Genomic DNA, 72,089 nt, shown 5'->3' with positions numbered 1-72,089 from the left:
AATATGGTGGATCATTTTTGTGGGTTTTAACACTTTTGTTCATGGTTTCAACTGCATTATTCTTGATAATCTTTGACTTTGAAGTTTACCCTGAAATTTATGTCTTGATTTATTTTTGTGCAATCTGTTCTGATGAATGATAATATAGTGTTCATACTCAACATATCCTCATAAGACCATGTGAGAACACTGTTAAATTTCTTATGTAAGTTTATTATTCTCTTATGTTCCCTTGAAGATAATGTAATATCAATTTGCACTTTTTAAGTGTACTCTTTAATTCCAATATTTAACAAGTTTGATTAGTAGTTCTAAGTCATTCCACATGTTAGATTTTATGTTCACATCATTATTCCACACATGATAATAAAAAAATTCTTTATTTTGTTGGGGATTAAAAATACATAGGTTGACAGACTTGACTAAAGCTTGAAAATTAAAAAATCCTAACATAACTAAAATGACTAATTGAATTTAAAGACTGGCGCAATTGAAACTAAAAAGAAAATTCAAATCAAGGACATCATTCTGAATGGAGGGACACAATGCAAGGGTCTATGCCACTTTGGATATCTTCGATGGGTGATTTAATTTTATCTACTTTTGTTATCTTTTCATGTTTTGATTTGAGCCTATTAGATGCTAAACAACCCGTTTCTTCAATAATTTTTCTATTCTTCAATTCTATTATTGTCTTAGGGTATATATGCTCATCTTGGTATAGTGAAGGTACACTATTAGAATTGATCAAGTAAATGAAGGAAATTGGGTCAATGGACTCGGGTTTGAATAAGGATATCAGGTTCAAAGTAGGTAGAAGTTGATTTTAAAAGGTAGGTAAATGATTAATTTTAACATTGGGCATGGTAAAAGCGGGTATGGTAACCTTTCCTTATTCAATTAGGTCTGGAATAACATGATGGAGAATAATACACCTATCAAGAACATGACTAGGCATCTGATGGAATTCATAGAATTTCTCATTATCCAAGTTTGGACGGAGAGGATTAGGCAAAGGCTTAAATTGAAAATGTGTCAACAATTCCTTTTTCATCAATTCTTGGAAGGCACTACTAATGGACATTCCAAGATTGGCGAATTATCTCCTAGGCTTGGTTTGTGAGGACTGAGTGACTTGAAGAGCTAGTACAAAAGAGGTATTGGCCAGTTGTAAAGAATTTGTACTAGATTTGAAATTTTTGGTTTTCGACTCAAATGAGTTACTAAAGAGACCTAAGGAGTAGGCATCCTCATCTTGATTTATAGCCTCAAGGAAGAATTGAAAAGTGGGAACGTACTGAGGAATAAAGTACTTGGCATAATTTTGAGTAAAATTCTTGATGATGATTTTGACTTGTTCCTTCTTTTGAGGTCAGTCCTACAATTGAGCGGCTTTAGCTCTCTATCGAGCAATGAACTCAGTGAAGGTTTCCTCAGACTTTTGTTTGGTCGTTTTTAAATCTCTTCTTATGATTTAAATGTCCGTGTTAAATGAATATCAATTAATATACTCCTTCATCAATTTGTGTCATCTTCTTGCACAAGATGGATCCACTAACACGAGCCAATGTAAGGTAGGTCCTATGAGAGTTCTTTGAAAAAATTAAGCCATATGTTCTTCACTCATACCCTAAGATTGCATGAGCTGACATATACTTTCAAGTGAGTCTTAGAGCTTCCAATCCCATCAAATTTATCCATGTCTAACATTGTGAATTTTTTTAGTAGACGGACAGTAAGGAATAACATCATTGCCCCTAATCCAAGAGTAAGATTGTCGGGATCCTTGATATTTTTCAAGGCAGTTTCAACCTGATCCGATGAGCTAACTAGGGCCAATAGGTAATTAATCATTTTTTAGGTGTTTGATGAGGTCAAATACAGCTTGAGGTTCTATAATTTTATCTTTTTTTCTTTTCAGTATCAGGACTTCAATTTGTGTTTGAACAAAAACAATAATCTGTGCTTGAAAAGATTCCAAAATCTAACAAAACATTACTTCATCTATGGTATTTGTTTCTTCTTATGGAAAAGGTTGACTACTTAGACTTGACGATGGTATGTTAGCAAGACGACTCTTTTGACAGATCCAAAGTGTCACAGATCGTAATTTAGACCGTCTAAGAGCAATTATTACTTGAGTGGAAGTACACAAAGATTAACCATTGATTTTGAAGGTTTGACTCTTAACCACATGATAAAAAATTTGATATAAATTAGCCTAAGTTTTGTGGAAAACATTGAGTCCAAATGCACTATAAGTCTTTAGTGACCACAAGGGGGAGAAAGGTTAGTCACGGTTCTACCTCGGTTGGGGTTGAATGTCGGGTTAGAAAAATTAGTTTGACCATGGGTTGAATCTTCTTGATGTGAATTAGTCGAGTCTTTAAACCTAAAACCAAAATGTCCAACCAGTTTAGTATTGGCTAGTTATATCCATTTGCCAGTTGGGCCAACTGGTTTAATTGGTTCACAATAAACTACATTTTTAACTAATTGAGCCAAACCGATATTGCAGAATTAGTTTAACAATCTGCACCAGCTCACCGACTTACCTGTTGGTTGGATTCAATAAAGCAACCTAGGATCACCCATAGTCGGTTCGGGTCATGACCTATAGGAAGGGTCGTAAACTCTTGGTTTACTACGCACAATGTAATTTATCTGGCCACCCTTGCCCAAGTGTATCTATATACCTCTCGAGCATACTAAATTAAATGGTATGTGGTGACTTAATTTGATATATCATATAGGTACGAGCCTAGGGTTGTAGGTTTCATAAATGGTTTAGCATCCCACAAGAAGATTGACCACGTACTAGTACCATGTTGGCAATCGAGACATGTGACTTTGTGGCTTACAATATGACAAAGGCTCACGTCGCTTCAGTATGGGTGCATCGATGTACCTTTCAGGATTACCTGATCGAATAGTACAGATGCCCCAATTTTATATTCTATAGAGGTACATGATTGGAGTTGTGGTTTTCATGAATGACATCGCATCTCACGAGGAGATCGGGCCACGCACTAATACCACGTTGGCTATAAAGGACGTATAAGCGTGTAATGCATCATAACTTAGACATCCTAGTGGTGTGTACAAATAGGGTAGGGTATGCCCGACGCATTTTTCAAATAAATGGGCCTAAGGGCCACATCACATCACCAAGGTATGAATATTATAAAAATATGGTCATAAATCATAAATTTATCTATAACATCAATCAAGATCAACACATGCACATAAAAGGTATATCAAGATCATGACATATCATACAAGCAATTAATCAAGATAGTTCGAAAAAAAAAACAAATAAACAAACATTGAGAACATAGGCACCAAAAAACCCATTGAGATACTATCAATCATCAATCAACCATTGAGATAGGCACAAAAAAAAGAATATTTTTGTATATATATATATATATTTTAGGGACATGCATAGCAAACCTTTTAAGAACATAGGCTAACTTTACCAACTCATAAGGTTTTAAATTTTACTAAGGGTCATTAGGCCAACCTAGTTCATTGCATCTATAATCCAATATCACAACCTTTTAAGTTGATGGAAAAAGGCTTGGACTAAAAAATTCAATTTTAAAAATAATAAACTTAGGTCCAAGGTTTTGAAAATGGATAGCTATAAAATCAAATTTAAAATTTGAGAAAAACTATGGTGAAAAATAATTGTATTTGAAAAAAAATTCATTGTACAAAATTTTTGCCTCTTAAATCAAAGTTTTAGATGCCACACTATGAGCTCAAAGACCCTTACTAAGATAGGAAGTTTTACGAGGTTAGTGAGTTAGTCTTATTCACTTGAAACCCACAAATTCTATCATAAAAAAAATTTAAAAAAAAAAACGAGAGTAAAGTGCATGTTAAAAAAAATATTTTTATGTAATAAGATAGTTGCTATTGCCACATCAACTTTTACTAGTGCTCATTAAATTCTAAAATAAATCATTAAAATAGTTGAACATTGTCGATTTAGTGTTAGTAATAGTTGGTGTGGAAATAGTAACTCTCAAATAACACAGGAAGTTATTATTTCCTTAACAACCGTGCAACAAAGAAACCTGTTAGTAAATCCCTTTTAAAAAAATAAAATTAAATTAGTTCAATTGGACCATAAAAAACTTTTAAAAAAATGCCTAAAACTAAAAAACCAATAAAATAATCCACAACCTTGTCAAAAGAATAATGAAAATAAAAAATAAAAATAAAATTACGCCAATATTTCAATGTACTAATATTTGGGATTTTCAAATTTGATTATCAAAATGTCCCTAATGGAGTCGCCATTGAAAGCGCCCTCGATCCGTGGGTGTGGATCTACTTTTAATTTTTTGGGAGTCACCACCTAGTTTTATGATCTAAGAATCAAATCATGACTCTAAACAGATAAGAAATACCAAATTGCGAAAAGATTTGGGTACAGGGATCAAGTTACAAGACTAGAAGGTTATGACACCAATTTCGTCCGAAAAAAATCGATCTTTACTCTTCCTAAATATTTACATTGTAAAAAAGGCCTAAAAATAAAAATAAAAATAAAAGTTATCTTTTCTTTTACTTGAATGACCATGACGATTGATCCCCTAAAAAACTAGCGATGAGCGTTCCTCGTGTGAATCTTCTCGTTTTATCTTTGTTGTTAAATCTAATTTCGATATTTGAGGTGAGATGTTTTTTTCTAGATCTGTATATTTTATTGGCTTTTTTTAGTGTTTTTAGGCTTTCTAGGTGTTTTTAAGCTGGAAATGAAAGCTTGGGGGTTAGGTATGGACTTGAGGCTTTAGATTTAGGGTTTGTGTAGTATTTGAAGGATTTTTTACTTTGGTTTTTTAGAGTTTCTCTTATCCAATGAAATTTGGTGGTGGGGACTCATTTTTATAGAGTTTTGTGATAAGATTAAGGTTTAATTAGGTTTCTTAGAGAGAAGGTCTATCTTTAATTGATCTATTAAGTAGTTTAGATAAGATTTTAATTAGTTTTTATTTTAATTTTGAATTTTTTTGACATACGTAGAGTGAGAATTTTTTAAATTTTGGAGAACTCCCTAATGAAGGAATATTTATTAAATTATTCTAAATTCTTTGGAACCCTTAGTTGAGAGCTCTTTATTAAATATTAAGAAGGCCCCACTTAAATAAATGGGCCATCACTTAAAATTTGACTCATGGGCTTAATTAATTGAATTTATTTGTTCAAAAAGTTTTAATTTGATTTATTAAGATTTCACTTTACATTAATTAATACTTTGATTATTAGTTTTAGATTTTTGAATTTTAAGATTGAAAAAATATCATTTTGCCCTCAAAGAGGATTTTTACTTTGAGATTCGATGTTTTGGAATGTTTTGGAATCAACTTTTCATAAGGAATTCAATGAGAGTATTAGTTTGTGTCACTTATGGGTTTTTGACATAAAATGATTATAGACCCTATGAAGGGTATTTTCGTAATTTTGTCAAATTTGTAAAACTTGGCGAAATAGTTTATTTAATTTTAATTTGTTGTTTTATATATTCAAAAACATTTTTCTAAGTGTGGTGTAGCCTCTAAGGATGTTCTGGCGTCATGGGTATTTTGATAATTTGATCATTTTTAAGTGATTTTTCTTGTATAGCTTCTTTTTGTCTCAAGATGATGATTTCTATATTTTAGATTTTATTATCCTAGCATAGTATGATTTCTAAGGTTTGTTTGCTTGAAATATCTCATCCAAGTTTCAAAAATAGTAACAAATAAAACTTTTGAATATTTATCCATCATTGGGAATCGTCGTAATCGAGTTGACGACTTGATTAATCAGGCGAATGCAAAAATGGGGTATCTACACCAACTCATAGACACCGACTAAAGGCTAAACCAATAAAAAGATGCTCCCAAGTGAAAATATATCCTTTAAAAGAGTCTTGGGATTCAAGAAGGTAAAATCCACATGAATCCTCACCAAAATCCTAGGCTCAAAAAAATTCTAGGAATACATTTTTATTTTAGCTTGCTCATTAGTTTAAATCATTCATTTTCTAAAAGTAGACTATAGTTATTTTGTTTCTTAATTTTCTCTATAATTTCTTTTATTTCAAAATTCAAAAAGAGTTTCTAATATTCACTTATGGTCATATATTGATAACCATCTTAGGATAGGTGGGACAACGTGCTTAACACCTTCTTTGTCCCTCAATTGAACCTCCTTACTTTAGAGATTTAGGTAGACCATTTCCCCCTTATCTTTAGATATGTGAGTCACTATATGCCAAAAGACATAATTTTAAACTTTTTAGAGTGTCTATTCACACTTTAATTGAATGGTGGCGACTCTTAAACCCATGTAGATAAGTCAAAACCTCCCAAAGGTTTCAAAGCCCATATATTTATAGCCTGGTGACTCCATTGGGAAAACCGAAGGTTCAAACCAGATTTTAATGACCATTGGTATAAATTTTGAAACATTAACTTGTTGTTTTTGTATTATTCTTGTAACTAATATTTTTATTTATTTTATGTTATTTCTTGTCAAGTGGTGAATATTTGTAATAATAGGGGATTGATTTGGGTTATCTTGTGGGGTTGATTTACTTGTAAAATTGGCACACCTTTCTTTTAAAATACACTTGTGCACTTCTCGATCATAACCAATACACAAACTACCCGTCCTATAAAAACTATTTAGCCCTGGATCAAAATAATCTTACGCTTGAGATTGTTCACCTTAACACATGGAGACGAAAATATCCAATTCAATTACCAACTTATGAAACACTTACTTCGGCTTGTGTGGAGGTTTGAAGATTTGAGGACCTTCAACCTACCTATCACCAATCATGCATAACCTTCGGTTAGAGGTTTAGGACATGTTTTGAAAAAAAATTCCCAACGTATTGTGTGCTAACTCCTTAAAGCATTGTAAGTCCGAGTTGACCATGGAAGGTCAAGTTGTAAGGTTTTGTTTCGGTGGTCCATGTAATAGATTAGGTTATCCCACCTTTGGTAAAAGGCGATTTTTTCCTTTTTTCATTCTTTTAAGTCTTACACGACATTTTCTAATGACCTAGACTTCCCAAAGTCAGTTTCCAACTTGAAGAGAGTCAAAATCCAATAAAACTAGTTGAAATGTGATATTGGGAATAAAAAAGAATTTGCAAAAAAATAGTTCTAGTCCTTGGGTTACCCATGGTCAAGGAAAAAATTTTACCTGGCCATACCTCAACCTTGGCCAATGTAAAATTTTTGTCTGGCCGTACCTTACCCATGGCCATGGAAAAACTTTTGCCTACCTATACCTAAACCTTGGCCAAGGAAAATTTTTGTATGGCCGTACTTTTCCCATGGCTAGGGCAAAACTTTTTCTTGGCGTATCTCACCCATGGACAGGCCATTTCCTAACCTAGAATGGTCTCATCCATGATCAAAGGAAAATTTTGGTGCTATCTTCCCTCACCCTAGGATAGAATAAGTGTTTGACATAATTTGAAGTTCGACCATAGACCAGAACAGAATAGAAAATATGATGTATTTTCAAATTCCCACTTATAATTGAGTCGAGGTTTAGTTAGTGTCGAAGGTAACTTTGATCTTAGGTCCAAACCTTAAATCCATCGAAGTATTCTGGATTTTCTCAAGTATAGAATTAGGACTCAATGTCATCAGTACAATTATCATAGGTTTCCTTATGCATTTAAGTAGTCAGCCCTTGCTTGGGTGAACCTAATCGAATAGTTAGAATTTAAAAAAAAGTCAAGAATTCATCTCATATCTCAACCATACCAACTTTTAGGATTCGTGGAGTTCTTTCCAAATTAGACTTAAGGTTCTGATTTTTTAGACTTAGGTGCATCTATAGGTTTAGAAGTACTCGTTATTTCAAATCCAGCTCGAATCTTTAAGTCTAAGTTGCACTTTAATCCAAAGTGGTCTAAAAAGATTTTTACTTCAATCCATAAGATAGACCTACACTCTCTCTTCCTTAGAACTTCGAGATTCTTGGGAAACATAATGCCATCAATCCTCATTTATTTTAGGTTTGTTAGAACTTTTCATGATTGACCCCACTTGTGGGTCACTTCATTATTCCTTACCGGCAAAGGCCATGCAACGCTATCAATCCTCATCTATTTTAGGTTTGTTAAAACTTCTCATGATTGATCCTACTCATAGGTTACTTCATTATTCCTCGTTGGCAAGTGCCGGACAATACTATCAATCTTTATCCATTTTAGGTTTGTTAGAATCTTTTAGGATCGACCCCACATGCAGGTTACCCCAAACATCTTTCTCCAACAAGTGTCGTACACATAACAAATCCTTATCTGTTACACGTTTGTTAGAACCTCAAGGTTCAATCCTATAAAAATTTCATGGGTTCAAATCTCATACAGTTGAGATACCTGTAGACACCCCATTTTTGCATCCGTCTGACTTGACAATCTGTCACCCAGTTGCTGTGAATTCCTAATGATAAGTGCAAAGAACTCGAAAGCTTGTGAGAAGCCTCCTTTCAATTCCCTCTATCTTCTAATTATATTATCTCATTTCTTCTCGCCATGTGACATAGAATTACACACGTTTAGGATCGCTACACTTTTCACCCAACTTAGCAAGCACGTACGCTTAGGTTCGCTACATATTTGGATAACTTGGAGACTTCACTACGCTAGGAAAACATGACCTCGAGACTTAGAAATAATTACATTGGGACTGAAAGAAATTTCACGTAGAAATTCACAAAAATGGACAAAAATTGATAAAATAACGAAAATACCCCTTAAGAATTTCGGACTTTCGAAAAATCTCAAAAGTACCTCCATTGCATTCAGAACATGACTTCGAGTCCAACGAAACCCAAATCGATGAAATCGAAGAAATTTATGAAAAAATTACAAAATGACCGAAATGCCCATCGATGTCTGACTCTTAAAAACTTTGACGCTCAGGAAAACGCAATTAAAAAATTAAAAAATTTCAGAAAAAAACCTCGACTAATCAAAATTAAATTAAAATTTAAAATAAAAAAAATCAATTAAAATTCACAATCAAATAAAAAATAATTCAAATTGAAAATAACCATTAAACTAAAATTAAATTTTAATTGACAATTTAAAATTTAAGATCAACTTAAAATTCAAATTAAAATTCAAAATTAAATCAAAAATAAATTTTCAAATCAAATTAAAGACTAATTATCCAATCCTAATTAAAATTTTATCAAAACCCAACTAAAGTCAATCAACGAATTTTTAAAAAAAAATCAAAATCAAATTAAAAATTAAAAATCAATCATCCAATAAACCCAAAACCAAAATTTTAACTTTAAGTAATCGACCAATCCAATCAACCAACAAATTGAATCAAAATTAAGATCCAATCAACAAATAAATTAAAATCCGATCAATCAATCAAATTCTAACCAATCAATTAAATTGAAATTCAAAATCAAATTAAAAATCGAATAAAAAAGTCAGCAACCGATCGACAAAAATCAAATCGTAAAAAATCAAATAAATTTAAAACTCAATAGACCAATCAAGTAAGAGCTAAACAACAACAATCATACTACGAGTAGTGTAGGATGATTATTCTCATTAGTTAAAGAAGAAAGAAAAAAAAAAGAAATGCAACGTGTCGAAGAGGAACCAAAATAGAAACCCTTCTCTATAAAAGACCTTCTTCTTCTCTAACGTGGGGAGGGCTAATCTTTTTCAATTTCTTTTCTCTCACAACTCACACGGCAGCTCGTAAAAAAGAGAGAAAAAATTCAGAAAAACAATAAAAAAAGAAGTAAAAAAGGAAAGAAAGAAGAGAGGAAAGGAAGGAGTGCACCTGGTTCATCTTCTTCAACCATTACAGTCCTCGTGATGTCCCATTCACGTCCTCCAATTTTTGGACTATTTACAGCAACCTCAAAGTCCTCTTTCATCTTTCTCATCATCTCAGTCACTACTCTTATCTAACTCATCATCTGAGACCCCTCTTATTCATCCTCTTTTCCTCCAAATAGCCCCAAACAGCAGCCCATCTTCACCATTAACGTCCTTACCCAGCAGCCATCATCACCATTAATACCACCCTCTTATTTGTCCTCTTTTCTTCTAAACGGCCCCAAATAGCAGCCCCCTTCTTCACTCTTAACTCCACGAACTAGCATTTCCTCTTATCTCTTTTCGTACTAATAGTAGTCATTTTTCTTTTAACACCCTATAGCAACTTCAACTCTATCTTCTTCTGCCTCAGGACAGCCCACAAACCATTAACCATTCACCTCTTCTTTCTTCTCAGCCCTCGCAACAGTTCCAACATCGATACCACAACAAATTTCAACTCTAGTTTACTACTCCTCTCGAGTTATCATCGGTTTAATTTTAAAGGGATTGTATACATCAACCATACCGGCACAAAGGTAAGTAGATCCTCATTTTTTATCTAGTTTTTATTTTTAGATTTTTCTTCTTTCACGTGGGTATTCTTTTACATATTTTTTTTCATTATCATCAAGTTAGTGCTAATGTCTTCTTTTGTTTTTACTTGTTTAATCTTATTCATTATGAGATTTTTTTCCCCTAATCGTCATGATTGATTCGGACCTCTTATTTTTTTATTATCTTTTTGTCATAATTTTCTAGTATTAGGACTTGAATCGATTCAGTGGTTTTTGCGGTTGGGGAATAATAATTGTTCAAATTAGTAGATTATAATGTGTGGTGTTTGTGCAACGATTTACAATGATATCATAATGTACTTGTTAAATAAATGAATGCGTGAAATAAATATTTTGGAAATTCATGACTTGGCACACATGTCTTGTCGATTTGTAGAATTTGACCTATTGCATAATTCAATGATGAAAGGAATTCCATATATAGTCGGGTTTTTGATAGGAAAAATCCGTGTCCGTAAAGTTTTATTTTCGGAGGTCATATTTGGAATTTGATAAGCTTTCACATTCATATTTGGAATATCCGTGTTCGTAAGTTCCATTTTAGGAAATTTGTATTTGGGATTTTCTTTAATGTAGAAATCTTATATTTTTCTATATTGAAAAATGTCCTGCTTACTAATTTTTAATTCGGGAATTTCTTCTAGGTAATTTTCCTATTTAAGAATTTGTCACATATATGTACCTTTCTACTTTCGAAGATTATTTTGGCAAATTTCTAATTTGGGACTCATTATTGGAAAATCTCTATTTTGGGAAGTTTACTTTTTCAAGTTTCCAATTTGGGAACTCATCGCATATTTATAAACTCCCAATTTAGGAAATTTCAAATTTCGAGTTTAGAATCAACGTTAATTACCAAATTAGGAAGTTTATATTCATGATTTTCTAACTTAGAAAATTTTTGTAAATTCCTATTTTAATTAATTAGGAAAGTTTTTGCTATGCGGATTTGTAATTGAAATGTTGTCACATGAATTTTGGAGCATAGGTTGGAATTAAGGCTTTTTCAAATATTTTCCTTTTTATGCGATATTTTCCTTTTTATGCGAAATTCAAGAAACCATGTAAATATTTAGGAAGATATTGGCCTTAAGATTCGTTTCGCACATTGATATAACTTGATGATGATGGGGCCCTAGCTTGATTTGAGTCTTTACCCGTTGACCATAGGATAGTTTGGATCGTAGTAGAGACCGATCATCTCTATCGGGTGGGTTCAGTACCTAATACCTTCTGAAACCAGTAATCTAACTTCTTACCCATTTCTCTTACTCATGGACTGACCCAATCCATTTTGGAGTTATTTATGGTTCCTAGACCAAAACTAGGTGGAGACTCATTGTTCTCTAAAAATCCCCAATTTACTAATCAGACTTTTATTCATTATTTAGTGGAAAAGGGGAGGTGATTTCAATACCCATTTCCAAGGTTCAATAGCAAAATGACCCTATACAACGAACCTATTTCAAAATCTTTCAAGTTCAAATCTCATACATTCGAGATACCCATTTCCAAGGTTCAAGAGCAATATGACCCTGTATAACGAATCTTCTTTAAGGTCATCTGGGTCTTGCCTCATACAGTCGAGGTACTCAACTTAAAGGTCTAGGCATAACACCCATATAAGGGATTTTTCCTTTATGTCTCCTACATTCGAGATATTTTCGTAGATCGGGTCTCTCAAAGACCTTTGGACCTCTTAAAGGTCAACCTAGTATGCTTTTCTTTTCATAGTTCGAATCTCTCAAAGACCTTTGGACCTCTTAAAAGTTACTGAAGATCATAAATCAAATCTCTTAAATATCTTTGGACCTCTTAAAGATCCCCCTAGATCGAGCTTTAATGTTAGAAGGTCTGAGCAAGGACCTATCTTTATTTTTATAACTCAAATTCACAATTTCACATTCTTTTCTATAGTTTGGGTCTCTCAAAGACTTTTGGACCTCTTAAAGGTCAAATTAGTCGCATTCCTTTATGTAGTTTGGGTCTCTCAAAGACCTTTAAACTTTTTAAAGGTCAAACTAGTCACATTTCCTTCCCTAATTCGGGTTTCTCAAAAACCTTTGGACCTCTTAAAGGTCCAATTAGGCACATTTCCTTCAGTAGTTTGGGTTTGTCAAAGACATTCAGACCTCTTAAAGGTGGCACATTTCCTTCAGTAGTTTGGGTTTGTCAAAGACATTCAGACCTCTTAAAGGTCAAATTATTCACATTTCCTTTCGTAGGTCGGGTCTGTCAAAGACTTTTGAACCTCTTAAAGGTCAAAATAGTTGCATTTCTTTCTTTTTTCCTTCATTCACCCCTTGAAGGTCCTTATTAGAACATTTTAGATTCGTCTAGGATAGTTCCTCTACCTTCCTTTAGGTGTCAAGAAAAAATAAAAAAAGGGTTACAACTTGGATCATTTGTCCTCCTAAAGTTTTCATGGTGTCTTCTAGCCTCACCATGAAAGGGTCTTTTTATTGACCTAGAACAATAAAAAAAATTATATAATAAATTTATTGTTTTCTTGGAACTAAAAATGGATCTTTTGATTTTTCTTTATCCAAGGTACCTACACGTCAAAGCAATCTTTTGTACTAAAAGTGTAAAGATGGGTCATCTAAAGAGCAGAGGATTGAGAAGAGAGGCTACATCACAAATTCAGTATCAAATCAAGTTTAAGATTGCTATCATAGAGCCAATAAATAAAACTGAGACCTCAACTATAGAAAACCCATTTGTTACTGAAAATCTGACTATAAAACGTCTAGCTAGTGAAGAAGTGTTTAAGAAACTTAATGATTAAGTGACATCAATTGTGAATATGCTATCAACATTTATTCCGATTCTGGGAGTTGCTCAAGCTATTCAAAATCAAGCAAATAATTCAAGACAATCTAGCCAACAAGCACTCATAACAACAAATCCAACAATGGTACCTTCTCTAATGGCACTAACTCTTGACCTTACGTCGACACAAGCTCAAAATAATATGCCAACACCAATATCAACACCAGCTCAAACAACGAACATTCGTCCCCTCATCTTTACTTAATGTCCACTTCCACAACATGTCGAGATAGCACATGAAGGGAAATCAAACTGTGTCAAAATGCTTGAGAGGAACTACATTGAGGACAAACTATCAAGTAGCATGGATGCGATTATGGAGTAGTTTGATGATCTATATTTCTATTTGGACTTCGTATCACCGACAAACTTCAAGTGTCTAGAGTTTGAGAAATACAATGGCATTGGATGCTCACTCACCCAACTAAAACTGTATTGTGGTGTTATGTAGTAATTTGGAAGAAATGACAAACTCCTAGTACAAATATTTCAGATGAGCTTGATTGGGGTAGCATAAAGATGGTTCACTTAGCTGAACCACAGTAAAATCCAGTGTTGGAGAGACTTGGCCACCGTCTTTAAGAAAAATTATAGATTTTAATATAGATATGACATTAGATAGGCAATGTATAGCCAAGATGACAAGGAAGCCCAAAGAGACCATTCAAGAGTATGCTCAACGATGGAAGGAGTCCGCTTTACAAGAAACCTCCCATGATAAAAATCGAAATGAACACAACGTTCATCTCAACACTAGGGCAACATTACTATACTCATCTCATAGGGCACACCGAGTCCAATTTTTCCTCATTGGTTTAGATTGTTGATAAGATAGAAGATGGTTTGAAGTCAGGGATACTTATAAATTGGACAGTTCCACAGCAAGGTGTTTTATCCAATGGTGCAGTACAAAAAAAATCAGTAGCTACAACAAAGAAGAATGATGAAGGTGTGAAGGTGTAGACACCCCATTTTTGCATCCGCCTGACTTTGTGATCCAATACTCGATTGTTGTGGATTCTTAATGATGAGTGTAAAGAACTCAAAAGCTTGTGAGAGGTCTTCTTTCAATTTCCTTTATCTTCTAATTCAACTCTCTTCTTTTTCCTTGTCACGCAATAAAGAATTACGTGCACTTTGGATCGCTACACCATATACTCGATTTAGTAAGTACATACGCTTAAGTTTGCTACACATTTCAATAACTTAGAGATCTCACTACGCTAGAAAAATGTGACCTCAAGACTTAGAAATAATCACATTGGGACTGAAATAAATCTCACGTCAAAATTCGTAAAAATCACCAAAATGATGAAAATACCCCTTATGAATTTTGGACCCTTGAAAAATCTCAAAAGTACCTTTATCGCATTCAGAATATGATTTCGAGTCTAAAGGGACATATACTGACGAAATCGGAGAAATTTATGAAAAATCACAAAATGACCGAAACGCCCCTCGATGTCTGACTTGTACATAGAGATCTTGACTCTTAGGAAAACAAAAAATAAAATCTACCAATCAACATTCAAATTATAATTCGATCAACCAATCAAATGGAAATTGAAATTTAATCGACCAATAGAATTCAAATTAAAATCTAATTAACAATTAACATTAAAATTAAAATTAAGTTGACTAATCAAATGGAAACTAAAATTCACTCGATCAATCAAAATTGAAATAAAATTTCAATCAACCAATCGAGTTGAAATTAAATCAGCCAGTCAAATTAAAACTAACTAACAAATTAAAATTCAAGATCAAATTCAAATTCAAACTTCATCAAAAACCAAAATCGAATTTCAAATTAAAATCAATTAACCAATCGAATCAGAATTCTAATATTGAAAATCAAAATAAAACTTTAATTACATTGAAAATCGAGGAAAAGATAATAAAAAATTGATCAATTGCCGCTTAGTCTAAGGAGGACTATCAAGTTGCGAGTAACGTGGGATCACCACTCCCATTCTCTTAAAAGAAAAGAAGGAAACAAAAGAAAAGAGAAAATGAGGAAAACGTGGAGGCAAGAAAATTTGGAAACAAAAATAATTAGTAAGATTTTTTTAAAAACCGTACTCATGTCCTCTTTGGGAGGGATTGAACTTGGCTTTGAGGAATCTTGGAAGAGAAAAAGAAGAAAAAGAAAAAGAAAAAAGAAGATGAGGAAAAGAAAAGGGATTAAATATAACCTCAGACCACCGATCGACTTCACCCCAATGCCCATATGCAGCAACACCCTCTCTATCTCAATCGTCTTCTTTTGATAACACAACTCCAAGTCTTAACAACAACCCTCATAACAATACTTTTTTTTTTCTTCCATACCTCCCCTTCATCTTCGTTCAAACCAGCCAACAAATATCTCACCATCTCACAATTTTCTGCCAGTTAATCACTCAAACTTGCAACTTACAATTTCTACCATCAAACCTCACCTTCATTTTCGTTCAAACCAACCCTTACACCCTTGTTTTCATTCCCCGCAGGACCCTTTTATCTCTATCATTTTTTCTACCCATAAACTCTCCTCATTCATCATGATTTTCACCCTTTGCGATCCCCCAAATGCTACTTAATTAAAACCACTTGCAACTCATGATTTCTGCCATTAACAACAACCCAACACCTTCGTTAGTAGCACACTATCTATTTCCTTCTTCTTGAAGGCCCCAACTGCACACTATCTCTATTCTTTTTCTTGAATGCCCCAACAACCCTTTTTCTCTTCATCTTCTTCGGCAATATTACAGCAGCCCATTCGTTTTTTCCTCTTAGCATTTCAGTCAGACGGCCGCCTCTTTCTTGGTATGCTGTTTGTAAACACCCCAATTTGAACAGGCCCCCTACTCGAAAGGGCCCAAAAATATCGATTTTCCAAATAAGATTGGCCAACGGGCCTAAAAAGCCTGAATCACTAAAACATGGTATTTTTATCAAATCAGGGGTCCCTATGACCCCTTAAGGGTCTAGTAAGCCCACCAAAAGGACTTAAGATACCCACCACCTTCCTTGTCTTTCACCGCTCCACCCTCAAGATAAAAAATTCCCCAAGCCCATTTAGGGCCGACAAACCTTCAACTCCCTAAAAATCATTTCTCACCCTATTCAATTTAACCCAAACTTAATCCCATACCTAAAACACATCCACCCCCAAAATCCCATCCTAAAATAAATCCTAACCTATTTCAATAACCTAAAACTTTCACAAAACCCCAAGCCCAACACATTAAAGCCCACAAACCATTATTCATATCAAATCCACATTTATAATCCATAACCCATAACCCACAAACCACTATCCACATCAATCAATCATCCTTTGATCATCAAAGGGGACACATGTCATCCCCCCAACTCACCTCCCTTATCCAACTACCTACCCCCATCACCTTTCTCTAACAAACCATCTACCCACATCACCTTTCTCCAAAAATCATCTCAACCCTTACTCTTTCCTAACTTACCCACATCACCTTTCTTTACCCCCATATCAACCCATACCCTTCTCTAACTTACCCTCATTATCACTTACAAATCTATCTCTACAAACCAAACCCATACCCCTCATCTCCAATCACCTCACCTCACCTCCCCATCCCTTTTGACACAATGCACCATCCCCTTAACCTTCCCATAATCCAATCAACTAATTCCTTACACAACTCATTCTCCTAACCTAAACACCTCACCTCTTCAACCTACCTAACACTCAATCAACAAATCACTCCCTTACACTCCCATTCTCTTAAATCAAATACCCATCATCTCACCTCACCAAACACTCCACCCAGATGGATTGGGTAGGATCCAAACCATTTAGATAAAAAATCATCCATTTACTCTCATTACACAACTACCCTCATCCCAACTCTAAATTTCATATCCCCAACCTTCAAAACCCATGTCATTCTCTACTCTTCTAATACTTCTCTCTGTTATATCCTTAAAGTAACCTCCAAACGCTTATAAATACCCCCTTCCCCTCCAAAATGGGTACCAAGTCTTATATTAAAAAATTATACACTCAACTCAATTCTCTACTCATCTCTTCTCTACTCTCACACTTTATATATTCTAAAGAGTTACATTTTCATAAATCACTAAGGACTCAAGAAGACATAGAAGAGAAAGAAGAAGGAAGAAAAGAAAGAAATGTTAAAGTTTCAAGGAAGGTCAAAGGAATATATACCCTCCCCTATTTCTATTTACCCTCTCTATATCCCTATTCTACTATCTTACTCCTTTCTTTAATTTTTATTATTAGAAAGCTTCTAGGATTTAATGCTCCCCCTTCCCTATCTCCGGTAGATCGGACTTCGGTTTGATTAAAGTAAAAGGGTTGTAATCACTTTCAAAAACAAAATCGTTTTAATCCTTAAAATCATTTTCAGGCAACTGGTATTCGAGTCCTTCTCAACTTATGAGAATGGACCCACAACCATAGCCAATATTTTTCAAAAACACATGTAGTTGCCAAGGCTAAGGGTTTATAATGATCATCCCTTTCCATGGAATGATCCTATAATCGAGCCAAAAATAAATCCCTACTAAGAGTTCAAGTTATCGACACGTGACACTTTATTTTATTTTTCATTTTCATCCAAAAATGACAAAGTTGAGTTGATGTTACCACCACTTGGTGGGGAGAAAAGGATGCCTAACACCTTTCCTTTTTTCCAATCGAGCTGCTTACTCCGATCTCAAGGTTGATTGGTACCTTATCCAAACGAGAGTCACTAAACGTCAAAAATGATAATTTTTCTAAAAATGTACATCGGGTGACCATTCACACCCTCTTACAATATAAATGGTGGCGACTCCAAACCTTAGTAGAAGTGGTATTCGAAATCAAAAAATCACGCATCTACACTGTAATTGAGTTGCATCTGAAAGGTTTGCATCATAACAACCACACTGTCATAAAGGTAAGTCCAGCTTCGTCGTATTATTTTGTTTTAGTTTTTTATTTTTTTATCTTGTCTTTAATGTAGTTTCTTCTTTCTCCCTATGTTTGTTTATTTTTATGATTCTTGATTTGTTTTACTGTCATGGTTTCATTGCAAATTTTTGTTCTTGGATAGTAAGAAATGTTTTCTTTTGCATTCTTATGTTTTTCTTTTTTTCATTTTCCCTCTATTTTAATATTATCTATGTTATTAATCACTTTTGGGATTCTTATTCTCAAATCAATTTTTTTTATATGCATATTTAGATTGCTTGAATTTTTTTTTATGATTGGAATGATTCGAACCATATTAGTAATCTTTGTGTTTAGGAGTGCTATAATGTTTAAATAAAAAATGTTGTATACATGATTTCTTTGTTTACTAATTTCATAATTTTCCAATCTCAAATTTTCACATATTTTCAAAATCTTCTAATTTAGAAATTTCACGTGTGCCCATATTTTATTGATTTGGAAACTCACATTCATAAATTTTATATTTTGAAAAACTCATGTTCCTAAGTTTTTATTTTGGAAAATTAATATTTGAAACTTTCTAATGTGAAAATTTCATATTTTTCTATCTTGAGAAGATTCACACCCATCCATTTCTAATTTAGAAATTTTTTTTCTTAATTTTTCAATTTAGGTGTTCTATGTTTTTTTTTTTCTATTTAGAAGTTCGATGCCGATTTATGATTTGTGAATTCAAGAATTTCGTGTTCTTTTGAAATCTTTTATTTTGGAAAATTTTTGTTTTGCAAATTTCTAATTCGAGACTTGTCATATTGGTAATTTCCTATATTTGAAAAATGTTATTTTTATAAATTTCTAATTTGAGAACTCATCATATTTTTAAATTGCTAATTTGAAAAGTTTCATATTCCTAATTTAGAAATCTCATAAGTTACCAATTTAAAATTTTCGCATTTCTAATTTTTTTAATTTAGAAAGTTTTCACAAATTCCCATTGTTATTGATTTGGAAAATATTTGCATGTGGAATTTTAATTAACTTTAGATCATGGGATATAGAAGGTTTTTCACAAGTTTTCCCTTTTTATGCAAAATTCGAAGAATAATCTAAATAATTGGATAATCTTAGTCGTAAGATTCGTTTAGCAAATTCGATATAATTTGATGAAGATTTGACCTTAGTTTGACTTTAGTCTTTGTATATTGATCATAAGATAGTTTTGGATCGTAGTAGAGACCAATCATTTCGATTGGGCGGGTTCGGTGCCTAACACCTTCTGAAACACGTAATCTGACTCCTTACCCATTTTTCTTACTTGTGAACCAATCTATATTTTGGAGTTATCTATGGTTCCTAGACTTAAACTAGGTGGCGACTCCCAATCCTTAGACAATTTCCAATTTACCAAATCGGACTCCTCTTCATTATTTAGTGAAAAGGTCAAGGCGATTTCAAATGACCATGCACTTTGACACTTAGAATTAGATGTAGCTTGTCCGGAATTCACCTGGGAGCACCTATGTAATCTTATGTAAGGCTCACATATGAAGCCATATCAGTCCCGTGCTAGGGCATATCTGTTAGTTTAGTGGCATTTTAGTAATAAAAGAGTATGACCGACCTCCACTTTTGATGTTTTTGGAAATCTAGGAAAGACTTAGTGTACTCTTTGTAGAAAGGGTGAATAGTGTCCCAATCCTCGGCCTACACCCACGTTGATTTCAAGCCCTCGCACCAAGCTACGTGGAGTCCCACGTGTCATAGATCACTAGTTGCTTGTAATACACCTATTTGCTTTTGTAACGTGTTACATCGTGTAATTTAAATAGTATATTAACAAAGTTTCCTCTGGGCTTTGCCTCATATTGCCCTCGTTCTCTTGCTTGCTAGGTACATTTTATGTGTAGAGATTATTTTTACATGCTTGCTTGTGGATTAGTACCCCTTGCGCCGTACGAATTTACTTCGGAAGAACATAGCCATGACAGTTGGTATCAGAGCCAAGTTGGTATAAAGTTCAAGTTGGTTTCAGCTCGAAGCTCTTTTCTCAATTTCATTTATTTCACGCGAACAATGATAAGAGGAGAGAAAAATACCGTGAACCAACCCGTTCCAACCATACCACCCTCACGTACAAATAAGGAACATATCGAGCTATTCAAAGATTAGATAGCCTAGCTATCGGGTTTCATTGATGGTATTACACAACTATATGCTTGTCAAAACATGGTGTAGACACCCTATTTTTGCATTCACCTGATTAATCAACTCGTCAACCTAATTGTGACGGTTCCTAATGATGGATGAATATTCTAATATTTTTTGTTATTACTAGATATGTTTCATAAATTCGGATAAGATATTTCAAACAAACAAATATTAGAAACCATGCTACGCTAGGAAAATATAACCCAAAACATAGAAATCATCATTATCAGACAAAAATAAGCTTTACGAGAAAAATCACTAAAAAATTATCAAATTACCAAAATGCCCTTGACATCAAAACATCCCTAAAGCCTACATTACAATTAGAAAAATCATTTCGAACACATAAAACAACAAATTAAAATCAAATCAATTACTTCACCAATTCTTACAAAATTTGAAAAAATTACGAAAACATCTTCATAGGGTCCACGATCATTTCACGTCGAAAACCCATAAATAACACAAACTGATACTCACATTGAATTTCTTACGAAAAATTGACTTCAAAACATGCCAAAATGTCAAAAAACAACATCTCAACTCAAAAACCCTCTTCGAGGGTAAAATGATAAATTTTCAAATCTTAAAAATCAAAAGTCTAAAACGAATAATTAAAACATTAATTAACGTAAAGTAAAATCTTAATAGATTAAATTTAAAATTTTGAATAAATAAAACCAATTAATTAAGCCAATAAACCAAATTTTAAGTGGTGGCCCATTTACCTAAGTGGGTCCCACATGATATTTAATAAAGAACCCTCCACCAGGGGTCCCAAATAATTGAAAATATAATTTAATAAAGAGCCTTCCATTAAGGGGTTCTCCAAAAGCTAAATTTTTTTTTCATTCTACGTAAGATTTCAAAATCCTAATTTCTAAACATAATTGAACAACTTAACCTCATCTTGGAAAGACCTCATGAAACCTTAATTTCTCAAAAAGCTCTATAAAAAGGAGCCTCTACAACCTAAATTCGTAGGTCAAGAAAAATCCTAGGAAAGAGATGCCAAAAACTCTCTTAAGCCTTCAAAAAAACCTTAAATCTAAAGTCCCAAGTCCTTACCTAACACCAAAACCCTATTCTTTTACCAGAAAAACGAGAAAATATTTAGATCTAGGAGGAGAATGCCTTATCTCAGAGATCAAAAACTGATCTAGTAATGGAGATAAAAGTAGGAAGACTCACATGAGGAATGCTCTCTACAAGTTCTAAGGTAATCAACCATCGCAATCACCCAGGTAGAAAAGGTATTTTTTATTTTATTTTAATTTTAGGTCATTTTTTTACAATGTAAAACTTTGCGAAACGTAAAAGCCAACGTTTGTCGAACAGGATTGGTGTCTAACACCTTCCAATTCTGTTACGTAATCCTCAAAACCATTCTTTTCATAGACTAGTACTTTTATCTGTTTAGAGTCATGTTTCAATTCCTAGACCATAAAACTAGGTGGCGACTCCCAAAAAATAAATAAACAGATTTGCAGCCACGAATCTAAGGCGCTTTCAATTGGATAACGAATCCGTGAGAATCAACACTAGATTAATAAACCTCGAGGAAGATACCTGAGGATTCCTAGACAACTTACAATAATAGATCACGGAACTCATTACCAAGGTAAGTTTCCTTATCAGAGCTGTAATGAACGACCTACTAGTAGTAAAGCTCTTCTCTCGCTTCTACAAGTCCACAAGTCACGCACCTTTAGTGGTGTTCGTGATGCAAAAGAGCTCAAAAATTTTCTATTTGATATGGAACATTCCGTGTAGCTCGTCCTGATTCAGAAGAGGTAAAGGTCACCACAGCTTCCATGTATCTCATAGGTGATGCCAAACTATGGTAGTGAACCAAGTACACCGAGATGAAAAGTAGCTAATATTCAATCAATACATGGGATGACTTTAAACGGGAGCTAAAAAATAGTTTCTACTAGAGAATGTGTAGTTTATTACCCGTAGAAAGTTAAGGCAACTCCACCAGATAGGTACAGTGCATGATTACATCAAGTAATTTTCCACCTTGATACTTGATATCCGTGACATGTCAGAAAACGACAAGTTGTTCTTATTCCAAGAAGGACTTGAGCTTTGGGTTCAAATAGAGCTCCAAAGGCAACGTATGCAAGATCTTATGACTACAATTGTCATAGCTGAGCGGTTGATGGATTATACTCCCATGGATGGGAGTATAAAGAAGGTATACCCTTAATCGAAGGGGTATTCTCCGCAACGTAAGCCCACCAATGGATCTTCTAAATGTAAGAATGAATGGTACAGACACAGTTCTAGCCAGGGTCCCAATAAGATTCTTCCCCTTCAAAGAACAAAAGTAACCCACCTACCAAGTACTACCACAAGCTTAAGTGTATTATATCTGGTGGTTCTCACTAGACATTCAACTGCCCACAAAGAATTGAACGCACTACTAGCCTCCCAAAATTACCCTAGTCATGAGAGTACAAGTGGGTGAGATGGTGATTTTCCTCTTATGGAAGCCATATATTTGTTGAATACAATCAAATAGACCTTTGAGACTCAAAATAACCATTAATAAAAGCTATGCACAGCTTCATTTCCCTTGTAGTGGTGAAGCGCCTCAATATTTGGCTCAAGAAAGATTATAGTCATATGAAAGCTATAAACTCCCAAGCCACTCCTATCCAAGGGTCGACCAAAGCCATGTCCATCAAGATAGGGACATAAAAGGGTAAACTTGACTTGCTCGCAGTTCCACTCGAGGAATTCAGATTTATTATTGGGATGGATTTCTTGTAATAGAACCTGACTATTTCGATGCCATTCACAAGCACCTTAGCCATGCTAGGTAAATGTCCAAGCTTCAAGATCCCCTCTCAATGAGAGAGGCTCTTGTATTTATAGACTTAAAGGTAATTTAGCTTACCAATTATACCCCAACTTAAAGAAGTTTAATTGATTTGTTTAAGAGGTTAAATTTGTCCAAATCCCATTTAAGGATTTTATGGATTATTATTAGGCCAAACTCATTTATTTAGGTATAAGGCCCAATATTTAATATGGATCACTTGGATTTGCTGGATCATGGGCTTTATCTACGAAAACTCAAACCCAAACATATGAAGTCCGTCCCGATAAATAGACCCCCAATTTAGACTTGTGAGCCTAACTGTGAGGTTAAGGACTTTATTTTGATTTATAAAATTCATGAGGGCCTCTTTAAAATTTTGATGCCCATAAATAATCCCTCAAGGATATGTTGTTAGATGCGTGGTTAGCGACAATGTGTCCTTGAACATGTTGTAAAGAGTGTGGACACTTTGGTGGAGGCGGACGTTGTTGTCATTGTTTTTTTTTTTATAGGTGCTTCTGTTTTCAAATCAGATGGAACCTCAAAACCTCTTGATTTAGTTAATGCCTTAATCTTTCAAGCTTTTCAACTCAAAATGTCCGAGTTTGAAGTGGACAGCCCCTTTTGGATTTTTTTTATGGAACTCTCCTCGTGATATTTTGAAATTATTTCAAGCCTCTACATTTTTACCAAAATCTGAAACACATCCTTGGCAATGCCACGTGTAATCCAATGGAGAGGATTCCTTCTAAATTTTGGGGACCCTGTATTTTTGCTAAGATCAGAAACACATCTTTGGAAATGTCACGTGTAATCCAATGGAGGGGACTTCTTTCAATTTTGAGACCCTTTAAAATAGTGAAACTCATATTTTGTTGTAAGTATACTTGGGTTGCATAGGATCATGCTCTCAAAATATTCTAACTCAAAGTTGGTGCACCTAAGTTGCGTAGGATCATTTTAATGATTTTGTGAGGTATGGGATCAAACCTTCGACATCTTCACATTAGGAAAGGTAATAGCTCTACAGTTGTTTTACATTCAATCCATGTAGAAATAGTGATTTAATTATTTATGGACTGGACTTAAACCAAACTAAAACAAACCCATTAACTTTTTATAAGGCCCAATTGTATTGACCCCAAAGTGGGCTGTGGCATACATATGCGAAGCTTGTAATTGTACCTTTTTATTTCTGATCTTCAACGGAGTACAGAACATGAAAATTCATTTTAAGATACTCTGTTTCAACAATCACACAGCATATCATCACCTTCGCTCCTATGGATTGTATGGCGAACCATTCATATGGGAGGCTTAAGGTCTACACTTGACAACTACAGTGGGAGCAGTAATGTTAGTGGCTTTGGGTAGCCAACTCCATTTTTCAATTAGTGATGCTCAGCCAAAATTGGTCGAAGGTATGAAGATAACGTGGTTTTAGGTGGAGCGATCATTCGACGAAAAAAAAATCTGAAATTTGAGTACATTCTTGAGGATTGCAGCCCGATCACGTTTCTTATGATCTACAAACATGAGATGTTAGATCATTTTTTTTTATTAGAACCCAAAGGTTAGGGTGCCGATATAAATTGTATCCAAACTAAAACCCCAAATCTCCCTCTCTTTGTTCTCTTCGTTCTCAGATTTCAGCCATGGAAAGGGAGTTTTGTTGATTTCAATCTAAACCATTCTCGGATCTCAACGACTCTCCAATATCTTGCTTTCCCTTTTATTTTTTTACATCTTTGCACCCACAACGATGTCAAGGAAGGATTCTTTCATCCACAAACCGATCAAACCAGTTTGGTGAAGTTCTTTCACTCCTTATCTAACACAAATAGCTGATTTGTGGAAGGATTCATCTCCTATAAATAGAGCACACAGCTGCTATTGGTAATGGCTAATTATTGAAGAGATTCGCAGCAACACATCGATTCTTGGAGTGCTGATTCTTGAAGGGATTTGCAGCGACAAGTCGAATTCTTGAGCGCTACATGCCTATAGGTAACTCCTTCTCCTTCTTCTTCTTTAATTTTCTTTATTTTCTTTTGCCCAAAACAGGGGCTGCAACCTCTACCCACAAACGAATCATTTGGTTCTTTTGAATCTGATGTGAAATGGATGAAACGTCCGTGGATCATAAATTGAGGACGACGTTCCATCTATGAAGAAGGATCGAAACTTTTTTTTATATTATATAATAAATCTCAAAACAGGGGTGATGATTTCCTCTTTTTTTTTTTCTTTCTTTTTTTTTTTCTTTTTTTATTGTTGTTGAATGGAATGGTCCGTAGAGGAGATCACATCTTGCACTCATGTGGAAGTAGGAATTCTACAGGTTAATCATAGAGTCAATTAAGACTGATGCGATCTTGAAGCAAGACACCTTCAAATCTTCAACATTCAGTTTTTTTTTTAACAGAGGCTCGAGATATCGCACTTGACATCTACAAATATATACATATATCTTCCTTCTTCCTCTAGCTTTAGACGTTCAACCTAGATGCAATACGAACCAAATCGGCAGCAACACATTGGTTCTTGAAGTGATACATGCATACAGGTAACATCCTCCTCCTTTTTTCTTTTTTAAATTTTGTTTTCTTTTACATAAACAGGGGCTGCTCCACACCTATACACATAGCCACACACGTGATATGTGCACGCACGCACACACTCACTGATCCAATTTGCTTAGATGAACACATGAACACTCTTCCTATATCTTTTCTTCAAATTTCAGAATTTTTTTTTGAATTCTTCCTTTGTAGTAGCACCATATGTAAAGGGCAGTTTTTTTTTTTTTTTTCTGTTCTTTTTAAAATTTATTTAAAAAAAAAAAAAAACAAACAAACAGGGCCATGCCCCCTGATCTGCTTGTGCCATCCATGCACCTTTCAAAACTCACTTGTAACCCCTCCTTTTAGTGAGACCTTTTATTACATACTTTCCCGACATCCTCTAAAGCACCGCCCCAAACACGATGTAAATTGGCTGGTATCAATACCTTTAGAACTATAAGAGGTCTGAATCGATGGCAAAAAATTTTCTTGAACCAATCAAAACTTCTTATTCTTTGGTTCTTCTCCTTTTCAACAAAACACTTACTAGCATTAATAAGATTTCAAATCTTCCAAAGGGTCATTGATCATACATTGTGATCCTCCAAAGCATAATCCGAAGTCATGTAGAAGTAGAGGACAGGATTGTAAGAATCTAATTTTTTATTTGGGATTATGGTAGTCATCCATTTTGAAATCCTTGATGAAGCAAATAACATATTATTATTATTATTGTTATTGTTTCTAACTCCATGTTTCTAATTCATAGGACGGCGCAAATTTCTTTGATACTTTGAGAACAATTGCACAAGCACAAACTTCTCTAAAAGACAGCTTCAGATTTTGAGTTCATCTTTCTTTAGAGAATCATCAAGAATTTGTTTTATAGGTATTTTGGTATTCTTGACGCATGGATTTACTTTAACATGTTTTTTTTATTGCATGTTAAATTGTCGTGATATCACAAGAATTTTTTGATGCGTTATCGTCTATGTCGAATACTCCAAACTTATGAGCAACTGAACAATAGATTTCTACTTTATTTGATTTGGCTAGTTTCCAAAACATCTATTTATCAGTAGTGCTCGAGGGCGGATAACACCAACTAGCTAGAAGAATCACGTAATGTAGGATTTGTACATGCTAATTTGCCAATTTCTAGAGCACCTATTTGTTAGTCTGCTTAGTGGTAGACAATGTTGATTTGTTAAAAACGTTACGTGATAAAAAATGTATACGCAGAAGAACCATGCGACGAACTATTTGTCCAATCAGTTGGCCAATCTCCAAAGCAACTATTTATCAATAGTACTTAAAAGTGGACAATGTCAACTGGCTGACAAACATCAACTGGCTAGCGGAACCATAGGATATAAGATTTGTACACTTAAAAGAACCATGCGATGAACTATTTGTCCAGTCAGTTGGCCAATCTCCAAAGCAACTGTTTATCATTAGTGCTTAAGAGTGAATAATGTCAGCTGACTGACGAACGTCAACTAGCTTGCAAAACCACATGATACAAGATTTGTATATGCAGAAGAACCATGCGACGACCTATTTGTCCAGCTACTTGACCAATCTCTAAAGCAACTGCTCCTCAATAGTGGTTAGGAGTGTATAATGTCAACTGGCTAGCAAAATCACAGGATACAAGATTTGTACACGTAGAAGAGCCATGCGACGAATTATTTGTCCAGTCAGTTAGTCAATCTCCAAGGCATCTATTTATCATTAGTGCTTAAGAATGGACAACGTCAACTGATTGACAAACGTCAACTGGCTAGAAGAATCAAATGGCACAAGATTTGTATATGCAGAAGAACCATGCGACGACCAATTTTTCCAGTTAGTTGGCTAATTTTTAAAGCAACTGTTTATTAATAATGCTTAAAAGTGGACAACGTCAATTGGCTAGTAGAATCACAGGATACACGATTTATATAAGTAGAAGATCCATGCAACGAACTATTTGTCGAGCTAGTTGGCTAACCTCTAAAGCAATTGTTTATCAGTAATGCTTAGGAGTGGATGACGTCAACTAGTGGACAAACGTCAACTGGCTAGCAGCATTAGAGGATGTAAGATTTATACACGTAGAAGATCCATGCGACGAACTATTTGTCTAGCTAGTTGGCTAACCTCTAAAGTAACTGTTTATCAGTAATGCTTAGGAGTGGATGACGTCAACTAGTTGACAAACGTCAACTAGCTAAAAGAATCGCGGTACGCAAAATTTGTATATGCAGCAGAACCATGCGACGACCTATTTATTCAACTAGTTTGCCAATCTCTAAAGTGACTGTTCATTAGTAGTGCTTAAAATAGGACAACGTCAACTGGCTGACAAAAGTCAACTGGCTAGAAAAATCATGCGACGAATTATTTGTACAGTCAATTGGCCAAACTCTAGTGCCAAAGCATTATTGAGCATGATGACTTTTTTTTATTCATACCCTTATATATCTATAATCAATGTGACCTTTGTACTTAATGAGACATGCTATTTATTTATTTTTATTTTTTTGAATATGTGTGTTCAGTCATTTTTTTTTAATTTCGCAAAGATGGCTAGGGACATTCTTTCCAAAGGTCCAAGGAACAAGAATCGTTTCAAACGGAGCTTACCACGTGAAGGTTGGGTAAATGATTTTGCAGATCCTTCTCAAAAGGGAAAATGACTTTGTTTTCCCCATGTTATCATAGTTGATCATTCAAGAAAAGGGAACATTTCATCTGTGGAGCTGAAGCATGTTGTACACACATAGATGATCGATCCTTTGAAGGTGCAATATACAAAAAGGGACACATCACTTGATATGACAGCTTTAAGTGAATATCCTCCAACAGTTGACTTACTCCCTAGAGATGAGATTGATATGAAGCGTCAGCCATCTTTATGTCATCCTACACATCATGACCAAACTCGCAATTGTCCATAGGCTGTTTCGACGTAGAAAATCATGCAAAGTTTTACTCAATGGGGTTCAGATATTGAACCTCGAGGAGACATTCGATATCTCAGTGGTTTTTGGGACTGGAGCTTAGATGTTAGCCATAAACTGCAGAGCAAAAGGTCGACAGCTTCCCTTGGTGAAGTTATATTTGTAGCTAGTAAGGAGTACAGCCGTCCTAATGGCATGTATCGAGCTTTATGTGAGTTTTGGTGTCCCGAGACTAACACTTTTGTGATGGATAGTAGGGAAGTTGGCATTTCTTTATGGGAAATGCAGAAGATTTCTGGGCTTTCTATCACGGGTGAGTATTATGAAGAGGTGGTGCCTAGTTTTGATGAACTCATGGGTTGCAACGGTGTTTCAAGGCTTCCTCTTTCTTGCCAGTATCTGTTCAAAGCGTATGCTTTATTGATTTTTGAAAAGGAGAGTGATTGTGTTAGCCATAGTGAATAGCTTGAATTTTGGTACATCAAAGCTGAACGAATTTCTAATCCTCGTTTGACGGTAGAGTATAAAGAAAGGGCAAGACCATTTTACTTTAATCGTAGTGGCCATCAACATTCCAGAACAAAATTACGAAGACGTTTTTCTTCTCGAGTTACTTTGGCTAAGGGGGGTCGTAAAGAGGGAGAAAATCCATTTATCAGGCTCGATTTTCCTGGGAATCAGAATGTTGAGGATGATGCTATGATAGCTGCATACTTCTCTTTATGGTTGTGTCGTTTTGTTATTCCTTGTGAGGATAATGATCTTATTCGTCCAGGCACTTTCAATGTAGCAGCATTGATGACCTGAGGTACTACGTTGTTTGTATAAAGGTCTAACTCAGACCTATTGGGGTATGAAAACACAGAAAGTTGTAGGTGCTTCCACGAGTTATTGTCCCCTTCATTACTTATTTGGGTGGGTTGGACTTCATTTTCCTCGGGGAGTATTTGGTAGCATTGATGCTGACTTTAGACCTCCGTATCTAGTTCACACAGCTGGTGTTTCCAACTCATACTTTTATTGGGAAGATTGTGCTAAAGATGCAAGGGATCTGATCATCACCATGGATTCTAGTGATTTTAAATGGCATCCTGAGGAGATTTGATCGCCAAAAGGTCATAGAAGGATATGGACTGATGATGGTGATGATATTTCTGAAGTTCAAGCTTTCATGATAAGCTGTCGTCCTGGATTTATTATGTTTCGATATGGTAATGTTTGCAAGGTGGAAATGTATAGCCCTCACAGGTTTGCTCGTCAACAAGGCTTTCATCAACGTATCCCTAGAACTCCGATTCCTTTCACAAGATCCATGGATAGGATAGAATTATACAATTTATGGTTGTTTTTGACTCAGACCAAAAGTCGAGTCAACTTTTTTATTCCTCCAAAAGTGCAAGACATGAATCGACAATTTGATAAGAGTTATAGGGATTGGTGGGTTCAGGACGTAGTGCCTCACTTTGATGCCCTTGATTTTCGTCTTCTTAAAGATAGCGTCTCCGTTCCGAACTTTAATTTTGATGAAAGAAAATGAGTTGAAGATCGTGAGGCACGTCGTACTTTGCTTGCGTAGACACCCCATTTTTGCACTCGCCTGATTAATCAATTCGTCAACCCGATCGCAACGATTCCCAATGATGGATGATTATTCCATTACTTTATTTTGTTACCAGATATGTTTTAGAAATTCGGATGAGGTATCTCGAACTGACAAAACCTTAGAAACCACGCTACGCTAGGAAAATATGACCTCAGAAACATAAAAATCATTATTTTTTAAACAAAAAGAAGCTTCACGATAAAAATCACTAAAAAATGATCAAATTATCAAAATACCCCTAACCTTAAAATATCCCTAGAGCCTACATTACGCTTAGAAAAACCCTTTCGAACACATAAAATAACAAATCGGAACTAAATAAATCATTTCACCAATTTTCACAGAATTTGACAAAATTATGAAAATGCCTCTCATAAAGTTCACGACCATTTCACACAAAATAAATTTCATAAATGACACAAACCAATATTTCTATTGAATTCCTTACGAAAAATCGATTCTAAAACATCCTAGAACATAAAAAATCGACTTAAAACGAGAAAAATCCTCTCCGAGGGTAAAACGATAATTTCACAATTTTTATAATTAAAAATTTCGAAATTAATAAATAAAACATTAAATAATTAAAGTGAAACATTAATGAAATTAATTTAAAATTTTGAACCAAAGAAATCGATCAATCAGGCTCTCAGGCAAAATTGTTAAGGGTTGCCAAGATATTTCTTCAAGGACCCTTCCATTTGGGGGTCCAAAGAATTAAAGATATAATATAGGGGGTTCTCCAAAAAATTAAAGTCAACCAAGCAAGACTAAATTCAAGGTATTAAAGTCAATCAAATAAGACTAAAGTCAAAATTAAAGTCAACAAAGTAAGACTAAAGTCAAAATCTTAAAATCAATCAAATAAGACCAAAAGTCAAAACCCTATAGAGTTCTAATTAAATAATAACTCTATTAAATAGAATTCTAACTAAAATACAACTCTACCTAAAACAATTCTAATTAAAATACAAATCTACCTAAAATAATTCTAACTAAAATACAACTCTAACTAAAAGAATTCTAATTAAACACTAATTTTATCTAAATCAACCCTTAAAAAAATCTATAAATAGGGGTCCTCACACCTTATTTTCGTATCAAATCATAAACCCTAAGAGAAGTAGGTCAAAAAGCTCTCCTAGCCTCCCATAAACCCTAATTTTGAAGCCCCAACTCCTTACCTAACACCCATACTTCAATTTTAGCTTGAAAAACACCTAGAAGCCCTTCAAAAACATCCCAAAATCCATAATAAATTCTAAGAATCTAGATCCAAGAAAGAGATACCTTACCTCAGAAATCAGAAATCAGATCCGGAGACAGAACGAAGCAAGGAGTACGGTACGAGGAGCAGTTTTATCAGATCTGAGGGAATAAATTATTTGCACTTCGAAGGTAAAATTTCTTTTATTTCTTCTATCTAGGTTTTTTGTTAGCAACGTAATCTTATTTGGGATAAGTAGAAACTTGCATTGGCCAGGCGGGGTTGGTGCTTAACACCTTCTAACCCGGTAATGTGATCCCCAGATTCAGTTTTTCTTTAGTAGATTAGTTTTTTTATCCGTTTAGAGTCAGTACTCGGTTCCTAGACCGTAATAACTAGGTGGCGATTCCTAAACCTCAAAGGTCAAAAGCGGATCCGCCCACCCCGCGGATCAAGGGCGCTTTCAGTGGCGACTCTGCTAGGAACCATTGAGGATCAAACTTGAAAAACCCCAAGTATGGGAGCATTGTTAAAGCAACCTAGAATGTTTTATTTAGTTTGTTTAGTTGTTTATTTTATCTATTTGTTATTTTGGTTCGATTATTAGTTATGCGTTTGGACTTTGAATATTTGGTATTTTGGCATATTATTGTTATGATTCAAATTGAGCATTATTTATTATCCAATTGAGGGTCGTTTAGGGTGATCCAAAATAATGCAAAATTCCAAAAAGGTTATTAATGGATTAATGGTGGTTGAAGCGGGGAGATAGTTTTTTTTTTAATTAGGCACGTGTTGGTTATGCTTGGACGTTTTTTTTTTAAAAAGGAAAAAATCTTTTGATTAAGTAGGTGTGTGATAGTTTTTTTTTTTTTTTTAATTTTTTTTATTGTGATCGTTTTGTTTTGATAAAGGGACTGTGCTGTCTGTTGACAGTAAGAAAAATTATCAAACAAAAAAAAAATAATAAAATAAAATAAAATTTCAGTGTGCTGTTGGCAACAACAATGGGTAAACAATGGGAGTGGGGTGCATTGAGAAATAAGGCTCTTTTATCTTAAAACCCATTATTTTAAAATAAGATTTTTTCTTTTGTTTCACTTCTCTTTTGTTAAACTCATCTTCTTCAACCGAACTGAATCAAAGACCGATTGATTTTGGTCTCCAAATCTAGTCGATACTAACCAACTCAATAGGCTTCCTCCAATGGAGTGGTATGGAGCTTCAACTAGATGGCTCCTCCACCGATTCGCTCAGATTTTGTCATCTTCAACAGGGACCGACTGGTTCCAACCCGAAATCGATCGATGTAGTCTCTCAAGCCCAGTCGAAAGTTCTATTCCAATCGATTTCCAACCGTACCCCCATTATCTACAAGAACTTTCGATCAATTAAAGGAATGTGGGAGTTTTCTGCCGAAGGAAACCTTCGTGGGATATTAGATTTCATCGTTTTTTAAAACCTGCAAGGTTGTGTTGCTAAAACACAAATCAAAGAAACGAAGAACTTGTTTCAATGAGAGATTTTATTTATTTTAACGATTCTCAAAGCCTATAGTGATTCGATTCAAGTTTTGCTTGAGTTTTCTCTATGGTACTTCGATCTTTTAAAGGAAAAAACCCATATGTTCTTCGATTGGACTATGAGACGTTTCTCTCTGCTAGTTCTGATCTATCAGACGAAACTCGCTTTTTTCAATCTGTTACTAGCTATTTCTTTGGTAGAACCTCCAGCGTGAATGGATCGCAGACAATGATTTTTTTTAAAAAAACATGTAACCATGACTTGGAAATAGTCCTATGGTTGGGAATCAGAACGAAATTTAGCACTGTTATTTCGTTGTTAAAGAACTTTGAGATCTTGAGTTCGGGCTTATTATAGTGAAGCTGATTGTAAATTGTCGAATGAGTCAAAAGGTTTTGAATGATGAAGAGGGGTTTTCTGTGTTCAGTTTGGTTAATTTTAATTTTTTTTTCTTTTTTTTTCTCAAAATAAAATCAGAAATATAAAAAGAATAAAAAAAACCGATTGATTTGTGGGCAGCCTTGAGTTTGATTTTAAGAAGTTTTTTTTTTTGGGTTTTATTTGTTGGCAGACCAATTGTCACCCAGAATTGTGTTGGGCTGTGTTTTTGGTTTATTTTGATAATAGTTTTTTTTTAGTTTTTTTTTTCAATTGGCTAAATAAAGGTCTTGATGTTTTGTTTGGAAAAATAAAAATCAATTTGTTTCTTAAAAAAAAGAAAAAAAGATGGTACATCGCCCCATACTCCAATAGCTATTATTCCATAGCCTATCATCGATTCAATGTTTGAGGAGTCTTGAATTATTTTAGATCACCCAAAATAACCTTTGATGGGAATACATAAAGAAATAATGTTGGATTAAATGCTTGCTTCTAACATTGGTATATGCTTAATGTACTTATCTTTACTTATGTGATTGGAACGGTGTTTATTCTGATTAAATATTCATGTGGCTCATATTATAATGATTGGTTTGATTGGACCCATGGGCCCATTTGTTTGAAAAAGGCCCCGGGCACACCCCACCCTGTTTTGTACACACCACATGCACATTTACTGTTTTGCACACTTACACGTCCCATATAGCCAAAGGGGTACTAGTGCGTGGCCCGATCTCTTCGGAGATGTGACGTCATTCATGAAAACCACAACTCCAGTCACGTACCTTAGGGTATATCAAACTGGGACATCAGTACCATCTGATCAGGTGACTCTGAAAGGTATATTGATGCACCCAGGCTGGAGCGACCTGAGCCTTTGACCTATTGTGAGCCACACTGTCACATGTCCCGATTGCCAATGTAGTATTAGTACGTGGTCTGTCCCCTCGTGGGATGCCAAACCATTTATGAAAGCTACAACTCTTGACTCGTACCCATAGGTATGTAAAAGATAATCTAAGTATATCAATTGCACTTCTTGGTCAAAATCGGTGCCTAAGCGAGATCTTGCCCCACTGTACCCTATTGTACGAGGGGGATAGACTACGTCTATTCTAGAAGAGAGGTATTTAAGTGGGCCATTGCTCAACATCGTGCGCCACCTCTCAACTGGAGATCAAACTAGCTGTTTTTGGTTTCAGAGAAGTGAGTTGAGGTTTTAGATTATCACCTAGACAGTATATCAAACCAAGTCACCACGTATCGAGAGGTATATAGGTGTATTTGGGCAAGGGTGGCCAGATAAAATGCATTGCACGTAGTAAGCTTAGAGTCTAGAAACCTTCCCTGTAGGTCACTACTCGAACTTATCGTGGGTGTTCCCGGGTTGTTTATTGAATGGAACCTTTTGATTGATGAGTGTATATGAATGATGTGGATGATAAGATTAGAGTGTATGATTGTCCTCAAGGATAAAAAATGTTGTTTTCGGAAATTAAAATGGGTGCACCGACCTAATAAAGAATCTGTTTCTTGCAAAAATTCAATAATGACCCAGTCCATCTCGATCCAACAATCATGATGGACCGAGCCATTTAAATCAAAATGAAAATCAAATTTTCAAGGAAGAAAAATAGTTTACAAAAGGAAAATATTTTTCAGAAAAGAATGTTTTCCAAAAGAAGTGTTTTATAGAACAAATGTTTTCCGAGAAAAAATATTTTTCAAAAAATGTTTCCACAGAACAAGATTTTCTGAAAGGAAAATATTTTCTAAAAGAAAATAAAAAGAAAATTGATATTTTACATGGACTTTGGAAGAGTACTAAAATACCATTTTGTGTCAAACCAGGATGTTAGTTGCTAGCAATAACCCGATCGACCAGTTAGTCAAAACAACCGTCATAGGGATGCACCCTGTAGAGAAGATCAATTTCGGGAGATTCATGTTGAAAAGTGCTCTCTACTTTCACGAGTTTGAGATATATTGGAACCTCTTACGTGCTATGGCTAACCGTTGGAACCCCTACCTTCATATGTTCCACATTGGGCATATGCACCTATGCCCCACTCACGAGGATTATTGTGGCATCATGGGGATACCCACTTCAGGATCTCTAGTTAGGCCCTCATTGAAAACCGAATATTCTGGTGACCTCGCCACAGGGCTGAACATTTCCAAGGAAGAAGCCAATGCCTTAGTCCATAACGGGATATTGGACTTAGTACCTTTACTGGGCCCGTATCGCTCTCGCAGTCACCCTATCAATGTAAAACCCGAAGCCTGACGAGCCACTAGAGATTATCGATTGTGCCTAGGAATCCTAGCCCAATACATACTGACCTCTAATAATGATGGCCAAACTATCCCTGAGTCCTTCATAGATATAACCTTTCAACTCTCAAGGAAAGCCAATCCAGTACCCCTCATCCTAGCTGAAACTTTCTCAGGTCTAGATGCCATAAAAAATGGTGAATGGGAAAGCTTCAAAGGAAGCCCCTACTTACTCTATATGTGACTTTGTGACCGTCTCAAAATTGTAGATGTTCTTTCAAACCTCGAGTATAGGCCAGAGCACTTTTCCAAAAGAAACCTGTTAGTGTGTCACAACTCAGTCAAGGCCTGGAACAAATGGTTAGACTCTCCCCTTGCCCGTCATATCGGTTTAAGATGTCCTTGGTGGATGACTGATCCCCCTGTTCTAGGAACCAAAGGATCCTACTATGTCCGTCTGATCGGTTTAGAAGAAACAACTTTTTACCATCCTAATTTGATCCCAAAACAGTATGATGTACCCATAGAGTTATCCTAACCTCAGCACAAAGCTTTCTTTCCCCCCGAGCCTTTGACTGAAAAGTTAGTGCACCTCATTGAGAAGGCTTGGAACAAGAGCACCTTAGGGTATCTAGACGGACCAACAGAATTCAAAGAGCCAGTTGTTAGAGTCAAGAGGGTCAAGCCTGACAGCAATCCTGATGACCATCAAGACAAAGCTAAGCGTCCATGTAAAAATAGTTCAAGTCAAATTTGTTGAAAGATGTTTTTAATAAGAACATTTCTTTGTCAATCATTTTCAATAAAGCTATTTTTTTTTCTTTCAAATAAATACTTATTTCTTCTCTGAATGTTCATTGTGTGAATGGATTAATTAATGGATTGGTGCACAAACCTCAATAAAATGATTCTTTAAAATGTTATCAAGGGGGTAATACTGAAATTGACTAAATCCACCTTTGATGGGGTCATATAGGATTATCATTGCGCCCAAACTCAAGCGTCCACCTCCTAGTTGGAGTCGTAAGTCCAGTCAGTTAGAACGAGCCATAGTACCAAGTTAACAAGCAGAGATGTCTTCAGAATCTGAGCTCACAGAGATCCGTAAGATCTTGGCAGCCTTTGTCAATGATATCAACAGCATAAAAGGCAAAGTGCAAGTGTTAGATCAGACTTCAGAATTAACGGGCAATCCCCTAGATGACCCAAAGGGAAATAAGGTTGAAGAGAAACGTCCACATGAAGTCTTCGAACTCGACGGAAACAAATAGTATGTTGATGAAAATCTGGCGTTATCTAATAGAATGTCTCAATTGGAGTAAGCTATGAAGAGTATAAAAGGTATCGATGAAATTTAAGCAAACATTGAAGCTCTGAACCACATTCCTAGAATCCATTTGTCAGAAAAGTTCGTGATGCCGAAAATGGACAAGTTTAGTGGGATAGGGTGTACGAAAACGCATCTTAAGGTGTATGTTACCAACATGCGCACTATGGGGCTCAGCGATGAACAGATGACGTTATTGTTTCAAAGAACTTTATCAAGATCAGCACTACGTTGACTAATGTTTCAAGATCTAGTTACTGTGGGTACATGGGAGAACATGTCAAAAGCCTTCTGGCATCAGTATAAATACAGTACCGAGATTGAGACTTCAAGAAGGGATTTGGAAGCAACTAAACAGAAAAATGGGGAGACATTCACTGATTTCATTGGTCGCTGGAGGGCCAAGGCTACCCAAATGTGGGATAAAACTTCGGAGAAGGAACATGTAGCGATTATCCTAAAGAACCTCTCACAAGGATATGCTCAGCACCTAGTGGCCCAATATCTCCCTACTTTTCAGTCCTTACTACAAGTCGGAAGCCAACTCGAGGATGCATTTGCCTCTGGGATTCTTTCTAACCCCTCAGATAACAAGTCTAAGAAATCTTACGTTCCCAAACCTAGTACCAACCATGTCTACATAGCCAACACATCAGCCATCCCAGCTCAACCCCCAGCCCGGACTAATAACCAGGTTCACCCAAGTCAACCTCGAAGTCCACACCAATTTACCTATTTAGGGATGACCCTTACGGTAGATTTGCAAAAATTGTTGAAAAAAGGGTTGCTTACCCCGATTCAACCCCGACCTCTACCAAATCCCTTGCCAGCCGGACACAACCCCAACTTATTCTACGAATTTCATCAAAATCCTGGCCATCACACGGATCGATGTATCACCTTGCGCCATGCCATTTAAAACCTTATTGACAACAAAAAGATCACAGTTCCAATCGGTATTTATCCCATTGCCGGAATAGCTTTTACTGATGAGGTTTTCACTACGAACTATGAACCATTTGATCTAACCTCGGATGATACATATTGTTTATCTCCGCCTCGCTACAGTAGTCCCGCATTCACTTGTTAGTTGTTGACTCAAATGAACCTGAAAAGCCCTGTATCTTTGACAGATGAAGATCCATACTTGTTAACTGAAGAAGATGAGCCTTACTCCCTCTCCTGTGATGAAGTTAGACATATGACTCGAGAGGGAAGAGTTTTTAAGCCATAAGAACTCTGTGTTGATAATCCTGCAGTCCTGGCAAGAAAAGAAAGAGAAGATCCTATCAAAAAAAATATCGAAGAAGATAACTCCGTGATCAAGCAATTGAAGAAATCAGGAGCTAATATCTCGATTTGGGGTTTACTTATGGCTTCCACTGCCCATAGGGAGGCTGTTCTCAAAGCATTAAGTACAGCCTAAGTCTCCCTTGATACTTCTCCAGATCAGCTGGCCAGCATAGTAGGGGTGACTTACGTGGAGAATATCTTATCCTTCTCAGACTCAGATCTCCCAAAAGAGGGAGCAAGTCACATTAAGCCATTGCACATCACAGTTGACTGTAACGGGATGAGTGTACCTCTGATTTTGATTGATAACGGGAGTGCACTGAATGTCTACCCTTTGAAGACGGCTACTTGTCTCGGGTTTAAGGCTGAAGACCTCAAACCCACTAATCAAGACGTTAGAACCTATGATAACATCAAGAGGGATGTACTGGGAATTTTGCACCTTCGATTGTCCACAGGCATAGCAGAATTTCCTGTGGAATTTCAAATCATTGATATCCAGTCTTCTTTAAATTTACTGTTAGGGAGACCATGGTTACACTAGATCAAAGCCATCCCTTCCACGCTACACCAGAAGGTCAAGTTTATCAAGGATAGGCTAGTAATTACTCTTCATGGAGACACTGAAATTGTAGGGATCGTAAATAGTATTGAGGCCAAGAATGAGCCACTGCTTGAGATTCAGCCAGAACAACAGGGGATAGAACTTAGTGGGTTCGAATTCGAGAAGATCTGCTCAGTTCAATGGGATTATTCGGTGAAAGAATATTTCCCTATTGAGAACACCTCTAACTGTTATATGGCCATTATGTTCAGAAAAATGAAAATTTTCCCAGGTATGGGTCTAGGTCGCAAGCAATAAGGAATCAAAGAGGCACCAGTGATTAAAGAAGTCATTGTCACATTCGGGTTAGGATATAAGCCTACTAAGGAAGATTGGGCCCAATATTGGAGGACAAAGCGGGACAAGGCAATTGCAAAAAGGCAAAGACGCACCACGGATCTCATTAAAATGAAGCCCTATCGAAAAACCCTCAATGGTTATTTTGTGAAAGAAGGAGAAGACTTCCGTTACTGTGGGTTCCCAGAGCCGTTCATTGATCATATCACAGGTACTCGTCTGTCGGGGTTTGAAATCTTCTTTGACGTGGAATGGCCTGAAAAGGAAGCAAGCACAGAAGTTAAAGAAAAGAAAGTTGAAGACTGGCAGCTCGATCTGGACTCCCTCAACATTGATCAGCTATTCATTAAAGATCACAGTGTCCTACTGTTGTCAGTTGAGAAGGGGATCCCAAATCCTTAGTCTGTAATCAAACCCGTTGTTGGGTATCTTTCTAACTATCATGTAATTAGGCACGCCAAGGATGGGTCTGTTAGTCCCATTAGTTCTGTTCAGTCTGACATGCCAGTTGAGTCCTTTATTTCTGTTAAGTCGAATAAGTTAGTTATTTCTGTTGAATCGGTTATTTCTAGTGAGTCTGTTTTTCCTGCTGAGTCAAGTGAGTCTGTCAAGTCTGCAATGAGTCCTATTACCCCATCTCTTTTTAGTGAAATGAAAGAAATTTTTGATTACCCCGAGCACAATAATAATTTAACTAATAATTTGGCTTCAGAGGGAGAATCTTTTGACGAAGAACCTCTCCCTGAAATAATCAAATTACTTGAACAAGAAAATGAACGTCGGGCTCAACCTTTAATAGAGGAAGTAGAGGTTATCAACCTCGGAACGAAAGAAAGTCCTCAAGAAATTCGGATAGGGGTCACTTTATCTCCCGATGAACACGAAGGGATAGTAGACTTGCTTAGAAAGTTCAAAGACGTGTTCGCGTGGTTTTACGAGGATATGCCGGGGGTAAGCACAAACATTGTTCAACATCGGATTTCGTTATATCCTGATGCTCGACCAATCAAACAGAAACTTCGACGTATGAAGCTAGAATGGACTCTGAAAATTAAAGAAGAAGTTACGAAGTAGATTAACGTTGGATTTTTGGAAGTAGTAGAATACCCTGAGTTGATTGCCAATGTCGTCCCGGTACCAAAAAAGGATGGAAAAGTCAGAATGTGTGTGGACTTCAAAGATCTAAACAAAGCAAGCCCAAAGGATAATTTCCCTTTGCCACACATAAATGTTCTAGTAGATAGTACAGTAGGACACGCTTTATTGTCCTTCATGGATGGCTTTTCGGGGTACAACTAGATAAAAATGGATCCTCGAGATATGCAAAAAATATCGTTCATCACACAGTGGGGAACCTTTTGCTACAAGGTTATGCCTTTTGATCTGAAGAATGCTGGAGCCACCTATCAAAAAGCAGCCACGACTTTACTACATGACATGACACACAAGGAAGTCGAAGTTACGTAGACGAGATGATAGTCAAATCCAAAAAATGACTGGGGCATGTTGCTGTGTTAGAAAAATTTCTCACGATGATTCAAAAGTACCAACTCCGCCTCAACCCGTAGAAATGCGTATTTGGAGTAACTTCTGAAAAATTGTTGGGATTTGTGGTCAGTTAGAGAGGGATCGAAGTATATCCTGTGAAGATTAAAGCTATCCAAGAGATGCCATCGCCTGAGACTGAAAAGCAGATTCGAGATTTTTTGGGCAGAATTCAGTATGTTAGCAGATTTATCGCTCAACTCACCAACGTCTACGAACCGATTTTCAAACTTCTCAAGAAGAATGAACCAACAGTTTGGAATGAGCATGTCAAAAGGCTTTCGACCATGTCAAGGAGTATCTCTTAAACCCACCTATTTTGGTTCCACCTACACCGGGTGAACCACTTCTTCTTTATCTGTCAGTCACAGAAGAAGCTATGGGATGCATGCTTGCACAGTATGACAAAGATACTCACAAAGAAAGGGTTACATACTACATCAGCAAAAAGATGTTGGAGTATGAACGAAAATATTCGACTCTCGAAAAAACTTGCTTAGCATTGGTATGGACTACTCAGAGACTCCGGCACTATATGCTGTCTCATTCAATTATCTTGTTATCTCGGATGGATCCTCTCAAGTATCTTTTCGAGAAGTCGGCGTTGATAGGGAGAACCGCACGATGGTTGTTGTTATTATCAGAGTTTGACATCACGCATGTTACACATAAATCTATCAAGGGGAGAGCTGTAGCAGAATACTTGGCAGATCACCCTGTAGTAGAAGGAATAAGGCTTGTTGATCAATTCCCAGATGAGAACATCTTGCATGTTAAAGAAGAACCGCAAAACCAAACATGGCAATTGTACTTTGATGGAGCAGCCAATCAGAATGGGTATGGAATAAGGGCAGTCCTGTTTTCTCCGGAAGGATGCCACATTCCTATCGCTATTAAATTAGCCTTTTCAAACACCAATAAGACGGTTGAATACGAGGCATGTATCGCGGGGCTCGAAGCTGCTTTGGACCTGGGCATTACAGAAATTGAAGTTTTTGGGGATTCAGCCTTGGTCATACATCAGTCATTGGAAGAATGGAAGACTAGGGATGAAAAGTTGAAACCATATCATGAGTATTTATTAAACTTAGTTAGTAAGTTTAAAACTAGCCTGTTCCAACACTTATTAAGGGAGGATAACAGATTTGCTGACTCCTTAGCAACTTTACCTTCAATGATCCATTTGCCCCCTGGCATGGAATTGAGGCCGACCACTGTTGAAGTCAAAGACAAACCCGCATACTGCCATCAGATCAACATTGCTACTCGACTACTCGATAGAAAGCCGTAGTACACAGATATAAAGAGAGTGTTGGAAAAACAAGAATTCCCGGAAGAAGCATCGAGAAAGGAACGACAAACCCTACTAAGATTAGCATCTCAATTCATCCTGTGCGCAGGAAGTTTATACAAAAGGTCTTATAATGGGATTCATTTGTCGTGTGTTGATGAAGATCAAGCTGAACAGATAATGGTTGAACTACATTCAGGAGAATGTGGCATTCACATGAGTGGCAAAATGTTAGCTAAGAAAATTATTAGACAATGATACTACTGGCCCACGATGGAAACAGATTGTCATCACATGATCAAAACCTGTCATAAATGCCAAATACATGCGAACCTTATACATGTGCCACCATCTCAATTAGTTGGTCTGATTTCACCATGGCCATTCTCAATTTGGGGAATTGACATTATTGGTAAAATATCGCCTAAGGCATCAAACGGGCATGAATACATTCTAGTTGCTATCGATTATTTCACCAAGTTGGTCGAAGCTGCCTATTATGCTGTCCTCACTACGTCTGGAGTTGTAAAGTTTATCCAAACAAACATCGTCAGTCGATACGGGATACCTTCGGAGTTAATCTCTAATAACGGGTCACACTTCAAAGCTAATGTTATTAAATTATGCTCGAAGTTCAAAATCTCACACCACAAATCATCCCCTTACCGCCCTCAGACTAATGGAGCAGTCGAAGCAGCTAACAAGAATCTTAAGACTATCATCAGGAAAATGTGTGAATCACATCGAGATTGGTTAGAAAAACTACCATTTGCACTATGGGCATATCGAACTTCAATCCGATCCTCTACTAGAGCTACTCCCTACTCCTTAGTGTATGGCATGGAAACAGTCTTGCCAGTCGAAATGGAAATTCCGTCTCTTAGGGTCTTGTTAGAAAGTCAGTTGTTAGAAACAGATTGGGTTCGCTAACGGTATGAAGAATTGAATTTGATCGAAGAAAAATGATTAAGAGCTTTGTATCACGTGCAAGCTTATCAAAGAAGAGTCGCCCGTGCGTTTGACAAAAAGATCAAGGCCCGTCACTTACAAGTCGGGGATTTAGTACTCAAAGAGAATCGAGCACCTATCTTTGACCCTAGAGGGAAGTTCAAACCAAATTGGGGAGGTCCGTTCATTGTCAAGGAAATACTACCAGGAAAAGCTGTCAGGCTTCAAGATCATGATGGAATCGAATTACCAGAACCAACCAACCTTGACCAAATCAAACGGTACTACATTTAAGGAGGCCATCTTTGACCGAATCAATTCTCCTATTACCCAGTTCAATATATCCTTTCTCAACCCCTTTGTAGCCTTTTCAAAAAGAAAAAAAATTATGCCTTTTTATTTCTCAGCCTGATTACCTAACCTAAGGGAGGGAAGGATTCGAACTACGTTTTGGTCTGATCCCAAAATTCTAGGGTACGTAGGCAACCTGAGAAGTTACTTCAGGCCCGACCACATCAAAATAAAAAAAATCTATTTCCCCACACAATAAAAAATCAAGAAAAAAATTCAAAAGAAAAAAAATATCTTCAAAATGGGGAAGAAAGTTCAAGGCAAAATAAAAGAAATGCCACACAAGGGGCATTCGGGTTTTTGAGCCTCAAAATCTCTTTCTTTTTATACCTAGTCCTAAGCTTACCTATAAAAGTCCTCCTATGTACTGTGCGAAAAGTCAAGGAAGATAGTAAAGCATGATCAAACAGCAATTCCATAAGGAAGAAAAGAAAAAGAGAAAAAATGCCTGCTAGGTTGAAAACCCCGAAAAGGCAACTTAGGCAAAAGTTAAGGCAAGCTCGCAAGGTTGAAAATCCAAAAGGACAACTTTGACAACAATCAGAGTAAAGAAAAAAAAAGAAAGCTTGCTAGATTGAAAACCTGAAAAAGCGATCTAGGCAAAAGTTAGAGCAACAAAGCAAAAGAGAAGAAAAATTAAGAGTAGTTTGAGTTGAAACATCAGAAGTCTAAATAATCAAGTTCAATACTTAGTTTAAACAAGGCACAGACTCAAAAACCACAAGTATTTCGTCTGCGATCGATTTGAAAATTGTTTACTTCCCCAAGTAAATCAAGGAAGAGAAGGGTGAATTCTATGATGAGTCTCAAAAAGAAATATTTTATTCTCCTGAGCCTGACTCAAAATCTTCAATAAAACTAATCAAAATTAAAAGTTGGATCTTTATTGCGCTTGTGGTAATCAAATATTTCAAACCTTCATACAAGGGGCATTTTCTTTTTTCTCTAAATATGTAGTTTCCCTCTTATACTAGGGGCATTTTTTTTTAATTTTTGCATGATGTGTTCAATTATCTTCAATGCCATGTTTATTGTCAAACTAGGAGCTTTTATTTTTGAGCAAGCTTAATCCTAAAAGATAATGAGAACCCCAAACTTAAGGTTACCCTCTTGATAACAGTTTTTCAAAAAACCCTTGAGGTTCAAAAGAAATAAAAACTCAGGTTTTAAATTCATAAAACTTTTGAGGTTCAAACAAAAGCACTTCGGATCTCACATTTGACTATGCCCAGAGATTAACTAATAATTCATTTACCTAGAGTAGGAGATATGGCATTCTTTCGTTCCCAGATTCTTTTTCAGATCCATTCATTCTTGAATTTGATCATTCTTTTCCAGATTCATTATCTTCCAGATTTATTCGTTCCCCGATTCATTTTAATCAATATTCTCCAATTTCATTCATTCTTTCCCAAAATTCCTTCATTCCTCTGCCAGTTTTGCTCAGATGCCGTCAAGGGTTATCTTGGACTTTGCTCAGTTGTCGCCAAGGGTTATCTTGGATTTTGCTCAGATACCGTCAAGGGTTAACTTGGATTTTGCTCAGTTGCAGCCAAGGGTTATCTTGGATTTTGCTCAGATGCTGCCAAGGGTTAACTTGGATTTTACTCAGTTGCCGCCAAGGGTTATCTTGGATTTTGCTCAATTGCCGCCAAGGGTTATCTTGGATTTTGCTCAGTTGCCGCCAAGGGTTATCTTGGATTTTGCTCAAATTCTGCCAAGGGCTAACTTGGATTTTGCTCAGTTGCCGTCAAGGGTTATCTTGGATTTTGCTCAGTTGTCGCCAAGGGTTATCTTGGATTTTGCTCAGATGCCGCCAAGGGTTATCTTGGATTTTGCTCAGTTACCGCTGAGGGTTTTCTCGAAATTATGCTCAGTTACCGCCGAGGGTTTTTTCGGAATTATGCTCAGTTTATGCTCAAATTATACTCAGATTATGCTCAGTTTGCTCAGTTTATGCTCAGTTATGCTCAGTTTATGCTCAGTCTATGCTCAGTTTATACTCAGTTTATGCTCAGATTATGCTCAAATTATGCTCGGTTCATACTCAGATTATGTTCAAATTATGCTCGATTCATGCTCAATTTATATTCATTTTATACTCAGATTTTACTCAGTTCCAACTTAAACTCTTTGAGATTTATCACAGATTTTAAGTCACACACTTGCACAGTTGTTACATCAGTCAAGGAGAATTTTTTAAAATTCAAGGATCTGACACTGCCAGTGAGAGCTCGCGCTCAAGGACCTGAAATTTTTTAATTCGGGGAGAGCTTTATCCTCAAGGATTCGAACACCTCGACGAATTGCTAAATCAGGTTGCAAAATGAACTGTCACTAGCTTTGGCATTCGGATATCGCACTATCTACCAAAATAGAGTTGCTATCTAGTTTGCATCAACCCTCTGTCAAAGAGGGGCATCTGTAGACACCCCATTTTTGCACTCGCCTGATTAATCAACTCGTCAACTCGATCGCAACGATTCCCAATGATGGATGATTATTCCATTGCTTTATTTTGTTACCAGATATGTTTCAGAAATCCGGATGAGGTATCATAAACTGACAAAATCTTAGAAACCACGCTACGCTAGGAAAATATAATCTCAGAAACATAGAAACCATCATTTTTTAGACAAAAAGAAGTTTCACGATAAAAATCACTAAAAAATGATCAAATTACCAAAATACCCCTAATCTTAAAATATCCCTAGAGCCTACATTACGCTTAGGAAAATCCTTTCGAACACATAAAACAATAAATCGGAACTAAATAAATCATTTCATCAATTTTCACAAAATTTGACAAAATTACGAAAATGCCCCTCATAAAGTTCACGACCATTTCACATTAAAAAAATTTCATAAATGACACAAACCAATATTTCCATTGAATAACTTACAAAAAATCGATTCTAAAACATCCTAGAACATAAAAAATCGACTTAAAACGTGAAAAGTCCTCTCCGAGGGTAAAACGGTAATTTCACAATTTTCATAATTAAAATTTTCGAAATTAATAAATAAAATATTAAATTATTAAAGTAAAATATTAATATAATTAATTTAAAATTTTGAACCAAAGAAATCGATCAATTAGGCTCTCAGGCAAAATTGTTGAGGGTTGCCAAGATATTTCTTCAAGGAACCGTCCATTTGGGGGTCCAAAGAATTAAAGATATAATATAGGAGGTTCTCCAAAAAATTAAAGTCAACCAAGCATGACTAAATTCAAGGTATTAAAGTCAATCAAATAAGACTAAAGTTAAAATTAAAGTAAATCAAGTAAGACAAAGTCAAGATATTAAAAGTCAACCAAGTAAGACTAAAGTCAAAATCTTAAAGTCAATCAAATAAGACCAAAAGTCAAAATCCTAATAGAGTTCTAATTAAATAATAACTTTATTTAATAGAATTCTAACTAAAATACAACTCTACCTAAAACAATTCTAACTAAAATACAACTCTACCTAAAACAATTCTAACTAAAATACAACTCTAATTAAAAGAATTCTAATTAAACACTAATTCTATCTAAATCAATCCTTAAAAAAATTTATAAATAGGGGTCCTCACACCCTATTTTTGTATCAAATCATAAATCCTAAGAGAAGTAGGTCAAAACTCTAATTTTGAAGTCCCAACTCTTTACCTAACACCCATACTTCAATTTTAGCTTGAAAAATACCTAGAAGCCCTTCAAAAACACCCCAAAATCCATAACAAATTCTAAGAATTCAGATCCAAGAAAGAGATACCTTACCTCGGAGATCAGAAATCAGATCCAGAGATAGAACGAAGCAAGGAGTACGGTACGATGAGCAGTTTTATCAGATCTGTGGGAATAAAATCTTTGCGCTTCGAAGGTAAAATTCTTTTATTTCTTCTATCTAGATTTTTTTTAGCAATGTAATCTTATTTGGGATAAGTAGAGACCGACATTGGCAGGACGGGGTTGGTGCCTAACACCTTCCAACCCCGTAATGTGATCCCCAGATTCAGTTTTTCTTTAGTAGATTAATTTTTTTATCCATTTAGAGTCAGTATTCGATTCCTAGACTGTAATAACTAGGTGGCGACTCCCAAACCTCAAAGGTCAAAAGCGGATCCGCGCACCCCGCGAATCGAGGACACTTTCAACTTGCCATGCAAAAACCTTCTCTAAAAAGTAGAATTGAACACACACGAATTGATGAAACGCAGAATGTCATTGCGAAGCCCAGATTGAAATTGCATTTCAAAAAAATACTACCGACTCCAGCGACTACTCAAATGGAGCAGGCCAACATTCTTGGGGTAGATATAGAACAAGCTGCTCATAGATCAAGTCCCATAGATTCTTTGAAGCCTGTTATTCAGATTGAACCTAAAGATACGAGTGTGACTCTAGATAGGCAAGAAGCTGAAGCTGAGAATAATGTATTTCCTAGGAGAGGTAATTTTACACACTTTTTCTTTGTTGAAAATTTCATGTTTCTTATGTATATATATATATACCTAATTCTTTGTGATTTAATCGTTACCGCAGAATCATCAACCGATATGCACTCCATTGCTGATTTGTTCGCCTTAGAGGATTTTGTAGTCCTCCCTACCTTCTTGGGTATGGGAGATGTTTGGAATGTCAGTCATCTTAGTAGGGGAATTTTGAAATTGGTTGATACTAAAGACCCCTCAAAGAGTGATGGAGACGAGGTTTCTTCATGTCCTCGTCAAAATTCTCATGGCACTACATCAACTTCAACTACACATACAACTCCTATCACATTGGCGTTACCTACTTCTAATAAGTTCGTTGATTCATCTGTGATTGCTCTGAAGTCGCGTGGAATGCTTACTAGTTCTACCCAAACTCGATAAGCTTCCTTGCATGATAGTGACATCGACTTATGCATTCAACAAGCATTACATAGAGCTCATGATGAATTCCTTTGATCTAGAGTTGAGTTGATGCTCAATATTGGTTTTTCCAACCTAAGAAAATAGCAATCTCTTCATATGCATGCCATCGCCTCTTTCTCAAGGATGCTTTCATAACTGATCCTATGCCTTTTGTAAATTTCTTCGAATTGCTTATAGCTGGAGTGGAAGCGTATGTTTTAAGACAAGAGAAGGCTTTATCATCTTTGTCAACAGATGATAGGGATCTTCAGTTATCCGTCTTAGATAAGGAAACTCAGCTAAAACGTCAATCAGTGAATAGTTTACGTACACAATTGACTGAAGTTAAAGAGAAAGAAGTCGAATTGACTAAACGAGAAGCTAAGTCAAAAATTGAGTTGACTCAGATCAGAGAAATGCTACCACAAGTCGCTGCTTCTAAAGAGTCTCTTAGTACTCAAGTTCAGAAAGAGGAGGAGGCTCTACTTACTGTTGAAGCAGAGTGTACTCGCCTACCTAATGCTCCAATCATTGATGATGATGAAATAACTGCTTGTAAAGTAGAGAGAGAGTCTTTGAAAAGAAGTTTTGGAACTTACTTCTTTATATTAAGCTTATTTTTTCATTTATTTATTTATTTTTATTGTATAGGACTTAGGAAATTATAACATTGTTTATTTCGTTCGAAATTAATAAAATTCCCTTCTATCCTTATATGAGTATATTATTTTTTGTTGATGTGGTTGAACTTGAAGTAACTTTACAGGCTGCCTACGTACCCAAAAATGGGATCAAACCATAATATAGTTCAGATAGATAATACTTTAAGTTTTGTCTAGATCACCCTCTCGGGTTTTCAATCTAATGAACTCAAATTCTTTTTTTTTTTTGTGGACCGTTCACAGTTTTAACTCATGCGGGTCAGGAGTATCATGTAGTTAAAACTTGTACGATAATGAGCATTATTAAATAGTTTAGGCTTGTGTTAGGAAGCACTGTCAAGCAGTTTAGGCTCGTGCTGAGAAGCATTGTCAAACAGTTTAGGTGCGTGCTGGGGAGCAACATTCTTTTAAGCATAGTATCTTTTGAGGAACTTGTCGTTGATTGGACCAAGATGTAATCCTTCTGGTGTTACAAGAAGGTATGCACCATTAGTGTATATATCTTTCACTACATGAGGCCCATCCCATTTTGGATCAAACTTCTTTTCAGAACGGTATGAGAGGATGATTGGTCGTTGTACAGCAAGAACTAAATCGCCAACTTGAAAAGAACGTGGTCGAACTTTCTTATTGAATGTACATGACAGACGGGCTTGGTAACACTCTAGTCGTTGTTGTGCTTCCAATCTCTTTTCATCCAATGCTTCAAGTTCAGCCAGACGTAACTTGGCATTCTCATCGTAGTTAGACCTTCTTGGATAGTAATCCTTAGGGAAGGTATCTAACGTTCCAAAGGGAGAACAACTTCAACACCATAAACCAATAAGTAAGGTGTGGCTTGTGTGGAGATGCGGTATGAGGTTCTATATGCTCATAATGCTTCTCCAATTTATTCATGCCAATCTTTTTTTGATTTTGAGACAACATTCTCAAGAAGCTTGTAGAGAGTTTTGTTGAAGGCTTCAGCGAGTCCATTTGCTGCAGCGTTGTACACTATAAAACATCTCTGCTTAATATTAAACTTCATGCAGAATTGATCTATCAACGTATTGCTAAAAGATTTCCCATTATCTGTCATGATATATCATGGAATGCCGTAACGGAAGACAATATTATTTTTGATGAAGTCGACTACCGTTTCTTTCTTGACCTCTTGAAGGGAAACTGCTTCAGCCCATATAGAAAAGTAATCAGTTGCAGTAAGGACATAAAGATGTTGTATTGAGGATTTTGGGAGTGGTCCAACGACATCAAGTCCCTACTCGTCAAAGAGCCAAGCTTTGATTGTATGATGCAATGGCTCCAGTGGTTAACAAATGTAATCTCCATGGAATTGGCAAGCTTTACACCTCTTTGCATGGTCTAAAGAATCTTTCACCATAGTAGGCCAGTAAAATCCCATCCTCTTCAGACTGTGATAGAGTTTCGGCCCTGACTAATGTGAACCACACACTCTAGAGTGTGCTTCTTCTAAAGCATCTTGGATTTTATCATCTCCGAAACATCTCATTAAGATGTCGTCGAAAGAGTAACGATATAACTTATCGTTGAAATATAAAAATCGAGGTGTCCTACGACGTATTTCAATTTTGTGCTTTAGGTCGTCTGGCAGCTTTACATGCTGTAGATAGTCAATAAGTGGTTGTCTCCAATATTTGACTTCGACTATTTCGACGGCGTTTACTTCGTAAGACTCACAATTTTCATCTATCAAATGAGATAATACCCACTTATGGCAGATAGGGATACTCATTATCTCTCCTTCTGGCATAGTCAAACTTGCAACAAGACTAGCCAAAGCGTCAACCTACTTGTTTTCAGCTCTTGGTATATGCCTGATGATGACGTCTTCGAATTGACTTACAAGTTGTACAGCATAGTAGTGATAAGGCACTAACTCATGCTTTCGAACGTCATAATGTGTTGAGAGTTGGTTAATGACAAGTTGTGAGTCCCCATACACATAGAGTTGGTGTAACTTCATCTTTAGCCCGAGTTCTAAACCAATGATCACAGATTGGTATTCCGCAACATTGTTTGAACATAGCTTCGTCAAGGCAAACGAGAATGGCAATACTTCATTTTGTTGGGTGAAAAAAATTACACCTGCCCTCGTTCCATCTTTTCTAGCGGCCCCATCAAAGAACATTCTCCAAGCTTGAAGTATATTAATAGAGAATACTTTTTCATCTAGCAAGTCGTGAGACAATTTCCATCCAGCGGGAATAGGATGATCAGCAAGAAAGTCGGCTAACGCTTGCCCTTTTACAGCCTTTTGAGGGATGTAAATAATCTCAAATTCTGATAAGAGAAGGGCCCATTTAGTTAGTCTTCCCTACAAAACTGGCCTTGTCATGATGTACTTGAGTGGATCAACTCGCGTAGTGAGTCAGATTGTGTGCGATAACATGTAATGTTGGAGTTTCTTTATGGTAAAGATGAATGTTAAACATATCTTCTCAATGGGTGAATAGTTTACTTCTGCTCCAACAAGAGTTCAACTCAAGTAGTAGAGTGCACCTTCTTTTCCTTCGTCATTTTTTGAGCCAACAATGCTCCTAGTGACATTTCTTGTGCACTAATATAGAGAATCAATGGCTTTTCAAGAATTGGTGCAGAAAGAATAAGAGGCTTGAGAAGATACTCCTTAATGCTTTTCAGAGCATTCTCACAAGCTTTATCCCATTCATATGATGTATCTTTCTTCATTAATCGACTGAAGGGATGACAACGCCCAGCTAAGTTTGAAATGAACCTACGAATGTAAACAAGTTGGCTTGTAGACTTTTGAGTTCATGAATGTTCTTTGGTGCCGGCATCTTTTGAATGGTTTCAATCTTGTTTTGATCGATTTCAATATCGCGATGCCGAACCACGAATCCCAAAAATTTACCCGAGGTAACTCCAAAAATGCATTTTAATGGATTCATCTTGAGCTGGTACCATCGTAATCTATCGAAGGTATCACATAAATGTTGTAAGTGATCTTCTCTTTTCTGGACTTTACTACTAGGTCATCAACGTAACATTCCACCTTGTCATGTAGCATGTCATCAAAGATTTTCTGCATAGCTCGCTAGTAAGTGGCACCAGCATTCTTAAGTCTAAAAGGCATAATTTTGTAACAATATATACATTTTGAGGTACGAAAGGCTGTAAGTTCCTCGTCTTTTGGCGACATTCGAATTTGATTGTAACCAGAAGATCCATCCATGAAAGACAAGGCTTCGTGTCCTGTAGTCGCATCAACCATAAGTTCTATGATTGGGAGTGGAAAATTGTCTTTTGGACATACATTATTCAAGTCGCAAAAATCGACACATACTCGAATCTGTGCATTCTTCTTTTTTACCGAAACTATGTTGGAAATCCAGGTTGGATAATTTACTTCTCGGATGACGCTAGCTTCTATCAACTTGTCGACCTCTGTCTCAATCTGTGGTATCACTCTGGCCGAAAATGACATTGTGCCTGTTTTATTGGGCGAACTCCGTATTTAACTGCGGGCTGATGAACAGCGATCTTCGGGTCAAGTCTTAGCATTTCTTTGTAAGTCCAAGCAAATACATCTTTGTATTCTTGTAGCAACTTGAGGTACTCGAACTCTTCATGATGGTTTTGAAGAGTGCTGACGAACATGGGTCGCAGCTCTTCAATTGTATTTATTTCTTTCAAGTCATCTACAGTGGCTTATCTGCCTTCTTCAAAGATCGGTGGAGCATTTTCGAGTCTTCATCTGACGACGTAGAATCTTCTTCAGGAAATTTCTCAATGGTAATATGATTTACTGAAACGACATCTTCAGAATTGTTTGTTCCAACAGTTGAAGCTCGGCTATTGCTCGTTTGATTGTGATGATGATGGTGCGTCGCTTCACAACCAATGCATCTGATATCGAGACCTCTAAAGCTGCTTGTCGTTTAATGCGAGATGGAATAGTGCTATGCAAGCCACTACTATCTTTAGGCTCCAAATATTTATTTCTTTGCTTAGGTCGACGTCGCGATTCTCTTCGTATTTTTACTCCAACATTCTCTTCGTATATAGCAGACGCACGAGGTTCATGAATTTGTACATCATGATGATCATTTAAAGCACCCAATCGATCAAATACCGACGTGGTAGAGATGTGGCCACCAATTCGATCAAAGACCGATGTTTGTGGAACTGGTGTTTCTTTTACAGACTCATTGATGACTTCTACTATAATATGTTGTGAAGAAGCCATTTTCATCTTAGAAATTTTGATTGGAGCCTCTGGCGTATACCCTAGTCCTGCTCATGTGAATGAAACTCTTTCTCTAACTCGAACGAGTTTGACTTGTGTTGCAGTTAAACCATGAATTTGATTAGTTTGTAGTAGTTCACCCAATCGCATAGGTTCACCTTTTCCATAACCGGTAATCTTGAATAACTTTGAAGTTTTAGGACCGAACCAACTTTTGGACTCTACTTTTGCGAGGTTATCTTCATGGTCCTTCACGATTAACGTAGTTGGGACAACATTTTCCACGGGTATCCTTACTATGTAAGATTTTTGGAGAGGTATAACCAGAAAGGTTAACTCTTCTTTCAGTATCTCCAATTTGACTTTAGAGATAGAAGGCTTGGTTTCTGAAGAAATCTCTTCAAAAGGTGACTGTCCTGACTTCCGTCGCAATTGTGGCACATAATTAAGCATTGGGGTAGGCAACACAATTGTGGATGACGCGTCCACTATTGATTGACTCACCTTAATCTGTTGAGTTTCTAATTTTTGCTTCTTTAGTTGTTCTTTCTAAAGCTGAGGACCAAGAGAAATCTTTTAGGCATAATTCGTAGTATGCTTTCCTTTGTCAGATTTTTGCTTGCTAGATGGAGGCATCGAAATTGGAAGTGTTTCTTGAATGATGTCACCTCCAAAATAAAATTTTGCATCGGCAAAATACGTTACTACCTTGTCAAACGGTTGATCTTCGACTATTACACGTTTCTGCACACCATCTTGGTAATACTTGAAGCATTGATGTAACGTGGATGGACCAGTTTCATACAACCACAGTCGACCGAGAAGCAAGTGATATGAAGTTTTACAATCAATCACGTGGAAGAGCACTATTGACTCCAAATCTGCAATAGAGAGCTTTACTCTTATCATGTCGATCGCTCTTTGACCTCCTAAGTAGAAACCCTGAATCATCAATTTACTGCGAGCAAGTTGATCCGATGAGATGCCAACTTGTTTCATAGTACGAATTGGCATGATGTTGACCGTAGAACTACAATCCAAGAGGATTATTTGAATTTTAGTTTCCCTCACATAACCTATAACATAAAGAGGCCTATTGTGAGGTCGAGACCCCAATTGGAGATCCTCATCAGTGAAGGTGATTGTGGCCATGCACAGACCATCTTCTCGTGGATCTATGTTAGGTTGAATTTTCTATTTTGAATTAGTTGAGCTTTGCTTTGAAGTAAGCTGAACTTTTTGGAATCACTGGACAAATCCAAGTCGACCTGCGAATCTTTTATTTTTGAGGTGCTATTGTTTTTCTCAAGTCGTTGATCTCCATCATTGGAAGTAGTAGGATATTCTTTGGACCTATCATCAATATTATCTTCTAGCACTTTCGCTTCCACTTGATAACATGACACCGTGCAGACTTCCTTTAAGAGCTTCTTGGGTAAGAATTCTAGAAGAGTAACCGGCACACAGGGCAGTTGCTGAAGGATGTCTTTGGGGTCTATGGGCGGAACTCGGAAAGCCTTCTTCTTTGTTGCTCTCTTTCATTTCTTTGACCCTGTACTTAGTTTTGCCTTTCTTCTCTTTCTCTTTGGCTTCGAAATAAAAGGAGATGGCACATATATAGGGCATCTTTTTTGACGAATGACAACTATCCATCCTTCGTCATCAACTGAAGCAGATTCTAAGATGTCTGACTTTGAATTTGAAATCGAATGAGATTGTTGTCCTTGTTGAAGTGAAGTGGGAAATATGATGATCTTTATTTGATTTGGCCTTGCCCCCAGTGTGGGAAAGGCTTTTTTAAAGTCAGAATGTATGGATATGGGTTGTGGTGGTTGAGGTAGAACTTTTGGAATTTGAGAAGATGGAATCTGTGTTGCATATTGACTTGCCAAGAATATTGGATCAAAAGATCCAAAGGTGACAGATGTTATGTTGGAAGTAGCAATATTTTCGACACAGTCAAGTTCAATTTTCCCTTGACGTGCCAAATCCATGATTTTCTCCTTGAAGACGAAACATTTTTCAATCGGGTGACTAATCACCCTGTGATAATGACAATACCTCGGCTCATTGTTACGACCTACTTCTTCGGGTCGTTTGGGTATTGAAAGTTCGATGAGCTTTAATTTCAGTAGCTCTTCAAACATACCCAAAACATCAGCATCAGGAAAAGGGTATTCTTTCACCTCAAGTTCTTTGAGAGTTTTCCAAGCTTTTCCTTTTTCTTGTGTTGAATCAGCTTTTGGCTAATCTTCTCTTCTCTTACCTGTGATCTTGACAGGTTTGCTGGTGGTGGTAGATAAAACTTTTTTAGTTTTGACGGACTTGTCATCCTCCTTTTCTTGCCTTCGAGACTCGCTTGGTCGTGGAATCTGATGCATAACTGTACTCTGCTCCATGTCGTGGGTTCCAGTGGCTAGCTCTTCGAAAGTGTGTGGCTTGATTCCTTTCAAGATGTAAAGGAGTTGCCAGTACATCCCTTGAACACACATCTCGATAGTAGAAGGTTGAGAGAGTCGATCCATACAGTTGAGGGAAAGATTTCTCCATCACTCGATGTACTCGATAACCGATTCATCCTTCTTTTGTTTGACGACAGCGAGTTCCACCATACTCACTGTTTTTCTAGTGCTGTAGAAGCGGCCAAGGAATACTCTTTCAAGTTGATCCCAACTGTCTATTTAGTTAGGTTTCAAATCAGTGTACCAATATAATGCATTGCCGCAGAGGGAGCGAATAAATTATTTCTCCATGAAATCACCAATGTACCGGCGTTATTGTAAGTTTCGATGAAATGGGCAATATGCTGCTTTGGATTGCCTTTTCCTTCGAATTGTTGGAATTTTGGTGGTTGATATCCTGCCTAAAGACGCATTTGTTCGATGCGTTGAGTGTAGGGTTTGGAATAGTCCAATGAAGACTGTGGCATGCCCCCATACTGAGCACGAATGCTGTCAGTAATCATTGCTTGCAGTTGTTGAACAGAAAGTGAAGCAACAGACCCCTGTGGTGGATCTCGAGTAGCTTTTCGTGAACCAAAATAGTCTGCTTGTTGTTCTTCTTGGTGCGGAGCCACGTATGCTTCAGGGGTGAATCTTGGAGGATGTGAAGGTTCAGCACTCGATTCATTCTCTTTGTCTTTCTGTTCCAAACGACTGACGAGAGTTGCAATTTTGATATCTTTGTCTTCCATTGCTTTTGTTAACTTGTTGATCGTGTCTGCCATCTGAGCAACTTGTTCCTCTATCGTTAACGCTCCAACTATCATCAATACTATGATGGATGTGTGAGTTTGTGATGGAAAAATGATCGATAAAGATCTAGACAATCCCTCGCTTGACTTCGAATCAGATCCAGAATCTGACGAGTCATCTTCTACCACATCCGCCCACGATTTCTTCATGGTAAGTGCCATTTTGGTGGCACGTTTCTTGGAGTGATGCTGGAGAGGCTCCACTAGCTTGGATCCACCAGTCTTTGTCATTGTTCGTGTCACATGATGATCGCGACTAATAACCTGAGTAGATTCAAGATTGGAAGAAAGGATTTTCTTACCTTTCTCAGTAGCGGCAGATGCGATATCATTGACGTTACGAGATGCCATCGATGCTTTAGTTGATGTTCTTGGAGTTGGCTGAAAGATGAGAGGTTGAGATGGTCCTACCGGGCGTGCCAGAAATTTGTGGACAGTAAATTTCAACAGATCTACCTCGAGATTTGTGAAATATGATCGCAAATGATTTTATTAATTTTTTGATGAAAAGTAGATATAGATCTCAATGTTTCCTCTTATTAACAGTCAAATACAAAATAATGATGATGACGTATGTAGCTTTTCTTCTCTCCGAGTTTCGCGCTTTATCGACTGAGAAGGATGCTTTGACGTTGGCTTTGCTTTGTGTTTGATCTTCTGCAGAGGCTTCTGTAGATTTTCTTCTTTCCGGACTTTGCGTTTTATCGACTAAGAATATTTTCTTGGCTTCCTGAGAAGGGCTTTATGCTTGATCTTCTCTTTAGTCGGAGCTCGGATCTCTGAAGAACCTTGTTTTGTCTCTGGAGGAGGGCTTGAGAGCTTCTTTTTCTCTAGAGGGAGAGCTTCTGTTTTCTGAGAGAAAGTGATCCAGATCCCCTCTCAATGAGAGAGGCTCTTGTATTTATAAACTTAAAGGTAATTTAACTTTCCAATTATACCCCAACTTAAAGAAGTTTAATTGATTTGTTTAAAAGGCTAAATTTGTCCAAATTCCATTTAAAGATTTTATGGATTATTATTGGGCCAAACTCATTTATTTAGGTATAAGGCCCAATATTTAATATGGATCACTTGGATTTGCTAGATCATGGGCTTTATCTATGAAAATTCAAACCCAAACATATGAAGTTTGTCCCGATAAAAGGACCCCCAATTTAGACTTGTGAGCCTAACTGTGAGGTTAAGGACTTTATTTTGATTTATAAAATTCATGAGGGCTTCTTTAAAATTTTGAAGCCCACAATCACGACTAGTTGGGTGATCACTATCTCAAAACACAGATTTATTTATACTTTTCCCAGGCGTTTATCTCGATTTCTATACTTTTTTTTTATCGGTAAGCTGAGGCTAAACTTATCGATTAGGTAAATAAGTATATTAAGCCTCAATTTATCATAGTTAATGTTATACTGTTATAATTAGGCTTAATTATACAAAATAAATATAATTATCAGAAAACTAATCGTGTGTGTTCATTATACAGGTCAATGATCAACTCATCCAGATAAACACCAAATCAATCAATCAAGAATGCACTATAATCATGAAGACCAATCAAGCTACCATGAAAAATTGGATATCCAAATGTCTCCAGATCAATGTGGCACAATGATTTTCACATGGATCGCCATAAAATTACTTCAGTGTGCTCTGCACATGGCGACTATTTTCGATCCATTTAGAGTACCTTAAGTCTATAAATAGATCATTTTCCCAATTAGGAAAGAGTCTTGGGTCTCTTGTCCTAGTCTTTGGGCTCTTGTCTCTTCTCTTCTTCTCCCTTAATGCCCTTGGTATTTTCTCTGTAATTTTTATTTTATAGTTAGGCTTTATTTCAACAACTTCTCTAATTTCTCAAAAAAATATTGTATCTTGGTTAACATGAGTACAAGTAGTATTTCTTTTACTTTTTCTTGTATATTTGCCATGACCATAGGCTAAATTCTTTCTATTAGTGAGAGGAGGAAGCCTATGAGCAAACTTTAATTCTGTATTGTTTCTGTATCCTTTCATATTTTTATATTGTTTATAGGATTTACTTTAAAGTTTTATCTAACTCTGATGGATTAAAGCTTTATATGAATCTCTACGCCTCATATGCTTAACTTTGATGTTTTATGCTTAGACAAGATCAAGATAGAATATACTTAAACTAGATATTTAATGGTAGGGACTTCACACATTACTGAGTGAAGGAATCCTAACTATAGTATTTTCTCAAAAGCTTCATGCCATATCTTCCAACCCAAGGAGTTCATACCAAGCCCTTGAGGTTGAATGCAAGGAAGGATAAACTCAAATACAGTTTTATTTGCTAATCCTAGGTTACTTTAATCACTAATAGGTATTTATCTCTTTTATTATCCTAGCATAATTTTCTCTTATATTGTTTTATTTTCTAGCAACATTCATTTACTTTCCACTTTGTTTCACAAAAATACAAAAGTAGGTTTTATATTACAACATAGGTTAACTTCATTTTTGCTAACTTGGTAACATCCCCCCTTTCTCTTGGGTTCAATCCCTCACTTGCCCACAAGCTAAGGAGTATAAAAATATAATTTCTGATGAAATGACAATAATAATATCCGAATTTTGGTGCTGTTGTTGGGGAAAGGTGTAGTTGTTCTAAGTTGGTTGAAGTTATTTCTATTTTTCATTGATCCAACTTTTTTTCTGAAAATCAAAAAATTTTGTGCTCATTTTAACTAAGGAGAAAATCTAAGATCTGTGGAAAAAATTCAGACACAAATCTCGAGGTTTCAATGTGACATAGTAGATTTTGACTACACCACATTAATTCTAGAGAAGTTATTTCTCTAATTTTGACACATCTCTTGATTTTACTTTTGGATTGCAGTAGTAGGTTTAATTTCTATTTTGCTCAATTTCTAACACTTTGTTTCTTTTGGAGGTTGGAAATAACTTTTGATAAAAAGACTAAGTATGGCCCATTAGATCCAAGATTCATTCCATCTTGCTGAATTTTTCTTTATTTTTATATTTTTAGTAAGGTTTCTTTTCTGTTTTATATCCATTGGTATTAGAAACGTTGTAAAAATTTCATTAGTTCATAGAGCTTCAATCTCTAGAGAAACCCTTCCTCCCTCTTGGTTCTCTCATCCAAGACTCCTTTAATCTAAGGTTCTTAGCCTCTTTTCTTATATTTTTGTAGTTTTATTTTCTAGTTTAGTTTCTTTTTGGCTAAATAGTCTTGTAAGAAGTAGAAGAAGAAGAATTTTTAAGTTTCTCCATGAAATGAAGAAAAGTTCTTTCATCTCTTATCTTCCCTCTCTTGCAATGACATTAGGCTAAGTTCCCCTCCATTGGAGAGTGAAAAATTCTAGAGCAAGTTTTTGTGTTGTTTCTAATTTCATGCCTTCCTTTTATCTAAATTGCTTATGAGTTCTCTTTAAGATTTCTTACATCTTTTATTCTTAATATAGATACTTTATGCTTAGATTAGATTAAGATAAAGTATGCTTAAACTAGATAATTGGTAGTAGGAATTTTTGAAGGAATTCTACTTTGTTTATGTTCTCTCATTTGATTTCATTTGCTAAACTTTCCGATCTAAGGAGCTAACACTAAGCCCTTACGATTGAGTTATAAAAAGGCTAGAGCCTAGGAATTGCTCATCAATATGTTCTAGGTAAATCCACCTCTAATGGTGCTTTAATTTCATAAGTTTAATTGTTTTTAACTTCATTTACTTTGGTTAATTTTCTAACTTTAAATCTTCTTGATAAATTCAAAAATATAAAGAAAAATAGTTTTAATTCCTTTTACTTAATTCAAATTTTATCTTCTTAACTTAACTCTACTCCCCCTTTCTCTTGGGTTTGATCCCCTACTTGTCCCACAAGTAAGGTAAAATTAATATTAATATTAACTCCGGTGGGAAGAACAAGGATAGTCACACCAGAATTTTAGAGTCGTTACCGGGAAAAGGTAAAGGTAGTAGTGGCAAGTTTTGATTTAAAATTTCTTTCTTTCATTTTTATTTTATTTTATTAATTTTTCTTTTGATTTCTTTCTGTAAGTTCAAGTGTTCTTGAGGGTTTAAGAGAGAAGAAAGAAGAAAAAAAAAAGTCATCATTCCCGTGTTCTTTTTCACCCCAGACAGCAGAAGTTAAACTGACTGTAACTTTCTGCTCTGATTTTCGATTAACTATTATAGTATATTGATTTGGTATTGAACAAAATTTTCTATAAAATGTGACAAAGTCAGCAAGATTTTGATATGTCAAATTCTATTTTTCAGTCCGTTTACTATCATTTCTACTAACATTTCTGTTTTACTCCTTGTAGGTGTATATTTTTTTTCTTCTTTTCTTTCAATTTCCTTTAATCTTTAGTTAAGTTTATGTTTCTATTTTAGAAACTCTTGTATAGAATTCCTTGTATTTTTTTAATTATCTAAGAAGGGTTGGATTGTAATAGACTAAGGAAGGACGATGGATGGACAATAGCGTCACCGCTCCTTAGGTTAGCACAGCAAAATTGGAATTGGTGGCCTAAGTCGACTCAAACTGTCTTCACCCCGTGTTAGACATTACCTGAAACACCCACGCCTCTCTATGCTAGTGAGTTACTCCTTTCCTTTGTGTGTTATTTTTTCAATTTGTACACACGTGGAATAGTTAATTAAGTAGTAAAATAAGGATTGGAAGTCATTACCAATTCCTTACTCTAATTAGGATAATCAACTCACTAGTTATCCAATCAAATTAAATAAAATCAATTAGACTTGACTATAGGGCCCATGAGCTCAATATGAGAAATTCCGCTTCAAGTTGTGCCAATTGCGCTTCTTGGAAGGCTGGTTGCGCTATTTCTACCTAGTTAGGAGCTGTCTAGCTTTAGACAACATATATAAGTTCAGGTTTTTCTTTTAGTGATTGTTTGATTGACTGTGTGATTTGCATGCTTGGTAAATGTTCAAAGAAAAATGATAGTGTCTAGTCGTAAGAACCCAATATCACGTATGAATTCCCCCCTCTCTTGTGTGTAAATCAATAGTATATAGATATAGAACCTCGAGCAGATTTACATTGTCATAAAGTTTAGGAGAGAATCTTGGATCCCATGCGTCCTATGTGATAATTATGTCATCCTCCCAAGTGTTGTTCGAGTCTACCCATGTTTCGTGCTACGCAAGCCAATATGCATCATTATCAAAATTCTTATTGGTTGCCGACACCTAGTTTGTTCAACCAGCCATACCACATAGATAATTGGTTTCCCTCGGATACCATACCGTGTCAGATCGAGTTCACTCAAGATAGTCATTTCGATAACTATGATGATTTTTATATGCACAACACATCGATGATGAATCCAACCATAATTCCCCAACAATCCTATGATTCTCAACATTTCTCTGAATATAGAGTTGTAAAGTCAAAGTCAACATTTAATGACTCATTTTTGTCCTCTCCTTTAACTTCATCATTAGAGTCCTTGATGACTGAGTTATTAAATCAACAACAACAGTTTATCCAACAACAACAGCTCCATCAACAACAACAACAGGACATAGGTAAAGCCTTAGCCAGCATAGGAACTCAGTTAAATCACCTAACGCTATTTTTAGAAGAAGAAAATTTTGATAAATTCAAAAATAAGGATATCTCCATCCTAGAAAATCCACCATTATTTCAAAATAACCTTAGTGATCAGTTCTACTCTTTTGAAGATTTCGATGATTATCCATCAATAATTGATAACCCCGTCTCAATTGAAGTTCAAATTCAAACCAATGAGGTTATAGTTCCAACTGAAGCAATTATGGAAGTCCAACTAGGTTAGCTTACTATGCCCTTAAAAGAAAGAAAGAATAGTCAATTTTCAAATGAGATAACCCCCAAGAACCAATCAATGTTTCAAATTTCCAATGAGCTAACCAATTATACAAATTTGAATAAGGAAATTCATCCACCATCAGAGAGAACTGTTGTTCAGAAAGAACTAAGGATAAACTCTAATTTGTTAATCACACCAATTCCAACTACTACTGATCTAACTTCGTATCCCATCCAGCCTATCCTTTCATAAGATTGTAAAGACCCTGCCTATTTTACAACTTCCATTCTCTTAGGAAATACGATGGTTGAGAATTATATCGAAAAGGTGATGACACTAAGAACTGAGGATAAACGAGGGATGTTGATTATTTTAAAAAATCATATTCATGTCCTAGCGATGGTATGTCTGCCTATCATTTGGGGTAAGAAATCAATAGTCGTGTCCATAAAATTAGATGTTAGGAAAATACCTTGGATTTAAACCTTTTGATAGGCTCAACTGAAGACATTAAACTTAGCGCTGCTTGAGAGGCAACCCATGTGCTTTTGTTTTAATAAGTATTGTAGTTAGGAAATAAACTTTCTCAAAAAAAAACTAAAAAACTTCCAACCCTAATTCCTTTCTTATTCTCTTTCTCTTCAAGACAACTCTTAACCAAACCAATCAATTAATGCTACTAGAACTGAAGATTGGTTAGCAATTGTTGATTGAGTAACATGGATAGATGTTGGCCTATATTGAGGAGAAGAAGGCACAGGTCACTAAAAGTTTGGATTCAGATTATGATGGATTTCATTATTAGATTAGGATATTTTTAGATTGTTTCTTAATTCTTAGGTAGGATTTTATTTATGCAAAACTATTTTAGAAATTATAATTGTTATTACTTTCAATCTTTTGAGATTAGTTGTAATAAGATTTTGCACGTTAATGCCCAATCCATTTCAGGTGTGATTTAACATTTTTCTCTCTTTCCTTACTACGTGTATATTCAGGACAATATTTCATTTAGGTTTGGGGGTATTAGGTTAGCTCACAATTGCATTACATAGCATTCTAGTTTAGTTTAATATATTAAAAAAAAAATTCAAAAATATTTAACACTTTCAAAATATTTTCTTCAAAATTTTCGTATATATTTTTTACATATGAATTTTAAATATCAGGTTCATGTCTTAACCTTTGATCATAAATTCTTTTTAGTTTTCCTCATTAAGAAAATCATGAACAAAATTACTTTGAAAAATTCACTTTTGATTGAGTACTTGAAAAAATAAGATTTTATGGAACAAGAGTGGACCCTCTTCTTTGTCTAGAGTGTTAGGGGAAACCTAGTCTAGTGAACTATGACTTTCTTGTCATTTGGTTGGTTGGTTAGAAGAAAAATAGAACTGAGGTTAATATGACTTGGACAGCAACCATATGATTAGACTAGGTACCTTGAAAAGAGCTACCTATTTTTTTGTAAAAAGAATACCAAAAAATGGTAAAGTATGAAAAAGTTGAGAAAATAAAAAGATAAAAATATGTGAAAAAGATCAAAGTGAAGCAAAAAGTTTAGAACTAAAAAAGTATAAAAATGAAAAGAATCCAATGAGACCAATTAGTTCAATAGGGTGAAAGCTGTCAATGGTAAAATGTGAGTAAACTGGAATATCACAGATAAAGCCCCTTAGAGGTATCAAAGTGAACATCCACATCTCACAATCCTAGACAGGATGTTTAGTTTCGAGTTAGAACTTAGGTAGAACCGACCATTCTTAGCAATTAGGAGGTGAAATCTTGTTCCTAAAAAAGATGTTATTTTAAAAAGAAAAAAATCAGAAAATCACACAAGCACTCAAGTTATCTTTGAAATTTTCTAAAATGAGGAATAAAATCTTAGAACTTTGTTCAAACGTAAATGACCTTTGACTGATTTGTGAAATATCATTATGTTCGCCTTACATACTTTGATTTTGATTTTGATATTTCTGTAAAGTGTTGAAATTTTGTGAGTATATTTTTTGCAAACCCTCACGAGTCAAACTCGTCCACTAGGGGTAACTTAGGGGTTCATGGGCTTGCTACTTTCGCTAAATACAATCAAAGTGCTTGCAAAAGTAGCAGTTTTATTTTCTAGAGACTAGAAAAAAGGTAAGTTTGGGGGTGTGATGAGTGTCTCAAAACACTGAATAATACGCACGTTTCCCGGATATTTATCTTGATTTTTATCCCTATTTCTATGTATTAAGGTAATAATCATGATAAGCCTCGAAACATCATGTTGCGTGTTAATTAGGTGTAATTATATATAGATAAATTCATTTACTAGATAAATCTAATTACGTGTGTTTCTTGTGCAGAAAATCAACATTTTAGAATTAAAATCTCAAGGCAAAAGCATTTGGGTCCACTTTGGAATGCCCTAATCCTTAACTCATGTTCTCCACTTTTGTCTTTTTGTGTAAAGAAAAATGAAGGCTAATTTTGGACTCTTCTACACACATTTTTATCTATAAATAGAGCTTCAATCTCTAAAGAAACCATCCCTCCCTCTTGGTTCTCTCATCCAAGACTCCTTTAATCTAAGGCTCTTTGTCTCTTCTCTTATATTTTTTTTGTAGTTTTATTTTCTAGTTTAGTTTCTTTTTGACTAAATAGTCTTGTAAGAACTAGAGAAGAAGAATTTATAAGTTTCTCCATCAAATGAAGAAAAGATATTTCATCTCTTATCTTCCCTCTCTTGCAATGACATTAGGCTAAGCTCCCCTCCATTGAAAAGTGGAAAAGTCTAGAGCAAGTTTTTGTGTTGTTTCTAGTTTCATGCCTTTCTTTTATCTAAAAAGGCTTATGAGATCTCTTTAAGATTTCTTGTACCTTTTATTGTTCATATAGATACTTTATGCTTAGATGAAAGCGCCCTTGATCCACAAGGTGCACGGATCCGCTTTTGACCTTTGAAGTTTGGGAGTCGCCACCTAGTAATTTTAGGTCTAGAAACCAAACATTGACTCTAAAAGGCAAATAACACTAATCTATGAAAGAAAATACGGGTCCGAGGATCACGTTACGGGATTGGAAGTTGTTACCCACCAACCCCGCCCAGCAAACGCCGGTGTCTACTAATTTCCAAATAAAACTACATTGCTAACAAGACCTAAATAATAATAAAAAATAAAAATAGTCACATTTTCCGAATGCAACGACTTTGTTCCCTCAGATCTGATAGAACAACTCTTTATACAGTATTCCTCGCTTCATTCTGCTGTCAGATCTGATTTCTGATCTTCAAGTTGAGGTATCTTCTCCTTAGATCTATGAGTTTTCTGATTTTTTATGGATTTAAAGGTGTTTTAGAAGGGTTTTTGGTTGTTTTTTTTATCTAAAGTTGGAGTATGGATGTTAGGTAAGGAGTTGGGACTTCAAAATTAAGGTTTTTGGGAGGCTAGGAAAGCTTTTTGACCTACTTTTCTTAGGGTTTATTCTTGGATACGAAAATAGGTTGTGAGGACCCCTATTTATAGATTCTTTAATTGTTTCTTTAGATAGAATTAGTGTTTAATTATAATTCTTTTAATTAGAGTTATATTTTAATTATAATTATTTTAAGTAGAGTTATATTTTAGTTAGAATTCTATTAAATAGAGTTATTATTTAATTAGGATTGTTAAATAGAATTATTATTTAATTAGAACTCTATTAGGGTTTTGACTTTTGTCTTATTGATTGATTTTAAGATTTTGACTTTAGTCTTACTTGATTGACTTTAATATCTTGACTTTAGTCTTACTTGATTGACTTTAATTTTGACTTTAGTTTTACTTAATTGACTTTAGTTTAACTGGATTGACTTTAATTTTTTGGAGAACCCCCCTCCATTATATCTTTAATTCTTTGGACCTCCAAATGGAGGGGTCCTAGAATAAATATCTTAGCAAGCATCAATAATTTTGCCTGAGAGCCTAATTGATCGATTTTTTTGGTTAAAATTTTAAATTAATTTTATTAATGTTTCAATTTAATTATTAAAATTTATTTATTAATTTCAAAAATTTTAATTATAAAAATTATAAAATTACCGTTTTGCCCTCGGGGAGGACTTTTGCGTTTCAAGTCGGTTTTTTATGTTCCAGGATGTTTTAGAATCTATTTTTCGTAAGGAATTCAATGAGAATATTGATTTGTGTCATTTATGAAATTTTTTATGTGAAATGGTCGTGAACTTTATGAGGGGCATTTTCGTAATTTTGTCAAATTTTGTGAAAATTGGCAAAATAATTTATTTGATTTCGATTTGTTATTTTATGTGTTTGAAAGGGTTTTCCTAAGCATAATGTGGGCTCTAGGGTTGTTTTGATGTTAGGGGTATTTTGGAAATTTAATCATTCTTTAGTGAATTCTATCGTAAAACTTTTTTTTGTCTACAAGATGATGATGTCTATGTTTCTGGTGTCATATTTTCCTAGCATAGTGTAGTTTCTATAGTTTTGTCAGTTCGAGATACCTCATCCGGATTTCTGAAACATATCTGGTAACAAAATAAAGCATTGGAATAAACATCCATCATTGGGAACCATTGCGATCAGGTTGACGAGTTGATTAATCAGGCAAATGCAAAAATGGGGTGTCTACAGATGCCCCTCTTTGGCAGAGGGTTGAAGCAAACTAGATAGCAAAGCTAGTGACAGTTCATTTTGCAGCCTGATTTAGCAATTCATCCGGTTGTTCGGATCCTGAGCGTAAAATTCTCCTCGAACTAAAAGGTTGTCAGGTCATCGAGCGAGAATTCTCACTGACAGTGTCAGATTTTTGAATTTTAGAAAATTCTCCTTGACTAATGAAAAAGTGCACGTGTGTGAAATGGTGTGATGAATACTGAGTAAAAATGTGTCAGATCTTAGAGATCTTCTCTCACTGACAATAATGATTCAAAATTGAAATGTGCTTATGCAACGAAAGCAATCATGGTAAGGTTGAACAATGAGGTAATTGGAGTCGTAACATTGTAGGAACTTCGTTAAACCCTATTTGAAATTCTTTTTTAGAGTTCAAAAAAGTTTGAGTCTCGTTTATCAGACTCGAACCTATTGTAGTCACGCTTCTCGGGCAAAAGAACTTAAACAATCCTGTTAATTCAATATGATTCAAACAAAGCTGGAGTCTCGTTTCTCGAACTCTAGCTAAGGTTTACAGGAACTTAAACAATCCTATTAAAATTAGAGTCTCGTTTCTCAGACTCGAACTAAGGTTTATAGGCACTTCAAAAAACCTATTCATTCTATGATTCAAAAAGTTGGAGTCTCGCTTCTCGGACTCGAATTTAGGTTTGTAGGCATTTCAAAAAACCTACTCATTCTATGATTCAAAAAGTTGGAGTCTCGTTTCTTAGACTCACACTTGGGTTTTTAGGCACTTCAAAAAAGCCTACTCATTCTATGATTCAAAAAGTTAGAGTCTCGTTTCTCGAACTCGAACTTAGGTTTATAGGCACTTCAAAAAGCCTATTCATTCTATAATTCAAAAAGTTTGAGTCTCGTTTTTTGGACTCAAACTTAGGTTTGTAGGCACTTCAAAAAGTCTACTCATTCTATGATTCAAAAAGTTGGAGTCTCGTTTCTCGGACTCGAACTTAGGTTTATAGGCACTTCAAAAAGCCTATTCATTCTATGATTCAAAAAGTTAGAGTCTCGTTTCTCGGACTCGAACTTGAGTTTATAGGCACTTTAAAAAGCCCACTCATTCTATAATTCAAAATTTTGGAGTCTCGTTTCTCGGACTATAACTTAGGTTTGTAGGCACTTCAAAAAGCCTATTCATTCTATAATTCAAAACGTTGGAGTCTCGTTTCTCAGACTCGAACTTACTAAGCCACGTTTCTTGGACTTAAATTTATAGGAACTTAAACAATCCTATTAATCGAGCTCAAAGTTTGAAAGATCGGGCCTTTATTGGCTTATCATGTATCTAGATTCATAATTGTCATTGGACTTCATTGGACTTTTAAATAAGATTTTTCTTTTTATCATGTGATTAAGAACAAAACTTTGGAATTAAATGACTTTCAAAAAATGCCCCTAGTTTCAAGGTTGGCTTTAATTGGAACTTGACTACGAGACTGATGGAATGGATTACGCTTGAAAAATATGGACTTTAATGTATGACAGATAAAAGAACTGACATTCCCTTAAATTTAAGACTCTTAAGGTTATCATATGTGCAATAAGGGATTAATCATTTTATTTCGAATTTCTTTTGAAAACTGTTTGAGCTGGACTTAAAAAATCTTTATAAATATTATAATAGAAGATCTTTCTCTTCAAAGTGGTTGATGATTATACATCTTCCATTAGCGAACACTTGAACAAGTAAACATACTTTTGAAGATCCTACAATGTTCAAGATGACTTCTGATTTTTTCAGACTTCAACATTGTCTTCATCGGATGTGAACTATTAGCTGAAAAACGAATATTGTGGCTTGAATGGTTCTGTATTTTCTAGTTTCTGCACAAGCTTCCTTCTGAATTTTTCTTCTTGATGGGACCTCCCATTTGATGATGCCCTAATTTTTACCTAGATCACCTCTTCAAGTTTTTAATCTAGCGAACTTTGTTTTTCTTTTTCTTTTTCTGATGATACCATGATTTTTGCATAGGTTGCCTTTTTAGGTTTTCAACCTAGGAGGCTTTCTTTTTTATGGTTATGCCTTTTCGGGTTTTCGACTTAGCGGGCTTCTCTTTTTTCTTGATGTTCTTGAATAACCAACTCGACAATTTCTTGGTTCCCTGCACCTTAACCGAGTCAATTAGCATTCAGGAGGACTTAATAGGTAGGCTTAGGATATAGTTTAGAAAGAAAAGATACAAGGCTCAACTTGAATGTGAAAAAGATTAGTCACGGGTCTACTCCTAATTGGGATTGAACCTTTGATTAGACAAATTAATTTGGTCTTAAGATCGAATCTTTCTATAAAAAGTAGTCTGGATCTTTAAAAGTGAAACCAATTAGTCCAACTGATTTGGTATTGATCAATTTGATCTATTTGTCAATTGGGCCAACTGGTTTAATTGGTTCAAATTGATTGGTACATTTCACCGATTGGGTCGGATCGATATAGTGGGTTTAGTTTAAATAGTCTCGATCAGTTCACCCACTTACCTATTGGTTGGATTAAATTGAGCAACCCGGGAACACCCTTACTTAGTTTAGGTCGTGACCTACATGAAGGCTTCTAGACTCTAGGTTTATTATGTGCAATACAATTTATCTGCCCACCCTTGCCCAAGTACACCTATATACCTCTCGAGCGTACTCAATCGGACAGTACGTGGTGACCTGATTTGATATACCATAGAGGTGATAATCTAAAACTCCAACTCACTTCTCTGAAGTCAAAAATAGCCAGTTTGATCCCCAGTTGAGAGGTGGCGCGCGATGCTGAGCAAGGGCCCTCTTCAATACCTCTCGTCTAGAATAGACGTAGTTTATCCCCCTCGTACAGTAGGGTACAGCGGGGCAGGATCTTGCTTAGGCACTGATTTTGATCAAGAAGTGCAATTGGTGAACTTGGATTATCTTGATATACCGTATAGGTACGAATTTAGGGTTGTAACTTGCATAGATGGTTTAGCATCCCATAAGGGGACCGACCACGTACTAGTACTACGTTGGCAATCGGGACATGTGACTATGTGGCTTACAATAGGTCAAAGGCTCAGGTCACTCCAGCCTGGGTACATCGATATACCTTTCAGTGTCACCTGATCAGACGGTACTGATGCCCTAGTTTGATATACCCTAAGGTACTTGACTGGAGTTGTGATTTTCATGAATTGCATCGCATCTCCGAGGAGATCGAACCACGTACTAGTGCCACGTTGGTTATTAGGGACATGCAACGTGTAATGCAATAAAATAAACGTGCTAGTGGTGTGTGCAAAACAGGGTGGGGTGTGCCCGGGGCCTTTTCAAACAAATGGGCCTATGGGCCTGATTATACCATCACACATTGATACCATATGAATATTAGTCAAAATAAATACCAATCCAATAACATCATTAAGATCACCAATAAGCACATCAACTATATATCTGATCAAGATCAATGGAAAATTAATTAATGAGCATGGCATAGAATAATTGATCAAACCCAAACATTGCAATAGGCATAATTTTTAAGGTCCAATCAATGATTATTTTTGAGTGATCCAAAATAAATTGAGATTCCAATAGATGTTACATTGATGATAGAATGATAATTATTGAGATGAGGAAAGATGAACCCTTTTTTTTTAATTATAAAGAAAAAACTATAAATACTTTCAAAAAAAAAAATCAAAGAGAAAGATCCTACTACCAAATGAGCTCGCTTTCAGGAACATTAACTATGCTAACACTAGATAAAGTCAGATTTTCAGTGAATTAGAAAAATATAATCCGAACTTGCATCGATGATATCTAAGGCTCCCGATAACGAAATCAAGTAAATTCAGGTCTTAAATTAATCTACTCGATGGGATCTACATTTTATTAATAGGTGCCCAGACCTAATTCTAACTAGAATATTCTGTAAAAACGTTTTAACATTATTGTCCCAACCTTCATTCAACAACAATTCCAGATTTATAGATTGAACTTGTATTGATGATATCTAAGGCTTCTGATAACGAAATTGAGTGAACTCAGGTTCTAAATTAATCTACTCGAGGAAATCTACATTTTATTAATAGGTGTCCAGACTTAATTCTCACTAGAATATTCTGTAAAAACGTTTTAACACTGTTGTCCCAACCTTCATTCAGCAACAATTTCAGATTTACAGATTGAACTTGCATCGATGATATCCAAGGCTCCTGATAACGAAATTGAGTGAACTCAGGTTCTAAATTAATCTACTCGATGAAATCTACGTTTAATTAATAGGTATCCAGACTTAATTCTTACTAGAATATTCTGTAAAAATATTTTAACATTGTTGTCCCAACCTTCATCATTCCATCATTTTCATATGTCAATTTGAATCTTTCATTATTTAGGAGTCATTAAAAAGTTACCCTTAATTGGAAAAAAATGCAATACCCAAAATCATCCACAATCAAGCCACACAAATAAATAAATAAAATAAATCGAACTAGATAATAAAAAAACTAGGTCATCCAGGCAATGCTCTCATACTTGGGGTTTTTCAAATCTGATCCTCAATAGTCCCTAGCAAAGTCGCCACTGAAAGCGCCCTTGATTCACGAGGTGCGCTGATCCGCTTTTGACCTTTGAAGTTTGGGAGTCACCACCTAGTTATTACGATCTAGGAACCAAACATTGACTCTAAAAGACAAATAACACTAATCTACGAAAGAAAATACGAGTCCGGAGATCACATTAAAGGGTTGGAAGGTGTTAGGCACCAACCCCGCCCAATAAACGTCGGTCTCTACTAATTTCTAAATAAAACTACATTGCTAACAAGACTTAAATAACAATAAAAAATAAAAATAGTCATCTTTTTCGAATGCAACGGCTTTGTTCCCTCAGATCTGATAGAACAACTCTTTGTACAGTATTCCTCACTTCGTTCTGTTGTCAAATCTGATTTCTGATCTCCAAGTTGAGGTATCTTCTTCTTTGATCTGTGAGTTTTCTGATTTTTTATGGATTTAAAGGTGTTTTAGAAGGGTTTTTGGGTGTTTTTTGATCTAAAGTTGGGGTATGGATGTTAGGTAAGGAGTTGGGACTTCAAAATTAAGGTTTATGGGAGGCTAGGAAAGCTTTTTGACCTACTTTTCTTAGGGTTTATTCTTGGATACGAAAATAGGTTGTGAGGACCCCTATTTATAGATTCTTTTAGTGTTTGTTTAGATAGATTAATGTTTAATTATAATT

The 72,089-nt window shown here is 35.8% G+C and overlaps 1 long non-coding RNA gene across 2 annotated transcripts; it reads left to right on the top strand.

Moving 5' to 3' along the window:
• The first annotated feature begins 24,324 nt into the window (after positions 1-24,324).
• Positions 24,325-59,273, top strand: LOC147401567 (uncharacterized). 2 transcript variants are annotated; one of them, XR_015178216.1, is made up of 4 exons: positions 24,325-25,250; positions 25,669-25,809; positions 26,577-26,696; positions 57,905-59,273. It is a non-coding gene; the product is annotated as an uncharacterized LOC147401567 (long non-coding RNA). The 2 variants fall into 2 exon arrangements; XR_015178215.1 differs by lacking the exon at positions 57,905-59,273 and having other exon boundaries at positions 24,331-25,250; positions 26,577-27,730.
• The last annotated feature ends 12,816 nt before the right edge of the window (positions 59,274-72,089 follow it).

The sequence above is a fragment of the Akebia trifoliata genome, chromosome 5, assembly GCF_017979445.1.
Source record: "Akebia trifoliata isolate Shusen 1 chromosome 5, ASM1797944v1, whole genome shotgun sequence".
Lineage (NCBI taxonomy): Eukaryota > Viridiplantae > Streptophyta > Magnoliopsida > Ranunculales > Lardizabalaceae > Akebia > Akebia trifoliata.
This window is presented reverse-complemented; position numbering and strand designations above follow the sequence as displayed.